We start from the raw sequence: 72,089 nt of genomic DNA on the forward strand, positions 1-72,089 counted from the left end.
TCCTTCGGGGGACTTGGCCAAAGGGGCTTTCCGGGCCCTATATACAACGAAGGTGAGACCCACGTGTGACTATGCATCCCCACCAAGGAACCTTCCTTACCTTAAATGGGACAAGAAGTAACTAGAAAAAGGTCCAAAGATATGCAAAGATATTTTTAGACGTAAGAGTCGTTGAAGCCAATTCGATTCAAAGTTATATATGTAAATATGATAAAAGTGTGAGAAATGAGTCATTGTGCTAATCTAAGTGCGTTCGAAATGCGGGGCTTGGAGCCTTGCTTGACCCTGCAAGCATATCTAGACGAATACAAACACGCCCATACACACACAGTCTATTATATATATATATATATATATATATATATATATATATATATATATATATATATATATATATATATATATATATATATATATATATATATATATATATACACATACACACACACACACACACACACACACACACACACACACACACACACACACACACACCAAAAGAATAGGGGTGGTAGGAGAAGAAACTATCAAAGTGTCCAGTGAGGATCCACAAACTCTTCTCTGAGTACTCTTTATTTTCTTCTCCGAGGCTATGAGTCCCTACACTTGCACCATTGGTGGTACCCTTTCTATTATATTATATTATATTATATATATATATATATATATATATATATATATATATATATATATATATATATATATATAATCAATTATACACCCGCGCACGCACACGCGTTTACACACATTATCTTGCACCTATCATAAAACCTCCTAATATAAGGACATAAAACACAGCCCTGACCTCTGGTGTTTGCCGTTCATGCGGCCAATAACATCCTTTATGGATTAATATAAAAATCATCAAATTCACATTAATATATTTTTGCCATACAAAATGTTTTTTGAGATCATTAATATCCCATATATCCTACACAAAGGTTTATACTTATATGGCCCTATGCATGGCCTGCATTGTGGAAAATTAGGCGGTTGACAGTCACGGCACGACGAAGTCAGTGACATCATAAAGAGGAACCTTGCCTCTGCCCAGTGTCCAGCAGAGAGAGAGCCTCGTAATCTGTTGAACCGTAACTTTGTTAGCTTTGCTGGGCGACCAGATGGAATCACAATGCGCCCTTGGAAAAATGGCAGACAATTGGCGTGGGACTATACGTGTACATCCACCCTGGCAGCCCTATACATCAACCTCTCTGTCAGCCAAGGGGGAGGGGATCCTTTCTTAAGGATCTTGGTTCCAGGCACATTGAAACTACAAGAGCGGGAAACCATAGAACGGCAAGTTTTCTCTTCCAGCGCTGCAGTGTGGCGATCCAGAGGGGATATGCCCACTGCATCCTCGTTTTCTCCTAATGTCCACTTTTTGTAACCAATTAAATACGTAACTGTAACCTTGTATAATAAAGTGTACAACGTCTATATAAATAAAATGTTAATGTTCGTTTGTTCAAAATCGCTAATCTCCGAAAGTTCTTCGCCGATTGCTTTGACATTTTCACAATATGTTCCATTCACATCCGAGCAGGTTTTTATATACATACTATATAAATGTCACGTCTGTGACGGTAAAAAACATGCTTTAAAAAAATTGTATTCATGTGTTTTTCATGTGAGGGAAATCTTCGAAACTTCTTTACCGATTGCTTTGAAATTTTGACACAATGTTGCATTCGAATAGGTGAGTGTTTTTATATACTTACTATATACATGCCTCACCTGTGACAGGAAAAAAACATGCTTGGTTTGAAAAACAGCGCCATCTGTTGGAAGTAAGAGCAACACACGCTGTAATCTCCGAAAGTTCTTCACCGATTGCTTTCAAATTTTGACACAACATTCATTTCGAATATGCGCGTGTTTTTATATACCTACTATATAGATGCCACACCTGTGAAGGTAAAAACATGTTTTTTTTTTAAACAGCGCCATCTGTTGCACGTACTGGCAACTCGCGCTATACTATATATGTTACGATTCCATTTCAATGTTTCCGATTGATTTGATAAATTGAATTTTCATAGATTTAAATTTATTTTCACTTTGATTTAATTATTTTGTGTGACATTATGTTGGAATTGAGCTGTGTTGTTTGCCATAACGCTCATTTCGTGAGTATAGTTTATTTTTTTGTATTTTTTCATTGTTTTTCATTTCTTTTTTTAACTGTTTTTCTTATTTATCAGTGATGGGAACTTCAGATCATTTGGGAAAGCATCGAACGAGGGAGTGGGGAATGATGGGGAGGACGAGTGGATCACAGTGTTCACCAGGGCCACAGTGTTTGCCAGGGCCACAGTGTTCGCCAGGGCCACAGTGTTCACCAGGGCCACAGTGTTCGCCAGGGCCACAGTGTTCGCCAGGGCCACAGTGTTCACCAGGGCCACAGTGTTCACCATGGCCACCGTGTTCACCAGGGCCACAGTGTTCACTAGGGATATAGACTACAAAATGTCCACCAGGGCCACAGTGTTCACCAGAGCAACAGTGCTCACCAGGGCCATTGTGTTCACTAGGGCTACAGACTACAAAATGTCCACCAGGGCCACAGTGTTCACCAGGGCAACAGTGTTCACCAGGGCCACAGTGTTCACCAAGGCCACAGTGTTCACCATGGCCATAGTGTATACCATGGCCACAGTGTTCACCAGGCAAACAGTGTTCACCAGGGCCACAGTGTTTCCCAGGGCCACAATGTTCACCAGGGCCACAGTGTTCACCAGGGCTACAGTGTTCCCCAGGGCCACAGTGTTCACCAGGGCTACAGTGTTCCCCAGGGCCACAGATCACACAGTATTGATGGGTGCCAACCCGGCACCTTGTCGCAGCTCCCGCCTCACGCCTGAGAGGCACCTGCGTACACACAGTGTGGGGCACGACACACGCCTCACACTGGACGCACACTGTTCCATCATCACAATATCATTTCTCAGAGAACACAAACATTTATAGTGAACCAAACAATAAGGAAATTCAAAAAGTTAAAGAATATACTTAAATATAAATATATAAATATAAGTAAATATATATATATATATATATATATATATATATATATATATATATATATATATATATATATATATATATATATATATATATATATATATATATTAAACAAAACCAGTCATATATATACAAAAGAATGTTATCAAGAAAGAGAACAGCATGGAGAATGGTTTGTATAAATCTACGGTCACATCATGCCGGGGTTCAACTAAGTCGGCCCAGTGGTGTATCTGGGACGGGTGGAGAGCAGGGATGGAAGACCCGATATCACTGCCTGGGGGGGGGGGGGGGCCGGATATCACTGCCACGATACGAGCGCACGTTATTGGTCACATTTAGACCTACCAAATACAGCGCAGTGAAAGGTCACCTGTATCGGCAGTCCGCCATTTATGTATTTTCATGTATTGTATATATCTCTGTTCTCAGAATAAATATAATTATTTTTTTTTCTTTGTTGCTATAAACTTTTAAGTAATTCTGTCGTTTGGCATCGTATGCAGCAGCACTAAAAATACACCCCTGATATAATATAATATTATTAATATATATTATATATATATTTACATAATATATATATTTACATAATATATATATTTTTACATTATATATTAAATATAGATAATATATATATTTAACAGTTTACAGAGCCCCGCAAACATTGGACAGAGCCGTCCCCAAAACAGCCCGAAGTCTGAGCCAGTGCATCCAGAGAGCACCCCAAAGTGTTCCATAGTACGAGAGGGAAGCTAATGACCCCAGAGGTTACCCTCAGCTCCCCTGCTGGAGCGACCATCGCTGCGCCAGCAACCCTGGACACCTACAACACTGTAAACATTGAACAACATACTGAATGGTCCAGAACGGACCGAAACGTCATCGTCTCTTGATCTTCTTGTGTGTGGTTTGATGAGATTATCTTCAGCCACGATATTGTGACTCGTTGTCAACATATTGAAGTTTTTTGCTATTTCATTGTCAGGACGAGCACAATTAAATTGTTCTGTTGCGGCACTGACAACGTACGGTCAAAATAATTGACAGTAATTCTTTTAGCTTATTGGGTACATGAGGAAACTTCAGGAGTAGACCAACAAATGGTTACTGGAGTTCAATTCCAGGAAGTGTAAGATAATGGTGATGGGAAAGGGAAAGAGGTGACCAGAAGGTATTTATACCATAAGAGGTAGGCAACTACAGGAGTCTGAGAAAGATCTGGGAATGGATATGCTTCCACCACTAACACCAGAGGCTCACATAAACAGGGTAACATCGGCAGCATATGGGACGCTGGCTAGCATTATAACATCGTTTAACCTAATTCAGGACACTTTCAAGGCAATCTACACAGCCTTTGTATTATTTAGTATTTAGTACTTTGTATTACACAGTATTCCAAAACTGGAATATGCAACACCGGATTGAAACATAAAACCAAAATTAAAGAAATACAGAGGTTTGCACCAAGATTTATGCCAGAGCTAAAATGGCTGAGCCCTGGAGGAAAAAACAGAGGGAACATGATGGCAACATACATGATACTAGGAGGAATTGAAATGATGGACAAGGATATCCTCCTTATAGTGAGGGAAAGTAGGACGAGAAGACGTAGGTGAAAGCTAGAAACGGAAATGAGTCGAAGAAAGATAAGGAAACCCTGGCACCCTGTAAGGGTTGTCAATAAGTGGATTGGTCTCAAAGAGGAGGATGTGGAAGCCACCTCCATCCACAACTCTTAAGATCAGATTCGACAAAGAATTCAAAGGACAAAATAGTTCAATTGAAAAGCAACAGGTACAACAAGGCTAGAAAGAAGGGTATAAAGAACCAGACCTCACTGTCCCGTAGTCAGTGAGAGGCGAGGACTGATAAATACGTACAAACGACAGGCGAGGTAAATTTTGCTTTCGTTTATACTCTTTTGAAACCCGCACACAAACACCTGAGCCCACACACGTGACTATCACCCGCTCTAACACTACACAAACCACCACCAAACACAATCCCGTACTACAGCGCTCGTTTTTCAGGCAATAATTGCACTCAATTATGAATTAATGGGGCGATAATTTAACAACCATTCCTCCGTCACATTATCGGCCAGCGACCAATCACATTTAACGTATAGACTCTCCCTGTGTACCATCGTACATAACAGGAACATTACCTGTCTGTCTCCCTCCCCCCCACCGTTCCATCCCAAATCCTTATCCTGAACCTTTCCCAGTGCTATATAATCGTAATGGCTTGGCGCTTTCCCCCGATAGTTCCCTTCCACCCCTCAACGTGCACACACCACCCACAATGAGGGGGAGGGGCGGTGGGGGGAGGGGGAGGGAGGGGATTATCGTCAAATAATCATTTGTATGTATATTATGTATAATTTAGTATGGTTCCCCATACAGGTGGAGGCAACAGTTCACTATATATAGTACATATTGTATACATATTGTGGCTAGATGCAAATTATATGTTAAGTGCAAGGATTTATTTCTGTTTGGGAGGGTCATATTGAGTGTTTATATTATATATATATATATATATATATATATATATATATATATATATATATATATATATATATATATATATATATATGTCGTACCTAGTAGCCAGAACGCACTTCTCAGCCTACTATGCAAGGCCCGATTTGCCTAATAAGCCAAGTTTTCATGAATTAATGTTATTTCGACTACCTAACCTACCTAACCTAACCTAACCTAACTTTTTCGGCTACCTAACCCAACCTAACCTATAAAGATAGGTTAGGTTAGGTTAGGTAGGGTTGGTTAGGTTCGGTCATATATCTACGTTAATTTTAACTCCAATAAAAAAAAATTGACCTCATACATAATGAAATGGGTAGCGTTATCATTTCATAAGAAAAAAATTTGAGAAAATATATTAATTCAGGAAAACTTGGCTTAATAGGCAAATCGGGCCATGCATTGTAGGCTGAAAAGTGCGTTCTGGCTACTAGGTACGACATTTATATATATATATATATATATATATATATATATATATATATATATATATATATATATATATATATATATATATTGTGACGATAATCTCTTTCAAGAGAGATTGAGCCTGCTCTTCCCTACATAAGTACGTCAATATACAAGATAATATAGAAGATACGTCCACCAAGTATCGCCAAACGTTTTGCCCAGAGAGCAAATCGTACCCAGCACACCGTGACACCTGCTACCACCGCCGTAACCAGCTAACTGCTTATCCTCTGCCTGCCTGTCGCCGATTGGCTGGTGACTCGTCGCCCCTGCCCTCCGCCGCCACCACAAGTCGACGTCTGGGCTGCAGTGCGGCAGTATCGTCAGAATATCTCAGTGCTCCAAGCAGTTGACATCTCTCGCTGGTAGACTAAGCCTTGGCTTTCGTGTACTAAGGGAGGTGGCAGCTCGAAGCCAGTATTCCAGCACCACTTATATTTTATTTTGCTATCACTGTAACTCACTTGTCTTGCATATTTTATGTGATTAACTTTATTCATGTCTTGTTTTTCTAGAGTAATTAAAATTTCATTGTTTATATACTTGTGTTTTGTGTGTCTTCCCATTACCTTACCACAGACGAAAGGACCAACTTTCTTTTTTTTTTTTTGATTATGTGACGAGGCCCTGCCCCTAGCTTTTGAAACAGCCGAACACCAACGCTTTACCGTTACAAATATATATATATATATATATATATATATATATATATATATATATATATACACAGACAAACAAGTGGTGGTACTGTTCAACACTGGCATTGTTCAGCGCTAATTGTGTATAGCGCTCCTTTTTTCTTTTGTTTATTTTGCCTATTACTTTGATTTGTTCATTGTTGTTTTCCTCGGTATTGTGTTTGTGAAGTGTAAAGGTCACGAAGAGAGGGGTGTGTCAGAGCCAGGGAGGCTGGCTGACGGTCTAGCACCAGTGGCTGGCTGACGGTTCAGCTACAGTGGCTGGCTGACGGTCCAGCACCAGTGGCTGGCTGACGGTCCAGTACCAGTGGCTGGCTGACGGTCCAGTACGTGGCTGGCTGACGGTCCAGCTACAGTGGCTGGCTGACGGTCCAGCACCAGTGGCTGGCTGACGGTCTAGTACCAGTGGCTGGCTGACGGTCCAGCACCAGTGGCTGGCTGACGGTCCAGCACCAGTGGCTGGCTGACGGTCCAGTACCAGTGGCTGGCTGACGGTCCAGTACCAGTGGCTGGCTGACGGTCCAGCTACAGTGGTTGGCTGACGGTCCAGCTACAGTGGTTGGCTGACGGTCTAGCACCAGTGGCTGGCTGACGGTCTAGCACCAGTGGCTGGCTGACGGTCCAGCACCAGTGGCTGGCTGACGGTCCAGCTACAGTGGCTGGCTGACGGTCCAGCTACAGTGGCTGGCTGACGGTCCAGCTACAGTGGCTGGCTGACGGTCCAGCTACAGTGGCTGGCTGACGGTCCAGCACCAGTGGCTGGCTGACGGTCCAGCTACAGTGGCTGGCTGACGGTCCAGCACCAGTGGCTGGCTGACGGTCCAGCTACAGTGGCTGGCTGACGGTCCAGCACCAGTGGCTGGCTGACGGTCCAGCACCAGTGGCTGGCTGACGGTCCAGCAACAGTCGCTGGCTGACGGTCCAGCTACAGTGGCTGGCTGACGGTCCAGTACCAGTGGCTGGCTGACGGTCCAGCTACAGTGGCTGGCTGACGGTCCAGCAACAGTCGCTGGCTGACGGTCCAGCTACAGTCGCTGGCTGACGGTCCAGCACCAGTGGCTGGCTGACGGTCCAGCACCAGTGGCTGGCTGACGGTCCAGCAACAGTAGCTGGCTGACGGTCCAGCAACAGTGGCTGGCTGACGTAACAGTAGCTGGCTGACGGTCCAGCTACAGTCGCTGGCTGACGGTCCAGCTACAGTGGCTGGCTGACGGTCCAGCTACAGTAGCTGGCTGACGTAACAGTAGCTGGCTGACGGTCCAGCAACAGTGGCTGGCTGACGTAACAGTAGCTGGCTGACGGTCCAGCTACAGTCGCTGGCTGACGGTCCAGCTACAGTAGCTGGCTGACGGTCCAGCTACAGTAGCTGGCTGACGGTCCAGCTACAGTGGCTCAACAAAGCACTTCCCACGACCTCGTTAGCCAGCAGGCCGAGCTCATCGGTCTACTGCAGTCTTGTCACCGCTAACTATCGTCTAAAAGCAATACTCGACCAAATCGGGACCAGGATTCATAAAAGCATTTACACAGCCACGTACGAAACATGTGCATCTTGCCTTAATGATCGAGACTGTTTCCAACTATCAAACAGCTTACGGGCTTCCAAACCTAACAATCCAAGATCATTATGGTTCTAAACGATCTCGTACTGCCCCGCCGCTCATACAATGTAAACAAAGCCGCCATGACTGAAAACAGATGTAAAGGTTTCGGGTGAGGTTGCGTAAATGCTTGATAAATACTGGCGCTCTGGAGGTAACATTTAGACTGACGAGCACTCGAGGCATCATGGAAGAGGTGGCCCCACTACTGTGTGACGTAGTAGCTACACACACCTGGTATATGGTAGTAACTAAAGACACTATGTAGGGTGTGAGGGTGGGTCTGGTCTACCAGGGGTGTGTGAGGGTGGGTCTGGTCTACCAGGGGTGTGTGAGGGTGGGTCTGGTCTACCAGGGGAGTGTGAGGGTGGGTCTGGTCTACCAGGGGGGTGTGTGGGTGTGTCTGGTCTACCAGGGGGTGTGTGAGGGTGGGTCTGGTCTACCAGGGGGTGTGTGAGGGTGGGTCTGGTCTACCAGGGGGAGTGTGAGGATGGGTCCCTCGTTACCCCAGTAAAGAGGATGAATCACGCTTCTCTCTGCCATAACGGTGAGATGAGAACAAATTACATCAGAGGAATAATTCACAATGATAAAAAATATTACAAGTGTTATTGTTATTATAGTTATTATTTTTTTGATAAAGTATTATTATTATCTACAATAAATATTTCAGTAACACATGACAGGTCAAGTCAATCCATCATTGCATAATTATTAATACTACCAGCCACACCACCCACCTTCCCTCCCATGGTGTGTGTTATGACCCCATGTAGCCTGGTGGAACGAGTCTACACAGTGAGTTATTCGACTTTCCGGATCCGAGATTAAGAGTTCAGAGGAAGAAATATATAGTAAACGTCATTGTGTAATTTAAGAATACAAGCAGAGGATGAGCGTCTGATAAAAGTGACATTTAATGAGGTGTTGATATTTTGGTGACGTGACGTGACGCTAGCATGACGTCGTGACGTTACTTGAGTTACAGTAGTCGTCAGAGATGGTCGTTACTTCGTTGATCTCGTGGGAGGATGAGAAACATACTGCCCTGTGTTAGTGGTGAAGTGAAGCCTACTTGTTTTCAAGTGTGAGGAAGCTGTTGGAGACATCATACACCATTTCTCGTCGATATGAATATTTTAGAGGCGGTCTGGAAGCGAGTGGTTTGTCGCGCCTGAGTGGAGTTCTAATTGTGTGCTCCTTCAAGAGGAAGTAAGTAAGTAATTATCAAAAGAAGGCACCAAACAGGGAAGGCTATGCATGTAGCACCATCAAATGTGCGGAATAATCAGAGGGCGCTAAATATCATCAAGGATGCCAATACGAGAACAGAAACGCATAAGGCGAACGATATCAAAAGTATCTGATTCACCAAGAATTCTATCGAGGGACAAGTAAGTAAGTAATTATCAATAGAAGGCACCAAACCGGAAAGGCTATGTAGCCCCATCAAATGTGCGGGATAATCAGAGGGCGCTAAATATCACCAAGGATGCCAATACGAGAACAGAAACGCATAAAGCGAACGATATCAAAAGTGTCCGAGTCGCCAAGAATTCTATCGAGGGACAAGCGACCGCGGGGGACGGTCGGAAAACAAGACACACGCTCGTCCTGGAAGTCAGGACATTCAACAAGGATATGCAAGACCATAAGAGGGACAATGCAATTTGGACAATAAAGAGCAGGGTGGCGCTCCATTAAGTGACCGTGAGTTAAACGGGTATGGCCAATACGTAACCTAGCCAGAGCTGTTTCCCACCGCCGGTTACGGTGGCAGGAGGAAGGCCACTGGAACACACAACTCTTAAGAGTACACAGTTTGTTATCAATAACAGAAGACCAACAACTCTGCCAGCGGGCAAGGATGGAGGCATGAATAACTGGGTAAATGTCGGAATAAAGAATACCTTTACGGGAGATGGGACGAGTGCGGATAGGTTCCTTAGCGGCAGCATCCGCACGCTCATTTAAAGAGACACCAACATGGCTGGGAACCCAGCAAAACGCAACCGACTTAAATTTACTGGAAATAAGAAACAACCAATGTTGAATCTCGATGACCACCGGGTGGACCGGATTAAAGGACCCTAACGCCATGAGGGCACTACGAGAGTCAACTACCACCACTAAGGAGGATTGACACCGGGAAAGCAGGAGACGAAGAGCATAGAGAATAGCATAAAGTTCTGCTGTGAAGATGCTAGCCTCCGGAGGAAGGCAACACATATAAGTGTGTTCAGGAAAAACAACAGAGTAGCCCACACCGTCAGCAGACTTTGACCCATTGGTGAAGATGGGAACGGAGTGGGAGTGAGAAGAAAAGTGCTCAAGGAAGAGGCGTTTCAGAACTGTAGGAGAGGTAAAAGCTTTAGTGATGCGAGTCAGAGAAGTACAAAATTTGGGAAGGGGAACCCTCCACGGGGGCAAGGATGGAACAATACGAGGAGAAACAATAGTAATATGAATCGAAAGAAAATCTTGTAAGCGAGACAAACGGACAGAAAGAGGAAGGTGGTGAAGAGGAACAGGAACTACAGGAGGGGTAAAAGTCAAAGCACGATAGAGGCGAGAGTGAGGATGCTGTAAGGATCGCGCAAGACAGCGAAGACTGTAGCGATCGTGGCGGTCCTGGAGAGACAAAGTCAGTGTCAGCGTACAAGCTGAGGGTAGGAGTTGAATGAAAAGCACCAGAGCCGAGGCGCAACCCAGTATGGTGCAAAGGATCAAGACAGCGAAGAGTTGAAGGAAAAGCAGAAAGAGTACACAAGGCAACCATAATCGAGTTTAGACAGGACGAGAGAGGAATGCAAAAAGAGCAGCGTGCGTCTATCCGCTCCCCAAGAAGTATGGGACAAAACCTTAAGTAGGTTAAGGGCATTAGAGCATTCAACACGGAGGTAAGAGACATGGAGCGACTAAGACAAACGAGTGTCAAAGAATAACCCCAAAAGCTTCGTGGAATCTTTGTACTCAAGGGGATGACCATAAAGTGACAAAGAGGGACGAAGAACGACCCGCTTCCGAGTAAAAGTCATGGCACAAGTCTTAGTAGTAGAGAACTTGAAGCCATGACTGGTGGCCCAAGATGACACGGCATCAATCGCAAGTTGAAGCCGCCGTTGAAGGAGAGGCAAATCATCACCCCGACAGCAAAGAGTAAGATCGTCAACATAAAGAGCGGAGAAGATGCCAGAAGGAAGGGAGGAAAGACCATTGAGGGCAACCAGAAAATGAGTAATACTAAGAACACTACCTCGGGGCACACCTTCATACTGTCGAAAAGAGGCAGAGAGAGTGGCACCAAGCCTGACTCGAAAGGTACACCGAGAGAGAAAGCTTTGGAGGAAGAGAGATTACCACGAATGCCAAAATAACGAAGTTGGGACAGAATATGGTATCTCCAAGTCGTGTCGTAAGCGTTTTCCAGGTCAAAAAGGACGGCAACAACGGAGGTCTTCGCAGCAAAAGCAGTACGAATATAGACCTCCAAGTTCACCAGGACATCAGTCGTGCTGCAGCACTTGCGAAAACCAAATTGAGAAGCAGAGAGGTGGTGATGGTGTTCCAAGAACCACATCAGACGGATATTTACCATACACTCAAACAGCTTGCAAACACAACTCGTGAGAGCAATAGGGCAGAAGTCCTTAGGGGACGTACCAAGAGACCCTGGTTTCCGAATAGGGAGTACAACGGCATCGAGCCAGTCCTCAGGGACGGACGACGACTCCCAGACCTGGTTATACAGACTCAGTAAATACTGAGACGTGCACTGAGGGAGATGGCGAAGCATCTCATAATGAACGTCATCCGAGCCCGCCGCCGTAGATCCGCAGAGGGCCAAGGCAGACTGAAGTTCAGAATGAGAGAAAGGATCGTTATAGGGAAGACGGAGATGAGTGCGGAAATCTAAAGGATAAGATTCAAGAACAGGCTTACGAAGAAGGAAGGATTGAGAAGCCATGGAGCCACAATTAGAGGCATGACACCCAACAAGACACATCTTGCCAATCTTGCCAAGGGTCCCCCAGGGGTGCATCGTGAGTATATGCCCCACAAATGCCACCTTAAGAACCGTCAGTCCGTTGAGATCGGGTTCAGTGACGAAAGAGGATTGTCTCTAAAAGGGTCCCCTCGTTTGAGACGTTGGGTACTACAGTTCTACAGGTGCAAGAGTATGCCTCCCCAAACACCCGGACATCAAAATAAAAGAAGGCTGAAAGAAGAATCAAAACGGGCAAAAGGTCAGCGGGGAATGCCAACGAGAAAGGGGAAGAGGGGGAGAAAAATGAAACAGAAGGAAAAGGAAAAGTTGTCTAGCACAATTAGAGAGAACAGCAGCAGGAGCACAAGGCAACAAAAGGACAGAGGACCGTCCCATGGAGCATCACACTCCGGCAGCCACCCACCAATCTCCCTCACGGCAACAATTTGGACAGGGAGGTGGTCTCAAGAATAAACCAACCCACATACGAAAAGAAATGCAAGTGATTATGTAATGGTCCTCCCTGCCTCCTTATCATATTACTTTTTATTACTAATGCTCTATATAATTTGTCTTGTAACAAATTATATATTTGCTTTTAAATTGATAAAATAGTTTATACTAACTGAAATACGCAGAAAAACAACATTAATATTTTATTAAGCATAAAGGGTGCCTACCTAAGTTTTTACTCCTGTGTTTACTAGTCTACTCAAAAGCACATTCTTATCAGGAATTGTGACAGGTATTTCACCAATGGACATGTGTTTTATAAATTACAAAACCAACATTGCAGCTTTATACAAATTACCTTGTGTACCCATGAATACTCCTCCACTATAACATGTTTCAAATGTATTTTATATTAAAATTATTATTATTATTATTATTATTATTTAATATCTGCTGTCATCTGTGGCAGGAGCAGTACCCCAGCTCCCCTCCCCAGCCTCATCTGCCTGGTAATCACTAGGCCCGGCCTTAAGATAGCCTTCATTATATTACACCCTCTATATGCAAATTTGGTAGTGGAATGCGACACACACAGATGGTTATTATACAACATACAATACTGTATTATGAGCACCACCAACCACCACACACTATACAGCACTGTATGAAGAGAATAAATCACAATAACTTGGCTGAAAATTAGACAGCCAAGCCACACACCTAAAGTAAAGGAAGTGACGATGTTTTGGTCTGTCCTGCACAATTATAGTGTCGCCCAAAGAATGGTAGAAAAACAGAATGGTAAAAAAAAGGCTAAGATAATAGGAAGGATAATAATACATCTTCAAAAGGGTGGAACCTTCTGAAGATGTATTATTAAATATGAAAGTACTTAAGGAAATTCCTGTTTCAGTTCTTCCTTCGTGATCTGACACTCACATTTTTCATAACTTGTTAATTTTTGGGATTTACACACACACACACACATTAAACCTCATGCCACTGGGAGACAGAAGAGTTAGAAGGGACATTCAAGTTCAAGTTCAAGTATGTTTATTGAGATAAGCAAGAAATACATCTCAAAGGGATAGAGTAGCTTAGGCTATTTCTACCCCCCCTCTACTTCAAGTCCCTCAAGGGGCGCACAAATTCAGTGAGTACAAATAGACAAATAACATTACAAGAATCCCATTTAACATTGCAGGTTAATATAGTAAGCACAGCATATAATTGTTACACTCTTGGGGCAAAATTCTTGTAGCTCCTAAGTATACTGTCTATCATACCATTATCACACATCCAAACAATTTGATGTGGTACACTATTTATTTCCTTATTTCTATAGTTTTCAATAAGTTGACACTCTAATACATAATGTTCCAAGGTGTGGGCGTGCGGCATACTACATAATTTACACTCCTTATCTTTTTCACTGACATCAACACCATATTGCCAGATATACTGTATTTGTATCCTAATCTTAATCTCATGTAAATTGAATCCTTCCAAGTAGACTTTCCTTTACCATAAGTGAAGGACGAATTTGTATTTATTAATTAATAATTCTTAAGTGTGTTACTACTGTCCACCATTGCCATTCTCTTTATCATTTCTTCACCCTCTTGGATCATCTTGATTCTTGTTTTTATTTGTTTCAAGGTTAACTGACATACAACATCAACAAGAGTTTTTTCGGTGGCTCTCTTCGCTATGTCATCAACTACCTCATTCAACAGTATTCCCATATGTGAAGGGATCCACATAAATCTTACTTTATACCCAGTTTTTTTCTAATTTCTTAATATTCTCTCTACACTCTATCACAATATTCTGATATACTGGGCGTCTAGAGGGGCATGATCACCACATACAACATTCTCAGAGGAATTGATAGGGAAGATAAAGACAGACTATTTAACACAAGGAGCAGACACAAAAAGGGGACACAGGTGGAAATTGAGTGCCCAAATGAGCCATAGAGACGTTACAAAGAATTTTTTCAGTGTCAGAGTAGTAGACAAATGGAATGCATTGGAAGTGATGTGGTAGAGGCTGACTCCATACACAGCTTCAAGTGTACATATGATAGAGCCCAGTAGGCTCAGGAACCTGTACATTATTTGAGGGGGAGAACCTGTACATTATTTGAGGGGGAGAACCTGTACATTATTTGACAGTTAAGAGGCGGGACCAAAGAGCCAGAGCTCAACCCCCGCAAGCACAAATAGATGAGTACAAATAGGCGAGTACACACACACACACTCACATTCTCTGGAAGAAAATGAGGTTGAAGCAGTTGAAAAACCTGATTTCAGAAGAGGTCATTAGGAACATTAGGAAATGTCCGAGGAACTCAGACATTTCTTTAAGGAATTTGACTGGAAAGATTTGCTGTTAGGACATGAAGTAAATGAGATGCATGTCAAGTTTTGTAAAATATATGATAAAGGCACAACAAAATTTATACCAAAGCAGAGATGCAGAACTAGGAAACAGAATTGGTTCAACTGAAATTATGAGAGGACCAGAGACCAAGAGAGACAAAAATGAAATCAATATAGGAAGAGGCCAAACCCCCAAACTTACCAGCGATACAAAGATGCGAGAAACAACTACACGGCAGTGAGGAGAGAGGCAGAAAGAAATTTTGAAAAAGGGATTGTGGACAAATGTAAACCTGAACCAGGTCTATTCTCTAAATTCATAAATAACAAATTGTAGATAAAGGATAATATTCAGAAGTTGAAAATGGGAAATAGATTCATGGAAAATGAAAAGGATATGTGTGAAACATTAAACTAAAAGTTCCAAAGTCTGTTTGTACAAAATGAAATCTTCAGGGAACCAGACACAATAAGAATTCCAGAGAACAACACAGAGCACATAGTGGTGTCTAGAGACGAAGTGGAAAAAAAGCTCAAAAAGCTAAGAACAAAGCAGTTGGTCCAGATGGAGTTTCACCATGGGTTCTGAGAGAATGTGCACCTGAGCTCAGCATTCCACTTCAAAAGCTTTTTCAGGCATCCCTGTGAACAGAAGTTGTAGCTGATGTGTGGAAAAAGGCTAACAGTTCCAATCTACAAAAGTGGCAGCAGGGAAGACTCCCTCAATTATAGACCTGTATCATTGACAAGTGTAATAGTCAAAATATTGGAAAAAATAATTAAAACTAAATGGGTAGAACACCTGGAGAAAAACTATATAATATCAGAAAGACAGTATAGATTTCGATCTGGAAGATCCTGTGTAACGAATTTACTCACGTTTCTATGATCGAGCCACAGAGATTTTACCGGAAAGAGATGGTTGGGTTGACTGCATCTATCTGGACTTAAAAAAGGCTTTTGACAGAGTTCCACATAAGAGGTTGTTCTGGAAATTGGAACATATTGGAGGGGTGACAGGTAAGCTTCTATCATGAATGAAAAATTTCCTAACTGACAGAAAAATGAGGACCGTAATCAGAGGCAGTGTATCGGATTGGAGAAATGTCACATGTGGAGTACCACAGGGTTCACTTCTTGCACTGGTAATGTTCATTGTATACATAAACGATCTACCAGTTGGAATACAGAATTATATGAACATGTTTGCTGATGATGCAAAGATAATAGGGAAGATAAGAAACCTACATGATTGTCATGCCCTTCAAGAAGACCTGGACAAAATAAGTATATGGAGCAACACTGGCAAATGGAATTTAATGTGAATAAATGCCATGTTATGGAATGTGGAATTGGAGAACATTGACCCCAGACAAGCTATAAATTATGCGAGAAATCTTTAAAGAATTCAGGGGTGGTTCTAGATAGAAAACTGTCACCGGAGGTCCACATTAAGAACATTGTGCGAGGAACCTATGCTACACCTTCTAATTTCAGAATTGCTTTTAAATACATGGATGGAAAAATAATAAAGAAATTGTTCATGACTTTTGTTAGACTAAAGCTGGAATATGCAGCGGTTGTATGGTGCCCATATCTTAAGCAGCACATCAACAAACTGGAACAGATGCAAAGACATGCCACTAAGTGGCTCCCTGAACTGAAGGACAATAACTACAAGGCGAGGTTAGAGGCATTAAATATGCAAAAACTATATGATAGAAGAAAAAGAGGCAATATGCTCACTACGTACAAAATAGTAACAGGAATCAATAAAATTGATAGGGAAGAATTCCCGAGACCCGGAACTTCAAGAACAAAAGGTCATAGATTTAAACTAACGAAACAAAGCTGCCGGAGAAATATAAGAAAATATACTTTTGTAAACAGTGGTAGACAGTTGGAACAAGTTAGTTGAGAAGGTGGTGGAGGCCAAAACCGTCAATAATTTCAAAGCGTTATATGACAAGTTGTGGTGGGGAGACGGGACACCACGAGCCTAGCTCTCATCCTGTAACTACACTTAGGTAATTACACACACACACACACACACAGATGCCAAAGAAATATAAGAAAATTCACTTTTCCAAACAGAGGGTAGACGGTTGGAACAAATTAAGTGAGAAGGTGGTGGATGCCAAAACCGTCAGTAATTTCAAAGCGCTATAAGACAAAGAGTGCTGGGAAGACGGGACACCACAAGCATAGCTCTCACTGTAACTACACTTAGGTAACTAAATTAAACACACACATATACTGTCCCGCAACTATGGCAGTTGGGGGACACTATAGCAGTTGGGGAGACATTATGGAGCCATGGGAACTATAGCAGTCAGAGGAAACTTACAGTGATCAGAGGGGACACTATATATGTCAGTGGGCACTTTTATAGTGTGTATAGGGGTTGCAGGGCACTACAGCAGTCAGGGGGAACACTATAGTGGTTGGGGGTGACACTACAGTATAGCAGTCAGGGTGGACACTATAGCGGTCGAGGGGACACTATAGCCGTCGAGAGGACACTATAGCGATTGAGGGGACACTATAGCAGTTGAGGGGACACTATAGCAGTTGAGGGGACACTAGCAGTTGAGAGGACATTATAGCAGTTGAGGGGACACTATAGCAGTCGAGGGGACACTATAGCAGTTAAAGGAGACACTATAGCGGTCAAGGGAGACACTATAGCAGTCAAGGGAGACACTATAGCAGTCGAGGGAGACACTATAGCGGTCGAGGGAGACACTATAGCAGTCAAGGGAGACACTATAGCAGTCAAGGGAGACACTATAGCAGTCGAGGGAGACACTATAGTGGTCGAGGGAGACACTATAGCGGTCGAGAGGACACTATAGTAGTTGAGGGGAAACTATAGCAGTTGAAGGAGACACTATTGTGGTTGAGAGAACACTATAGCAGTTGAGGGGACACCATAGCAGTTGAGGGAGATTAGTGGTTGAGGGGGCACTATAGTGGTCAAAAGGACACTATAGTGGTCGAGGGGACACTATAGTGGTCGAGGGGACACTATAGTAGTTGAGGGGACACTATAGCAGTTGAGGGAGATACTATAGTGGTTGAGGGGGCACTATAGTGGTCAAGAGGACACTAAAGTGGTCGAGGGGACACTATAGCGGTCGAGGGGACACTATAGCAGTTGAGGGAGACACTATAGTGGTTGAGGGGGCACTATAGCAGTCGAGTGGACACTAGCGGTTGCGGGAGACACTATAGTGGTCGAGGGGACTCTTTAGCAGTCAGGTGGGACATTATAGTGGTCAGCAGGGGGTTACTATAGCAGTCAGGGGGCACCAACGTGGTCAGGGAACATTATAGTGGACGGAGGACACTATTTCTATTGGGGGAGATGACACAACAGTCATTTAAAAAAGAATTATGACCAAAACAAAAAATGTAGTCACCCAACTTTAACAAGATTGCCTCTTAATTAAGAAAATTAAACGGGTAAATAAAATATTTTCCTACAGTATTATACGTAATGAAAATGAAACATGATTACACATAATTCAAGTTGGAAATATATTAGATTTGAAGTTGTAATAAAGTATTCAGGTTAGATGTACTTGCAAGTATTAAATTGGAAATTTCTGCCGAGATCTGATTAAGACGACGTGTGTTCCTCTCTTGCTCTCTCTCTCTTGTAGGATGAGTATGGGGTACACAAACTAGCTGCCTCTGGCAGGAACTATGTTTAATTGTTAATTATAAAGTATTCTTTTAGTCATAGGAAAACTTACCCGTTTTCTAGTAAGGCTTTACTGAACGGACCATCTATCGGACCCCCTTATTTTATTTTGAATTACTGTATCTACAAAATACCTACACAACAAGTGTGTGATCTACCTTTTATTATGTAGGTAGTTACCAACATAACTGCTGTACCTACATAACAAAAGTAGAACTAAAATTCAAATATGTAATACAGTCTGTCCCAATAATGTACTGAAATCAGAAAACAGTCCTATACTGTATTCATTTTAAATTAACTTGGCAAGATATCTTTCAAAATTCTTTACAGATGTTGAATACTTATGTTAATGCAGACGATGAGTCACAATAACATGGCTGAAGATATGATGACCAAACCACACACCAAAAGGTGAGGAAACGGCATTGTTTCGGTCCGTCCTGGACCGTTATCACAATTTACTTGATAATGGTCCAGAACGAACCAAAACGTCACCATCTCTTCCTCTACTGGTGTGTGGTTTGGGCGTCACTTATGTTAATCACTGTCAAAATATTTAATAAACTGTTTGCTTTTATTTTGCAATAATCTCTTTCAAAGGGAAGTAAAAGTAAGTTACCCTGTAATATAGATTTATTGAGGCTCAGGAATAACAAGGAGTGAAGTGCAGGCACCATCTATAAAGGAACAGTGTCACTGTGCCTTCAGGGGCACAGTAACAACTTGCAACTATGACAACCATCATCAATATTACAAAACTGTTTATCTACAAGAGGTGATTATGTACAGTATCTATAAAATATATAAATGTGTTAGTATACATTACATACAGTATATACTACCTTATACATATATTACATACAGGATGTACAACATACAAATGAGAATACTTAATAAAAAATACTTCAACGTTCTTTCAAATGGCTCCAATAATATAGCTTTATTTCAAACATGAACTGAAATACAGGTATTACTCAACGTGCAGTTTTCTAATTGTATATGATGAAAACAGGACCAGCATGTATATTTAAAAAAGAAAATTTACTACATATTCAACTAAGCCAAAATACTTTAAATTAAATCAACAAACAGTCAGCCTTGCATCTCTGAGTTCGAAGAACGCATATTTACAGCTACACGCTTTGGTTTCTAGCACCATAATTTTGTTAAGAGAAAGTATTTACATGTACACAATTTTTGATGACCGGTTCAGTGCGAGTTATTGTTTGATTAGCGTGTAATGCATGTTGTTACTCTTCACAATTTCCTTTGTATCACCCATCCTTTGCCATGTCTTAGCCCTGTTCAGCCATGTGACCCAGCACCTTGTTGGGCTTGTGACACCTGTCAATTACATTGTCTGATGAACTTTTGGGATTACATTCTTGCAGTATGATTCACCCCATGCATTCTTTTCCCCATATGAAGAATCCAAATGTAATTTTGAATTCGGAAGCAACTGAAATATAGGCCCTGAGAACTAGGAATCCGATGCCTCCTTCGACCCTGCCACTCACTCCAGTATATGTAGTCAGGTTGGAAGGGAAGCGAGAAATTCCCGGTAGCATGATGTTAATTGATAGCACCATTCTATGAGACTCGTCCTAATTCACCTGCCAGTGGCCAGTTGCCGAGAGTCTTATCCAGACCACGCACAAACAAACTCATGAATGTAAAAACCTTCACTCAAGTAAAGTAAACCATCATTTGCCTCATTCATTTGAGTTAAATTGTTAAATATAAAGTACTGTACAGCAATATTTGTGGTTGAGAAATGGCAGAATTATTCTACTGCAATGGTTAAACAGACATTTAAAATGTGGCTAAAGTGGAGGAAAATAATGGACATCTGAATACCTCTGGAAAACAGTCCTATTTCTGCTTAAGTTATTTTTGGTCTACACACACATTTTCCAGATTGTCTCTCACATAAATCAAAGGCTATGAAACAAATAAATAGTTATCAAAATAAGGCACCAAGCCTGGAAGACTATCACTGTGGTGAAGAATAAATCAAATAGTCCTCAATATCATTCAAGCTGCCAATACAAGAGCAGACACACATCAGATGATTGCTGCCAATGGTATCAGAGTCACCTGACTGCATAGCTATACACGACAGCTACGGACTATCACGAAGGCATATTTTAAAACTACACTCTGCCCGTTATCCAGCTAGAAAAATGATGAAGGCAACCATAAAGACACAAAAGTTAGTAGGTGACCTTATCAAAGAAATTTTATTTTAAATTGTGAACAGATCATGTCAATCTTCATTCAATGGTTTACCAATGATAAATAATAAGATTACACCAATGGTTATAAATCTACTACTATTCACACAATCCAAGCAAGGTAATTCCCAAACACAAAATTAAACCATTACACCATTACAAGTGCACAATACTACCTGGTTAAATTATGATTTCCATTATAGTAATAACAGTGTGAAGTTGATTCAATATTACCATTGCCTCCATGTTAGAAATATATCAAATATATCAAACCTTCAACCCAAAACCATTCATCATTCCAGATCAAGAGCAACCTTTCTTAAAATCTCTCAGACGTCACTACTCATCTTGGAAGCTGTGCCGACCTTCATTTTTACTTTACACTGCGGCATCAAATCTTTCTCAAAATTCTAACATATTAAATTTCTTTGATGAGGATTATACACAGTAGCTCTTAAGATGACTGTCCACAGGGGTATACAGTGGCACTGTCTACACTGTGAAGGGTACTTACTTATACTGTAACTTAATCACTACTGAATGCTTGTAGGCCGGTGATGGCACGGCCTAAGATGAGTGCATGGATATCGTGTGTACCTGAAATATATAAAGAACAATATTTATCTTATGATATACATAAACAAGATGTGTGCCCAATTTCATTATCCACACTGATAAACACAGCACACTTCCACATCCTGAGACAACTACAAGAATGCAGCAAATCAAACTTAAAAAAATCTAGCAAATAAGAAACTATGTTGTATGACTGAGAAAATAGGAATACATATATGCAAAGTTAAGAGTTGAGCCATTCAGAGAAAAGGATAGTTCAATAAAAATCATGGCCAGGAAAACCAAAACACAAATAGATGTGATTAGAGGGACATCTTGAGGTTATCTTGAGATGATTTCAGAGCTTTTTAGTGTCCCCGCGGCCCAGTCCTCGACCAGGCCTCCACCCCCAGGAAGCAGCCCGTGACAGCTGACTAACACCCAGGTACCTATTTTACTGCTAGGTAACAGGGGCATAGGGTGAAAGAAACTCTGCCCATTGTTTCTCGCCGGCGCCCGGGATCGAACCCGGGACCACAGGATCACAAGTCCAGTGTGCTGTCCACTCGGCCGACCGGCTCCAATCTGAAGGCCGGGCTGCATACAGTAGTATTATTGCCAACTCTTACATATGGTTGTAAGATATGCATGTATGAATGTGAAAAATCGAAAGTTCAAGCAGTAGAAATAAATTATCTGAAAAACATGTGTTGTGTTACAAGAATTGACAGTGCAAGACTTTTAAAATGACACAAAAGAGTGTAAAGTCAACAAAATACAAGATTGAGGAGTGTACAAAGATAGTTCAGGCATGGTAACCTAGAATGCTCAGGATTGGGAGATGCAGACCACCCAATCCTGAGCACTCCAGGTGCAGACTCTGAGCAGGAATTGGGTCATGATCTCGCACACTACATCACCGAATGCCCAGTTATTAGACCATTCAGACCAGTTGGCATGAGGTACCTGGAGCTCTGCACTTACTCTATTTACTCTCGTATTATTGAGTATATCTTCATAATGCACCCAAAATTTGCCAGTGCAGGCTACTGAACATATGGCCCTGTATGACTAACAGCTTCCCCCTCCCCGGGAGGGGGAAGGGGGAGCCCCAGACCCCCTCCCCCCGCCGGCTACCCACACCTCAGTTCTTGAGGCTGGATGTCAAAAATGCGAAAAACCGCCGACCGGAGGGAGGGACGGATGTAGTAGTAGAGCAAGATGTAGTAGACACCACCATTTAACCAAATGATGCACATCTACTAATTACTTTCACACTGTAGTTATACCTGCTGGTGTAACCTCTTCACACATTTCTATTCATCACAAATAATCTCTTCTGTAACTAGTAAGCTAATAAGCAAGATTCTGAAAACAAATGTTCAAGAGCTGTCAAGTAGGTAACTTTGCCTTTGAAAACAACTCTAAAAAAAACTAACGTTGAATGTAATGAAACGCCATTTTCTGGGTAAGTCCCGGAGGCTCCCCGGAATTATCCAGGCTGATAGGAATAGTCCTAATTTTTGACATCAATGTGGGTGGAGTTCCTAGGGTGGTACTTGCAGAGCACTTAGGGCTAACTTCCCTAAGAGCATGCAGCCCGAGTACCCTGGAATATTTCTCCCAGCTCACACACCACCGAAGAGAAGTACTGAACCCAGGCACAGAACAAAGAGAATCTAGAGCTGGAGCCACAATGACTAAGCCTTATCCCATCAGCCGAAGAACTGAAGATGTGGATCGCCGGCGCAAGGGTCTGGGGCTCCCCTTCCTCCTCCCGGGGAGGGGGGAGGGGGGAGGGGGGGGAGCTGCACAGACATGCGGCGTGGCTCATGTGACATCATGCTTGTTTGCTCATTTTCCCTTGGGGAGTTCTGTCCATTTGTTTTGTTATTTTTGTTGGTTTCACCAGAATAGGGGTTTGTTTTCAGTCGCTTACCTTTCTGGGTGCTTGTCCCGGTCAATGGCAGTTATAGAATGCTCCAAAATCACATGTGCATTTCTATAGCCCAATGCTCCTCATGCCTCTCTGAGGGGGAGGGGGGGGGGGGGGGGCCAGGTTCTGGCCGTGGTCCCCGGGAGGCCTAGTACTCCACCCACATCGACTGATGCCAAACATTAGAACTATCCTTATCAGCCTGGATAGCTTCTGGGAGCTGTAGGGGCTCCCCCCCCCCAAAATATTATCGCCAAGTTTTAACGCCAAAATACCGACATGGCTGGTGAAATGAATTCAATACGATTCTACAGTACTAGTACTGAACTTGTTTGTTTGAAACAAAAAATATATTAAGCAATAAAAATGAACTAAGACATTATTTAAATAAACAATTACACAAAAAAGTTGAGCATCTTCTCTCTTATCTCAAAGTGGCACATCATATATAGCAATGTGCAGTACAGTATATTTCTAGTCTCTTACCTTCATAGGTGTTGACAGCTTCAAGATTCATTACATGTCTAATAACGTGGTACTCATCACAGACACCATTGCCACCGAGCATGTCTCGTGCATGTCTGGCGATCTCAAGAGACTTTCCACACGAATTTCGCTTCAAGAGACTGATCATTTCCGGGGAGGCCCTAAAATGTCAAGACGTAATTAAGAACACTTACACTCTCGGTGACGGAGACCTAAACAGTTTGAGGCAAAATTTTACTTAGAGGTGGAAATAAAGTAAATTCTCAACACTGAATCTTGACTGTAATGATAAACTGGCTTTAAAATACATAATAAATTTTTTAGTCTAACTGCATGTAATTCAGGTTATCAGGAAATACAGTTACGCATAATATTTTCAGTAAAATATGGCAATAACAGCCGATATGGTCACAAAATAATTACAGTACTATATTTTAAATGTCAACAATTATATACACTTGAACATTTCTAAGAAAGATTTTATAAATCGATACATCAATTCCATAAACTTCGCTAGTTTTTCACACTGGAGATACTATACCGATGATGATACTTTTCAAGACGCTAGTGCTCTCCACTGTTGCACAATGACAGCCCCTTTCATAGCTGGAGAAGTTGCTGACCTGGAGAGCGTGCAGAGATCTTTTACTACTAGAATCCACTCAGTAAAACATCTAAACTACTGGGACCGACTAAAGCCTAAATCTGTATTCTCTTGAACGCAGGCGGGAGAGATACATAATAATTTATATGTGGAAAATATTAGAGGGGCTGGTCCCAAACCTGCACACAGAAATAACAGCACATGAGACCAGAAGGCATGGCAGGATGTGCAGAATACCCCTGTTGAAAAGCAGAGGTGCAAAAGGTACTCTGAGAGAGAACTATCAACATCAGAGACCCGAGACTGTTCAACACGCTTCCACCACACATAAGGGGCATAACTGGCTGACCCCTCAGAGTGTTCAAGAGAGAACTGGATAAGCACCTCCAAAGGATACCTGATCAATCAGGCTGTGATTCATACATCAGGTTGAGAGCAGCCACATCAAACGGCCTGGTTGACAAGTTCAGCAACAAGGAGGCCTGGTCGACGACCAGGCCACTAGGATGCTAAGCCCTGGAAACACTTCAAGGTAACTTCAAGACGACAGGGTACATAACCACCTCACAATTAAGCTGACTACTATCAATGTTGGCCAACTTGAGTGTTGCAGGTGTTGTCACCACCATCTGATACTTTGCCTCTACTGCCAAGACCTGTCTAATACAATATCATGCAGCTGGATCAAGCCCTGACACTTTATCTTCCACTAAACTACACTCCTCTCCCCATCTGTTCTTCCCCTATTTCCTCCCCCTCCCTTCATCACCCAATGGGATTCTAATCTACAGTATATTTGATTTGATTCGAGTACTAGAAATATGGGGCATCACGAGCATAGCTCTCTTCCTGTTACTACACTTAGGTAATTACACTCTTTCATAGATATAGATTTAACATTTTTTTCACTACATAACAGTACAGTACAGTACAGTTATCACCTTTGTCCTCCAGACTGGTGCCTCTCCACCCCATAAATGAGGTAAACAGAGTACAATAATAATATACATATTTAAGTACCTGTACACAGGTGTATATCCTATTTTCAAATTCTCCTGGCTTTGCTCAATGGCTAAAATTGAACCAAACAGAAGTAAAGATAAAGGCATTAGTTACTTACTTCCCTTCGTCCTTAAGACGACCAACTTGAATGCAACCTTGAAGGCCTAGAGAAATTTCTGTCAGTGCATCAGCCAGCTTCTTCTGTATAAGTTGGTTGCTTGCAAGAGGACGACCAAACTGTTTCCTATCTAATGTATAACAACGGGCAGTGTCTAAGCAGAATTCTGCAGCTCCTAAGACGCCCCATGCAATACCATAACGTGCATTATTTAAACAGCTGAAAGGCCCCTGAAAATATACAGTATTCACAATTTAATATCCTGTTACACTACATTCATATGTAAAATAAATTGTTAAATTTACAATGAATGTTTAATACACAAAATAATGTTAATTTTATAATATTAATTACAAAAGTAAAATATAGTATGCTTTTTACCTTTAGACCCTTAACCCCAGGTAAAAGATTTTCCTCTGGCACTACAACATCCTCCATCAGGATCATGCCAGTAGTAGAAGCACGAAGAGAAAACTTGCCTTCAATCTTTGGGCAAACGAGACCGGGCATGCCTTTCTCCATGATAAAGCCACGTATTTGGCCATCTTCACACTTGGCCCACACAATAACAACATCTGCAATGGGCGAGTTTGTGATCCTGAAAGGATATTTAAAAATCACATTTATAGGTGTTAATGAGGATATGTTGGAGTGGCACAAACAAAGATGAGACTAATCAAAGTATCCAGTGCCAAGGTGGCTGATCAAGGACAAGGCCAGATATTTACAAAACGAAGTGAATATTAATAAGGAGAACGCGTGTAATGATGGTTGGTTAAGGCACCTTCGTGAGTGAAAATGCACAAGGAGACACAGTCATATAATGCAGAAGGTTCTAAGGAGCATGTATAAAAAATTGAGAAGATTGTTCAGGCCAATTGATTCTTTAACTCCCAAACAAGTTTATAATGAATAGACAAGACTGTACTGGCATGTATGGCACACATCCACATATGGTCACAAGGCTGAAAGTGACAGTAACATCCGAGTGTATGATAAAGAAGCTTGCTATGCTGCGTCAATGCCCTTTAGAAAATTTAAACTTTAGTTTCAGCAATATTTCTTATATTTGTTGGAAGATTGAAAAACTTTAGGCCTCTGATGTGCATACAGTATTTAGGTGATTTACTGCATATAAAATGAGAGAGATAGCAAGTAAGGGGGTTAGAGGATGGACTAAGTCTGGCAAAATATAAAGAAAATTAATATGGCAGTCTTTTTTTGCAGTGTTGCAGTGCTTTTACCGTGTTATGGTGTAATGGTCTAAGGCGCTAGTGTGGGAGTACCAAATGAGCAGGTTCGAACCCTCCTCAAGACTCCTACTGATTTATATCATATGAATACAGTAATTGCAAAATATTTGTGGCAAGTTTTTGCTTTTAGTTTGAAGTTTGTGATTCTTGTTAAATTTTAGTATTTTTTACTAAGTCAGATATACATAGTTTAGAAAAATAGATTTTTAAAATTTAAAAACTCCTATATAACATTTTCCCATCTTGTGTACTTACCAAGTCTTGGAACCATTAAGAATGTAGACTTTGTCAGATGGGATATATTTTGCCCGAGTCTCCATGCTTGATGGATCACTTCCGTGGTTAGGCTCAGTCAACCCAAAACACCCAATTAACTCGCCCTTTGCTGTTGGGTAAAAAAAAAAAAAAAAAAAAAAATTATGATGAAAACCAATAAACAACAAGAAAGCAAAGAAAACATTACTGAGAGAAAAAATTCCATGGAGGTGTTCATTTAATCGTGTCAACTAAATTAACTAAATCATTGTTGATGGATGTGAACCACTGCACTGCACCAAACAACAAATGCTATTTTGAAAGTTGTCCATTTTTTTTTAATTAGGCTATATTTTAATGTTTTTTAATGTTTTCAACACTCTTTGGGTTTTGAAATTAAAATACTGTAGTTGAGTTTGGAAATATTTTGACATTAAGTTTACCTGAACATTTATAAAAATAACAAAAATATGTCCTTAACAATTGCACTATGAAGTTTTTGCCAAAAAAAAAAGGTGTGCAGTGCAGGAGTTAAAGAGAGAATCACCAGACTGAGAAAAATCTTAAGTAGACAACCAAAAATGGGAAAATTAAGGCAGTAAAGATTAAACCTTAACTGAGAGGAAAGGCAAGCAAAAACTAAAGTTAATATGAATAAAGTTTTGAGTAAATTCTGGGCAAGTCACTCAGTCACTACACTAGGCAAGGTTCAGCTGTGTGCACATGGACCATGGGTGGGGGAGGGGGAACTTACAGGAGAACGTGCCAAGCCATTAGGACTATATAGCACGTGAAGGGATCAGGATTATAATTTGGAATGGGACGGGATGCACATGGACGAAACAGTGCACAGTCTGGGCAGGTCAACATTTAATACTTGTTGGATCATACCGATGAAAATGCAACACTGGAGAAAATAAAACCCAGCCCAGAATGACCACAAGAAGGAACATTCAATTACACTCTACCCCCCCTTCCATGAGTTACATGGGATCAAAGTCTTCAAGAAGTGTTCTGCTAATCACTTCTTAGTCTATACAGTCACTACACTGAGCTACTACCAGGTGGCAGTAACTAAATTTCAACAGGGTACTTGGCTCTACCTAACTAACGTTATGCCTGAAAAAGAGTCACCCATAAAGCATGAGGATAGTCAATAGAAAGACGAAATAAGAATAGTAGTGCACCTTGTTCTGAAAAATGAGCATCCCAACTTGTTTAACAGAACCCAATTCCACAGCTTGTCTATACTGAAGAGGTGAGCTAGCTGCAAGGGAAGGACCTAATGAGAGCTTCCTCTTCAAAGCATGCAAGGACCCGATCTTCATCCTAGAATACTTGATCACGGTAAGTTCCAGACCTCCAAAGTAGCACACTCTCACCTTGTGAATTTTCGAGCCTCAGCCTGCAGCTGTATCAAAACAGATACAGGAGGTCAAAGAAGCAATACACCCACTCCTAGCACATCACACATGCATGTTGGTGAAACCTGCCTTGGATCAAGAAGGCAAAGGCAGCTAAAGAAGCAAGCAAGCACTTAATATTAATTGTGGCCTGCCAACCATCATGTACTGGTGGTAGAGAGAAATATGTAACTATTTGGATTCGGCATTAAGTTGGTCAGAGCCTCATATTAGTAATGATGCAAGTGAAAAACCCTTTGGAGCTCTATCTTCTGGAGCTCAACTTAATCCTAACATTCCTCCCCCCTTTTAATTAAACTCTACCCATAAAGGTTAAGTCTATCAGGCGGTCGTATGACTTTCTGATTTTCTCAACTGGGAGTCCCGACCTGTTACTTCTGGGAAACATTCTTCTGAATTACTCACTGTAGAGTCCATAGGGTTAACTGTACTCCCATTACCCTCTATAGTAATGGGAAAAACAAGTTTACCTTGCTCTGCCTCCCTGTCTCCTGCAGGTGCTGCTACCCCTTCATTATTAGGATGGGTATCACAAGTTGCCCCACCCCCACCGGAAGGGTCTTCAAAATTCCCCGCGAACCTTGGCATGAGTTGATCTGCATGCCTTTTTCAATTAATGTTCCAAAACCTCTGCACTTGCACAGTTAAATTCCTGCTTCTCAAGACTTCCCTAATTTTTCTTTCTACCCAAGGCTTCCCAATTCCAAAATTCCTTGCATATACTGCATCCCCCTCGTTAAACATCAATTCCTCCCTCTGAGTCAACTGACTGGTCAAGCTAGTTACCGATTTCTCTTTATCAGGATCTGTCTTTACTGCTTCCATGTGCACTTTAAAGTGCCTATTAAACAATAATTCAGAAGGAGATTTACCAGTAGTAGAGTGAACATTTTCCTTTGATTATATAAAAATCTACAAAGCCTTGTATTAATTGTACTGTACCTTCTGTAAACCGCTTTAACCCTTCTTTTAATGATCTCACTGCTCTCTCTGCTAGACCATTTGAAGAAGGATTATAGGGGGGCAGGTGTTACATGTTTAATACCATTTTTTTCTAAAAAAAAAAAAAAAAAAAAAAAAATCCTCCATTTCCACAAACAAAATAAGGAGCATTGTCTGACACAACCATGTCTGGTAATCCAAAATTACAAAATATTTTCCTTAGCAGTTCACAAGTTACAGATGATGTGGTGGAATTACACACATTTTTGTTTCGGTGTTCAAGTCAAAAGTTGAATTAAGCATTAATGATATTTTTGGTTTGTTTTCAATGTTATAATTTGAAGTGCATATAGCCAGTTGTATTCAGGTGTAAAGTAACATTTATTTTGTTTTACTAAATTAATTTGTATTTTTAAATTGGGTTTTCTGACTTTCCTCCTATTCCTCAATACTGTAGTCATACTGCAAAGGTCATACTTTTTTTTTATGTTACGTGAGCATGCCATCTGTCGGGTATACCCGCAGTACCTCCACTTCACACAACAGCATTTTCTTAAACTAAATTAACAACTTTGTAATTCTCTTACCAAGTTTAGGAAGGTATTTTAGCCTCTGTTCTTCAGTGCCAAAGTCCCAGATGGGGTACATGACAAGTGATGACTGGACAGACATGGCAGATCTGAAACAATTTAATCACAACGATCTGAATTACGATTTAAAAAAAAAGTACAATAACTGCTATAGTCGTATGAACCCATAGTACATTGAAGCTTGCAAAAAAAAAAAAAATAGCTGAAATACTGGAGATTTATTTGCTTTCTGAGGAGAAAATAATCAAAGGCATTTCCTATTTTTAGCCAAAATACCTTCAAACTACTGTAATAGTATTTTCATTCCATTGGACATGAATGTTGTCACAAAGCAAATCAATAATGATCACTGAGCTATTATCATGACCACCACCTCTGTAAATTATGTACAGAAATTATGTGTAAACTATTATAAATGTAAAACATTCATGAATAAAAATTAATTGTTGCTGCTTACCTGTAAGAAGAATCTACCCTCTCCACTTCTCTAGCAATGAGACCATATGCAACAGATGAGACTCCTGGACATCCATATCCATGAATGGTTGGTCCTAATGCACCCATGTCACCCATCTCGGTCATGATCTCGAGGTCAAACTCTGCAGAACATACCCAGTAACAATTTAAATCTTACAACATACCTGTATTTACAGAAATGTGTAGTGTAAGGGATACTGTCACACTGGAGTAAAGTACAGTATATAACATGTAGCTACATTATAATACAACAAATAACAAATCTATTCTGCAAAAACAAGAATTAAGATCTTGGTGAATTTGAAAAAATTATCAATTAATATGTAAGCTATATTGTCAAATATAAACACACGTGATAATTCCTGTGTAGCCTACATGGCAATATGGAGAGGTGGAATGAATAGGGCACATTGTATAGACACAGTAAATTACCATGTAATTCAAACACTAGGAAGATGGAACCGATAGATTCAGTAAGAGCCATCAGCAAACCCGGATCACACTACACAAAGTGAGAGGAATCATTTTATGGGAGGTATTCAATCTACACAATACAGAAGTAATAATGAAAATACAATAGAATTAGAAAAGAAAGCAATGATTACTTTGTGGCAGGTCTAATGACTAGTCACTGTGGTTTGGTTTTAGACCAAGCCTATTGGTTGACAACTTGGTTAATTAGATTGTTGATGTTTGCAATGGGCCATAGACACTAGCTCACTTGACTTAAGGGGCCCAGTGACAAGGGAGTATTTTTCCAAATATGAAATAGTGACAAAATTTAAGCAAATCACCCGTTCTTTTGCATCAGTCATGAAAATTTCATCCCAATATGTTTAGAGATGGATTTTTTACAATTTTTTAAAAAATAAATGCATGCACGACGGGCGGCAACTTGTACTGATAATAATGATAACACCGCCTATTTACTGGCAACCAGGGATGAAGAAATGCAATCACCTGTCTTACGCACAAAGAAGTACTGTAGTAGTAAGGAGGGTCCACAAAGTGGATATGCAGTTAGTGCCACCTGGAGGGCCAGATTTCACACATATTAATGAGTTAGTATGTTATTTTGCTTCATTTTAATTTATATTATATAAATACATTGCCCAATGGCAATATTTCTTATGTCTCTTTGTACAAAAAGCCGACAACCACTTTTTTCTCTCTTCACCCCCCCCCCCCTCTCTCCTTTGTTTCTATACAGATTTTGTTGTGACTTCTACATCTTGGTGAATGCATATCCAACACTAAGCATGTGAAGTTGGAACAAAATTGGTCAACATGTTAATCAGCCACCGGTGGCAGAAGTTGTGACATTTTTATTGGGCCGGTTTATTTACAGATTTCAAACTCTATTCTCTGTTGCTTTAGGTTATATTAACAGTATCGCTTACTTTGGACACCGATCATGTCCATTTTTTTTCTCTCGAGTCCTAGCTGTGGACAGGACTCGCGTCCACTACAAAAATATTTGCATAAAATTTATTTTTTATCCGATCAATCTCGGGATAGTTTCAAAATAAGCACCTTTAGAATGTGCGCAATTTGATACCAAAATGAAAGATGTAACATGAAACTTGATGTCAGAACACTTTAAAGATTATAAATACGTTTTTGGGTCTAAATTTTAAATTTTAAAACATTTGTTAAAATTCTATTTATTGTGCTATTATTATGGGACTACAGTACTTGTATGTACATGAACCAACACCACCCTCGAAATGCCTATTTGTATTTTGTACTTTATGTACAGATGAAGTGTTAGTAATTCTTTCAGTCAGCAGTGATCAATACACATCTTTTTACATACAAGTACCCTAAAAATATTACAAGGGAATTTCTTGAAAACTTTAAAAGATATAAATTGTTGCTTTAACACATTCAAAACCATAAAGAGTTCACCAAATATCTTCAAACTCATGATCTTACTTTCATTTCTGTTTGCATCTATAATACGTGGCATCAACTTCTCTTGGCAGTAGTCCCGGAAGGTATCTTTGATCATTACCTCGTCCTCAGTTAACTGACTTTCCAGGTTAAGTGCATCCCGCCAATCAAATTTGACTGAAAAAAGAAAAATAGCGGTCAGTTAGCTTTAAATAAATCAAAAGGTATTTCAACTAAAACAATCAAATAATACATTGAGAAATATAAACTTAAAAAATATTTACCTTTTGGTGTCTTCTCTTGCCCAACATCTGTATATCCAGTTAAGGAAATTGTAATAAAAACTGTCCCTCTTCACTCAATCAAATACTACATTTTGAAGACTAGAGTACTGGTAAAATTCTAATGAAACATTTCTCCCATAGCAAACAGTGGCACCATACTACTGGGAAGCGAAGAGGAACTGTCAGGAGAAAGTGCCAAGCCATTACGACTCTATAGCACTTGGAAGGGATAAGGATTGGGGATGGGACAACCACACTGCTGGATATGGTCTGATTAGCTTAATCTTTAGACAGCGGCTATGGATAAATGGTCATACCCGCCTATGCACAACAAAAAAATAAAAAAATTACTGTATACAATTTTATTATAGAATTATTAATTTGTATGCAGATTATAAGAATTACACAAAAATAAGTGAATATTTCTTGTTTTACAGGGGTGGAAGAGCTCTGTAAGGTTGTGTCTAGCACTTATCAATGCCTGGTGCATGATTTTGCTGATGCTACCTGATTTATTCTCCAGTGTTTCAATGATTGTTTTATCACTTGTTTTTCTTTAGTAACATCTTTACAAGCTGCTTCCTGGGGGTGTGTAACAAAAAGGAGGCCTGGTCGACGGCCGGGCCATGGGGACGCAAAGCCCCGAACTCATCTCAAGATCACCTCTCAAGAAGAACCACAGAGAGCTTTTATATCAATATTTGCATCACAAACCCAGACAATAATTGTTTAAAATCATCATATGATGATAAACACTTTCCCCCCTAGCAACATTCATGACGATAACCACATTTGTACCATGACATGGTAGCAGGATTTCTTCATGGGTCAAGGTAAACTCCTTTACATCCACATAGACCTATTACATCCATATTTGCATCATACATGTAAAACGCAGACAATAATTTGTTAAGATCTTCATATGATAATAACTTCATTACCCTGTGAATCGACAATTGACAATAACCGCTGTCTAAGCTAAGGCAAGGTTAGGTTATATAGCAAGGTTAGGACAGTAAATTAATGTATGACAGGCATCTCAAAAATGTGTCCCAGTGTACTTAGCGACGCGGCCCGGGGAGCCCAGCGACGCGGCCCTGGGAGTCTAGTGTGGGGGGTAGAAATAGCCTAAGCTACTCTATCCCTTTGAGATGTATTTATTGCTTATCTCAATAAACATACTTGAACTTGAATCTAGCAGCACATCACAACAGCTGGGCTCGTCTGCTGGCACAAGTTGGTAAAGGTACCAGGGTACCTGGTTATCATCTCAAGATAACCTCAAGGTAATGATTAGTTAGGATAACATTGTCACGGTTGTACGAGGTTTGTTACAGTAAGATATGACTGGTGCACGCTAGCAGTGAAGGCACACAATGGTTTACACCCAAACCTTCACACCACACAATTCTTGCAGTGCCCACATGTCCCCCAGAAAAGCAGAACGATGCAGACACTATGCAGCTGCAAGAGCAGCCTTGAGAAGGATACTTTGTTGAGGGGCAGACAGGGAGCCCTGGGCCCTTGACACCAGCCTAGGGCCTGCCCCGAGGTACAGGCGGCGCAGAGTGGAGGTCCACAGGGCCATCCTCAGGCACTGGAGTCAACGAGGGACAGGTAAACTCAGGTAAACTGCACTTGCTCCACCAGGCTGGCAAGGACCCTCCAAGAGACGCAGACGACCACTGGGGCTCAGCAGAGTGGTATACTCTTATATGCCACCTAATACCATAATAACTCTTACATTTATCTGTTAATTAAATATTTAATGAACAATAAGCTAATATTAGTTGTAATATTATTTGTAAACCGATATGTTAGCTACATTTGACCTTATTGTAAGATCTTTGATCTTAATATATTTGATTTTTTTAATATTTCATTATTTGCATCTTAATTTATGTATTGGCATGCTTATATTTTTGCGAATAAGATATTGAAGTTATATATTAATCGAAGACAATATATTACTTTAAATTTTGTTATATATAGAGAGAAATACATTGCTCGGTCACTTTAGCAAAGCGCTCGTACCCAGTACATTCCCGACAAGAATGACATATGTGCATCCCGTACCTGTTGCTTCATAAGAATTTGAAGATAACAACAGCGATATATATACTGTATATATTATCTATACATATATTTACACTCAAAATAAGTGTATCTTTGACAAAGAGGGTAGCACATGACTGCTATAGAATAAAAACTAAGAAAATCATGAGTTAATTAAGCCCAGTTTGATTTCTGCAAATGAAATTTATCTGAGGGGTCACTGACATATATTGGTCTCGACGAAAGAAAGGATTAGTAGAAATTCTGAGAGAATCAAATAGTTTCCGACTTTCATATTATTTCACCTGTCAGCTAATGATATTAGGTGAACATGCTTGTGCTTTAATTTTATTTAGTAGCCCCTCATATATAATATGGTATTAGTAGTAGAAGTAGTACATTGTACTACCTAAGCTTTTAATCAAAACAAAATGCATAAATTCACTACACAATTGAGGTTCTTATTTGCGTCTTATTTCATTGTAAAAGGAGTTAATTTCCAAACAGGGTTGTATAAATAAATCTTATCTTATCTTTGCATTCAATTTTGTACGGTAATTTTTCAAACTTAAAATGTAAATAGCTATATATATATATACCCCCTCTAAATGAAAAATGGCCTAATTTAACATGTGCTAAAAATATTAACATAAATAATTCGTTTGTTAGATAACAAGATATTCATAGCAATAAGGTTTCTTGGAATGGCCTATAATGCACGCAAATACTAGTTTACGCACTTTTCGGGTAGTACGCCTGTTTCAAAATGGCGTTCAAACGGCGGTTGGTCGTTGAAGGCTCAGGCCTCAGTACTGTCGCTGCCGCCAACGCGACAACATATACCGCTGATTTCCGACATCAGCAACATTGCTCCAGGTAAGAGTGATAATTCTTTTTGACATATTTATATCTTATATATGCACAGTATATAGAATTATATAATATAATGGGGTTTCACGTATGGAGTTGGCTTCGAACAATGCCTATCAATGTTAGTTTAGTTTGTGTCCCCGCGGCCCGGTCGTCGACCAGGCCTCCTGGTTGCTGGACTGATCAACCAGACTGTTGGACGCGGCTGCTCGCAGCCTGACGTATGCGTCACAGCCTGGTTGATCAGGTATCCTTTGGAGGTGCTTATCCAGTTCTCTCTTGAACACTGTGAGGGGTCGGCCAGTTATGCCCCTTATGTGTAGTGGAAGCGTGTTGAACAGTCTCGGGCCTCTGATGTTGATAGTTCTCTCTGAGTACCTGTTGTACCTCTGCTGGGCGGTAGTGGAAAGGGTTACAGAGGCACATAATGGGCTCAGGGACTGAACCCCACAATTCATTTAGCTAAGCAAGTTACAATCTTGATGAGCTATAGTTACAAAATTCAATATAAGTCGTCACATCAACAATGGGTTCGAGATCGACCTCAAGTACAGGTTCTAAATTAAGCACCTGACATATGTGGAGAGCTAGTGTCACAATTTATGTTTGTCCTGCACACCGCCCCCCATCCAGTGGGCAGCGGTGGATAGGTTACAATCACTCGGTTACTACCTACAGTTAGCAGACTGGGGATATTTGGCTAAAATTTCTGGTAGCAGATCAGGTCCCCCATTTGTTCCGATTTTTTTTCAAATTGGATTTTACAATTCAAGTGTTATGTTATTTACTGCTTTAGCAGATAGGCGGTTCCATAGGTTTATAACCCTGTGGGTGAAAATATAGCTTATGTTTTCAGTCCTACACTGCGGCTTGTTGGACTTGAAACCGTTGTTCCTTGTTTGTGTTCCATCTGACCTTTTGAAGTTGTTCTCTGGATCCATATCTTCGAAACTGTTCAATATTTTAATAGGCAGGCGATGAGTCACAATAACGTGGCTGAAGTATGTTGACCAGACCACACACTAGAAGTTGAAGGGACGACGAGTTTCGGTCCGTCCTGGACCATTCTCAAGTCGATTCAAGTCGATATTTTAATAGTTTCGGTGAGATCCATCCTGGCATGCCTAGTTTGCAGTGTTAGCCCTGTGACCCTCAACCGTTCATGGTATGAAACTAGACCTCATTCTGCAATTATTTTTGTCGCCTGGTGTTCAATTTTCTCCATGAAAGGTTGGGCGCGGGGTGGGTTCTCTGTCGGCCTCCAAGTGGGTTCTCTGTCGGCCTCCAAGTGGGTTCTCTGTCGGCCTCCAAGTGGGTTCTCTGTCGGCCTCCAAGTGGGTTCTCTGTCGGCCTCCAAGTGGGTTCTCTGTCGGCCTCCAAGTGGGTTCTCTGTCGGGCTCCAAGTGGGTTCTCTGTCGGGCTCCAAGTGGGTTCTCTGTCGGGCTCCAAGTGGGTTCTCTGTCGGGCTCCAAGTGGGTTCTCTGTCGGGCCCCAAGTGGGTTCTCTGTCGGGCCCCAAGTGGGTTCTCTGTCGGGCCCCAAGTGGGTTCTCTGTCGGGCCCCAAGTGGGTTCTCTGCCGGGCCCCAAGTGGGTTCTCTGTCGGGCCCCAAGTGGGTTCTCTGCCGGGCCCCAAGTGGGTTCTCTGCCGGGCCCCAAGTGGGTTCTCTGTCAAGGCTCCGGGGTGGGTTGTCGGTCGGGGCTCCGGGGTGGGTTGTCGGTCGGGGCTCCGGGGTGGGTTGTCGGTCGGGGCTCCGGGGTGGGTTGTCGGTCGGGGCTCCGGGGTGGGTTGTCGGTCGGGGCTCCGGGGTGGGTTGTCGGTCGGGGCTCCGGGGTGGGTTGTCGGTCGGGGCTCCGGGGTGGGTTGTCGGTCGGGGCTCCGGGGTGGGTTGTCGGTCGGGGCTCCGGGGTGGGTTGTCGGTCGGGGCTCCGGGGTGGGTTGTCGGTCGGGGCTCCGGGGTGGGTTGTCGGTCGGGGCTCCGGGGTGGGTTGTCGGTCGGGGCTCCGGGGTGGGTTGTCGGTCGGGGCTCCGGGGTGGGTTGTCGGTCGGGGCTCCGGGGTGGGTTGTCGGTCGGGGCTCCGGGGTGGGTTGTCGGTCGGGGCTCCGGGGTGGGTTGTCGGTCGGGGCTCCGGGGTGGGTTGTCGGTCGGGGCTCCGGGGTGGGTTGTCGGTCGGGGCTCCGGGGTGGGTTGTCGGTCGGGGCTCCGGGGTGGGTTGTCGGTCGGGGCTCCGGGGTGGGTTGTCGGTCGGGGCTCCGGGGTGGGTTGTCGGTCGGGGCTCCGGGGTGGGTTGTCGGTCGGGGCTCCGGGCAGGCTTTAGGTACTCAACTGGCGGGCTCCAGGTGGGTGTCTGTCCGGCTTCGGGTGGGTTCTTGGTAGGGCTTGGGGGGTGTGGGTTCTTGGTAGGGCTTGGGGGGGTGTGGGTACTTGGTAGGGCTTGGGGGGGTGTGGGTACTTGGTAGGGCTTGGGGGGGTGTGGGTTCTTGGTAGGACTTGGGGGGGGGGGGTGTGGGTTCTTGGTAGGACTTGGGGGGGGTGTGGGTTCTTGGTAGGGCTTGGGGGGTGTGGGTTCTTGGTAGGGCTTGGGGGGGTGTGGGTTCTTGGTAGGACTTGGGGGGGGTGTGGGTTCTTGGTAGGACTTGGGGGGGGGGTGTGGGTTCTTGGTAGGACTTGGGGGGGGTGTGGGTTCTTGGTAGGACTTGGGGGGGTGTGGGTTCTTGGTAGGGCTTGGGGGGGGTGTGGGTTCTTGGTAGGGCTTGGGGGGGGTGTGGGTTCTTGGTAGGGCTTGGGGGGGGGGGTGTGGGTTCTTGGTAGGGCTTGGGGGGGTGTGGGTTCTTGGTAGGGCTTGGGGGGGTGTGGGTATTTGGTAGGGCTTGGGGGGGTACTTGGTAGGGCTTGGGGGGGTGTGGGTTCTTGGTAGGGCATGGGGGGGTGTGGGTTCTTGGTAGGGCTCGGGGGGGGGGGGTTCTTGGTAGGGCTCGGGGGGGTTGGGTTCTCGGTAGGGCTCGAGGTGGGTTCTCGGTAGGGCTCGGGGTGGGTTCTCGGTAGGGCTCGGGGCGGGCTCCAGGTACTCAACTGACGGGTTCCAGTTCACTCAACTGGCGGGCTCCGGTTCACTCAACTGGCGGGCTCCAGTTTATTAAACTGGCGGGCTCCGGGTGTTTGACTGGTCGGGCTCCGGGTGGGTGACTGTTCGGGCTCCAGGTGGGTGTCTGTCCGGCTTCGGGTATGTTCTTGGTAGGGCTTCGGGGTGGGTTCTTGGTAGGACTTAGGGTTGGCTCCCGGTCAGGCTCAGGGTGGGATCTATCGGGTTCGGGATGGGCTCTCGGGCTTGGGGTACCTCTGTAGGGCTCGGGGTAGGTTCTTGGTCGGGCCCAGGGTGGGTTCTCTGTAGGGCTCAGGGTGTTTTCATGGTAGGACTAGGGGTAGGTTCTCTGTAGGGATCAGGGTGGGTTCTCGGTTGGGCTCTGGGTGGGTTCTCGGTCGGGCTCGGGGCGGGCTCCAGGTACTCAACTGACGGGTTCCAGTTCACACAACTGGCGGGCTCCGGTTCACTCAACTGGCGGGCTCCGGTTTACTAAACTGGCGGGCTCCGGGTGTTTGACTGGTCGGGCTCCGGGTGGGTGACTGTTCGGGCTCCAGGTGGGTGTCTGTCCGGCTTCGGGTGGGTTCTCGGTAGGGCTCGAGGTGGGTTCTCGGTAGGGCTCGGGGTGGGTTCTCGGTAGGGCTTGGGGGTGGGTTCTCGGTAGGGCTTGGGGGTGGGTTCTCGGTAGGGCTTGGGGCTGGGTTCTCGGTAGGGCTTGGGGCTGGGTTCTCGGTAGGGCTTGGGGCTGGGTTCTCGGTAGGGCTTGGGGCTGGGTTCTCGGTAGGGCTTGGGGCTGGGTTCTCGGTAGGGCTTGGGGCTGGGTTCTCGGTAGGGCTTGGGGCTGGGTTCTCGGTAGGGCTTGGGGGGTGGGTTCTCGGTAGGGCTTGGGGGGTGGGTTCTCGGTAGGGCTTGGGGGGTGGGTTCTCGGTAGGGCTCGGGGTGGGCTCTTTCGGGATCGAGATAGGCTCTCGGGCGTGGGGAACCTCTGTAGGGCTCGGGGTAGGTTCTTGGTCGGGCTCAGGGTGGGTTCTCGGTAGGGCTCGGGGCGGGCTCCAGGTACTCAACTGACGGGTTCCAGTTCACTCAACTGGCGGGCTCCGGTTCACTCAACTGGCGGGCTCCGGTTTACTAAACTGGCGGGCTCCGGGTGTTTGACTGGTCGGGCTCCGGGTGGGTGACTGTTCGGGCTCCAGGTGGGTGTCTGTCCAGCTTCGGGTGGGTTCTTGGTAGGGCTTGGGGTTGGTTCTTGGTAGGTATTAGGGCAGGGTTCTTGGTAGGGCTTGGGGGTGGGTTCTTGGTAGGGCTTGGGGGTGGGTTCTTGGTAGGGTTTGGGGTTGGCTCCCGGTCAGGCTCGGGGTGGGCTCTTTCGGGATCGGGATAGGCTCTCGGGCTTGGGGAACCTCTGTAGGGCTCGGGGCGGGTTCTCTGTAGGGATCGGGATGGGTTCTCGGTAGGGCTCGGGGCGGGCTCCAGGTACTCAACTGACGGGTTCCAGTTCACTCAACTGGCGGGCTCCGGTTCACTCAACTGGCGGGCTCCGGTTTACTAAACTGGCGGGCTCCGGGTGTTTGACTGGTCGGGCTCCGGGTGGGTGACTGTTCGGGCTCCAGGTGGGTGTCTGTCCGGCTTCGGGTGGGTTCTCGGTAGGGCTTGGGGTGGGTTCTCGGTAGGGCTTGGGGCTGAGTTCTCGGTAGGGCTTGGGGCTGAGTTCTCGGTAGGGCTTGGGGCTGAGTTCTCGGTAGGGCTTGGGGCTGGGTTCTCGGTAGGGCTTGGGGCTGGGTTCTCGGTAGGGCTTGGGGGGTGGGTTCTCGGTAGGGCTTGGGGGATGGGTTATTGGTAGGCCTTGGTGGGTGGGTTCTCGGTAGGGCTCGGGGTGGGCTCTTTCGGGATCGGGATAGGCTCTCGGGCTTGGGGAACCTCTGTAGGGCTCGGGGTAGGTTCTTGGTCGGGCTCAGGGTGGGTTCTCGGTAGGGCTCGGGGCGGGCTCCAGGTACTCAACTGACGGGTTCCAGTTCACTCAACTGGCGGGCTCCGGTTCACTCAACTGGCGGGCTCCGGTTTACTAAACTGGCGGGCTCCGGGTGTTTGACTGGTCGGGCTCCGGGTGGGTGACTGTTCGGGCTCCAGGTGGGTGTCTGTCCGGCTTCGGGTGGGTCCTTGGTAGGGCTTGGGGTGGGTTCTTGGTAGGTATTGGGGCTGGGTTTTCGGTAGGGCTTTGGGCTGGGTTCTCGGTAGAGCTTTGGGCTGGGTTCTCGGTAGGGCTTGGGGGTGGGTTCTCGGTAGGGTTTGGGGGGTGGGTTCTCGGTAGGGTTTGGGGAGGTGGGTTCTCGGTAGGGCTTGGGGGGGTGGGTTCTCGGTAGGGCTTGGGGGGGTGGGTTCTCGGTAGGGCTTGGGGGAGTGGGTTCTCGGTAGGGCTTGGGGGGGTGGGTTCTCGGTAGGGCTTGGGGGGGTGGGTTCTCGGTAGGGCTTGGGGGAGTGGGTTCTCGGTAGGGCTTGGGGGGGTGGGTTCTCGGTAGGGCTTGGGGGTTGGGTTCTCGGTAGGGCTTGGGGGTTGTGTTCTCGGTAGGGCTTGGGGGGGTGGGTACTCGGTAGGGCATGGGGGGGTGGGTTCTCGGTAGGGCTTGGGGGGTGGGTTCTCGGTAGGGGTCGGGGTGGGCTCTTTTGGGATCGGGATAGGCTCTCGGGCTTGGGGAACCTCTGTAGGGCTCAGGGTAGGTTCTTGGTGGAGCTCAGGGTGGGTTCTCGGTAGGGCTCGGGGCGGGCTCCAGGTACTCAACTGACGGGTTCCAGTTCACTCAACTGGCGGGCTCCGGTTCACTCAACTGGCGGGCTCCGGTTTACTAAACTGGCGGGCTCCGGGTGTTTGACTGGTCGGGCTCCGGGTGGGTGACTGTTCGGGCTCCAGGTGGGTGTCTGTCCAGCTTCGGGTGGGTTCTTGGTAGGGCTTGGGGTGGGTTCTTGGTAGGTATTAGGGCTGGGTTCTTGGTAGGGCTTTGGGCTGGGTTCTCGGTAGGGCTTGGGGCTGGGTTCTCGGTAAGGGTTTGGGGCTGGGTTCTCGGTAGGGCTTGGGGGGTGGGTTCTCGGTAGGGCTTGGGGGGTGGGTTCTCGGTAGGGCTTGGGGGGGTGGGTTCTCGGTAGGGCTTGGGGGGGTGGGTTCTCGGTAGGGCTTGGGGGGGTGGGTTCTCGGTAGGGCTTGGGGAGGTGGGTTCTCGGTAGGGCTCGGGGCGGGCTCCAGGTACTCAACTGACGGGTTCCAGTTCACACAACTGGCGGGCTCCGGTTCACTCAACTGGCGGGCTCCGGTTTACTAAACTGGCGGGCTCCGGGTGTTTGACTGGTCGGGCTCCGGGTGGGTGACTGTTCGGGCTCCTGGTGGGTGTCTGTCCGGCTTCGGGTGGGTTCTCGGTAGGGCTTGGGGGTGGGTTCTCGGTAGGGCTTGGGGTGGGTTCTCGGTAGGGCTTGGGGCTGAGTTCTCGGTAGGGCTTGGGGCTGAGTTCTCGGTAGGGCTTGGGGCTGAGTTCTCGGTAGGGCTTGGGGCTAGGTTCTCGGTAGGGCTTGGGGCTGGGTTCTCGGTAGGGCTCGGGGTGGGCTCTTTCGGGATCGGGATAGGCTCTCGGGCTTGGGGAACCTCTGTAGGGCTCGGGGTAGGTTCTTGGTCGGGCTCAGGGTGGGTTCTCGGTAGGGCTCGGGGCGGGCTCCAGGTACTCAACTGACGGGTTCCAGTTCACTCAACTGGCGGGCTCCGGTTCACTCAACTGGCGGGCTCCGGTTTACTAAACTGGCGGGCTCCGGGTGTTTGACTGGTCGGGCTCCGGGTGGGTGACTGTTCGGGCTCCAGGTGGGTGTCTGTCCAGCTTCGGGTGGGTTCTTGGTAGGGCTTGGGGTGGGTTCTTGGTAGGTATTAGGGCAGGGTTCTTGGTAGGGCTTGGGGGTGGGTTCTTGGTAGGGTTTGGGGTTGGCTCCCGGTCAGGCTCGGGGTGGGCTCTTTCGGGATTGGGATATAGGCTCTCGGGCTTGGGGAACCTTTGTAGGGCTCGGGGCGGGTTCTCTGTAGGGATCGGGATGGGTTCTCGGTAGGGCTCGGGGCGGGCTCCAGGTACTCAACTGACGGGTTCCAGTTCACTCAACTGGCGGGCTCCGGTTCACTCAACTGGCGGGCTCCGGTTTACTAAACTGGCGGGCTCCGGGTGTTTGACTGGTCGGGCTCCGGGTGGGTGACTGTTCGGGCTCCAGGTGGGTGTCTGTCCGGCTTCGGGTGGGTTCTTGGTAGGTATTGGGGCTGGGTTCTCGGTAGGGCTTTGGGCTGGGTTCTCGGTAGGGCTTGGGGGTGGGTTCTCGGTAGGGTTTGGGGGGGGTGGGTTCTCGGTAGGGTTTGGGGAGGTGGGTTCTCGGTAGGGCTTGGGGGGGTGGGTTCTCGGTAGGGCTTGGGGGAGTGGGTTCTCGGTAGGGCTTGGGGGGGTGGGTTCTCGGTAGGGCTTGGGGGGGTTCTCGGTAGGGCTTGGGGGGGGGGGGGTTCTCGGTAGGGCTTGGGGGTTGGGTTCTCGGTAGGGCTTGGGGGTTGGGTTCTCGGTAGGGCTTGGGGGTTGGGTTCTCGGTAGGGCTTGGGGGGGTGGGTACTCGGTAGGGCATGGGGGGGTGGGTACTCGGTAGGGCATGGGGGGGTGGGTTCTCGGTAGGGCTTGGGGGGTGGGCTCTTTTGGGATCGGGATAGGCTCTCGGGCTTGGGGAACCTCTGTAGGGCTCAGGGTAGGTTCTTGGTGGGGCTCAGGGTGGGTTCTCGGTAGGGCTCGGGGCGGGCTCCAGGTACTCAACTGACGGGTTCCAGTTCACTCAACTGGCGGGCTCCGGTTCACTCAACTGGCGGGCTCCGGTTTACTAAACTGGCGGGCTCCGGGTGTTTGACTGGTCGGGCTCCGGTTGGGTGACTGTTCGGGCTCCAGGTGGGTGTCTGTCCAGCTTCGGGTGGGTTCTTGGTAGGGCTTAGGGTGGGTTCTTTGTAGGTATTGGGGCTGGGTTCTCGGTAGGGCTTTGGGCTGGGTTCTCGGTAGGGCTTGGGGGTTGGGTTCTCGGTAGGGCTTGGGGGTTGGGTTCTCGGTAGGGCTTGGGGGGGTGGGTACTCGGTAGGGCATGGGGGGGTGGGTTCTCGGTAGGGCTTGGGGGGTGGGTTCTCGGTAGGGGTCGGGGTGGGCTCTTTTGGGATCGGGATAGGCTCTCGGGCTTGGGGAACCTCTGTAGGGCTCAGGGTAGGTTCTTGGTCGGGCTCAGGGTGGGTTCTCGGTAGGGCTCGGGGCGGGCTCCAGGTACTCAACTGACGGGTTCCAGTTCACTCAACTGGCGGGCTCCGGTTCACTCAACTGGCGGGCTCCGGTTTACTAAACTGGCGGGCTCCGGGTGTTTGACTGGTCGGGCTCCGGGTGGGTGACTGTTCGGGCTCCAGGTGGGTGTCTGTCCAGCTTCGGGTGGGTTCTTGGTAGGGCTTGGGGTGGGTTCTTGGTAGGTATTAGGGCTGGGTTCTTGGTAGGGCTTTGGGCTGGGTTCTCGGTAGGGCTTTGGGCTGGGTTCTCGGTAGGGCTTGGGGCTGGGTTCTCGGTAAGGGTTTGGGGCTGGGTTCTCGGTAGGGCTTGGGGGGTGGGTTCTCGGTAGGGCTTGGGGGGTGGGTTCTCGGTAGGGCTTGGGGGGTGGGTTCTCGGTAGGGCTTGGGGGGGTACTGGGTTCTCGGTAGGGCTTGGGGGGGTGGGTTCTCGATAGGGCTCGGGGCGGGCTCCAGGTACTCAACTGACGGGTTCCAGTTCACACAACTGGCGGGCTCCGGTTCACTCAACTGGCGGGCTCCGGTTTACTAAACTGGCGGGCTCCGGGTGTTTGACTGGTCGGGCTCCGGGTGGGTGACTGTTCGGGCTCCAGGTGGGTGTCTGTCCGGCTTCGGGTGGGTTCTCGGTAGGGCTTGGGGGTGGGTTCTCGGTAGGGCTTGGGGTGGGTTCTCGGTAGGGCTTGGGGCCGAGTTCTCGGTAGGGCTTGGGGCTGAGTTCTCGGTAGGGCTTGGGGCTGGGTTCTCGGTAGGGCTTGGGGCTGGGTTCTCGGTAGGGCTTGGGGGTGGGTTCTCGGTAGGGCTTGGGGGGTGGGTTATTGGTAGGGCTTGGGGGGTGGGTTCTCGGTAGGGCTCGGGGTGGGCTCTTTCGGGATCGGGATAGGCTCTCGGGCTTGGGGAACCTGTGTAGGGCTCGGGGTAGGTTCTTGGTCGGGCTCAGGGTGGGTTCTCGGTAGGGCTCGGGGCGGGCTCCAGGTACTCAACTGACGGGTTCCAGTTCACTCAACTGGCGGGCTCCGGTTCACTCAACTGGCGGGCTCCGGTTTACTAAACTGGCGGGCTCCGGGTGTTTGACTGGTCGGGCTCCGGGTGGGTGACTGTTCGGGCTCCGGGTGGGTGTCTGTCCAGCTTCGGGTGGGTTCTTGGTAGGGCTTGGGGTGGGTTCTTGGTAGGTATTAGGGCAGGGTTCTTGGTAGGGCTTGGGGGTGGGTTCTTGGTAGGGTTTGGGGTTGGCTCCCGGTCAGGCTCGGGGTGGGCTCTTTCGGGATCGGGATAGGCTCTCGGGCTTGCGGAACCTCTGTAGGGCTCGGGGCGGGTTCTCTGTAGGGATCGGGATGGGTTCTCGGTAGGGCTCGGGGCGGGCTCCAGGTACTCAACTGACGGGTTCCAGTTCACTCAACTGGCGGGCTCCGGTTCACTCAACTGGCGGGCTCCGGTTTACTAAACTGGCGGGCTCCGGGTGTTTGACTGGTCGGGCTCCGGTTGGGTGACTGTTCGGGCTCCAGGTGGGTGTCTGTCCGGCTTCGGGTGGGTTCTTGGTAGGGCTTAGGGTGGGTTCTTTGTAGGTATTGGGGCTGGGTTCTCGGTAGGGCTTTGGGCTGGGTTCTCGGTAGGGCTTGGGGCTGGGTTCTCGGTAAGGGCTTGGGGCTGGGTTCTCGGTAGGGCTTGGGGCTGGGTTCTCGGTAGGGCTTGGGGGGTGGGTTCTCGGTAGGGCTTGGGGGGGTGGGTTCTCGGTAGGGCTTGGGGGGGTGGGTTCTCGGTAGGGCTTGGGGGGGGTGGGTTCTCGGTAGGGCTTGGGGGGGTCGGTTCTCGGTAGGGCTTGGGGTGGTGGGTTCTCGGTAGGGCTTGGGGGGGTGGGTTCTCGGTAGGGCTTGGGGGGTTTGTTCTCGGTAGGGCTTGGGGGGGTGGGTTCTCGGTAGGGCTTTGGGGGGTGGGTTCTCGGTAGGGCTTTGGGGGTGGGTTCTCGGTAGGGCTTGGGGGGTGGGTTCTCGGTAGGGGTCGGGGTGGGCTCTTTCGGGATCGGGATAGGCTCTCGGGCTTGGGGAACCTCTGTAGGGCTCGGGGTAGGTTCTTGGTCGGGCTCAGGGTGGGTTCTCGGTAGGGCTCGGGGCGGGCTCCAGGTACTCAACTGACGGGTTCCAGTTCACTCAACTGGCGGGCTCCGGGTTTTTGACTGGTCGGGCTCCGGGTGGGTGACTGTTCGGGCTCCAGATGGGTGTCTGTCCGGCTTCGGGTGGGTTCTTGGTAGGGCTTGGGGGTGGGTTCTTGGTAGGGCTTGGGGGTGGATTCTTGGTAGGGCTTAGGGTTGGCTCTCGGTCAGGCTCGGGGTGGGCTCTTTCGGGTTCGGGATGGGCTCTCGGGCTTGGGTTACCTCTGTAGGGCTCGGGGTAGGTTCTTGGTCAGGCTCAGGGTGGGCTCTCTGTAGGGCTCAGAGTGGGTTCTTGATAGGACTCGGGGTGGGTTCTCTGTAGGGATCAGGGTAGGTTCTCGTTAGGGCTCTGGGTGGGTTCTCGGTCGGGCTCGGGGCAGGCTCCAGGTACTCAACTGACGGGTTCCAGTTCACACAACTGGCGGGCTCCGGTTCACTCAACTGGCGGGCTCCGGTTTACTAAACTGGCGGGCTCCGGGTGTTTGACTGGTCGGGCTCCGGGTGGGTGACTGTTCGGGCTCCAGGTGGGTGTCTGTCCGGCTTCGGGTGGGTTCTTGGTAGGGCTTGGGGTGGGTTCTTGGTAGGTATTGGGGCTGGGTTCTTGGTAGGGCTTGGGGATGGGTTCTTGATAGGGCTTGGGGTGGGTTCTTGGTAGGGCTTGGGGGTGGGTTCTTGGTAGGGCTTGGGGGTGGGTTCTTGGTAGGGTTTGGGGTTGGCTCCCGGTCAGGCTCGGGGTGGGCTCTTTCGGGATTGGGATAGGCTCTCGGGCTTGGGGTACCTCTGTAGGGCTCGGGGTAGGTTCTTGGTCGGGCTCAGGGTGGGTTCTCTGTAGGGCTTGGGGTGGGTTCTCTGTAGGGATCGGGGTGGGTTCTCAGTAGGGCTCTTTGTGGGTTCTTGGTCGGGCTCGGGGCAGGCTCCAGGTACTCAACTGATGGGTTCCAGTTCATTCAACTGGCGGGCCCCGGTTCACTCAGCTGGCGGGCTCCGGGTGGGTGTCTGTCCGGCTTCGGGTGGGTTTTTGGTAGGGCATAGGGTTGGCTGCCCAGACAAGTACAAGGGGAATGTTGTCTACGCTTATGTCGACCGTGCTCTAAGCCACAGCTCAGGATGGAAGCAAGTCGATGAAGAACTCTGTAGGGTAAGGCAGGTCCTAGTCAACAACGGCTTCTCCAATGGTTTCGTTGAAGACATCATAAAAAAGGTGAAACACCATGCAACCTCTGAAGAGTCAACACAACACCTGTACCCCCTATTAGACTATTTTACAGGAACTTCTTTTCCACAGCTCATAAAACGGAGGAAAGGGGCCTGAAAGATATTGTTAATAGGAACGTTATCCCTACAGACAAAAATCAGAAGATACAATTGACAATTTACTATAAAACCAAAAAAACAGCCAACCTACTCATGAAAAACTCTCCTGACACAAAGCAAAACGCCTTAAAGGAGACTAACGTCGTCTATACCTTCGAATGCCCACTTGGGGACTGTAAGCCTCAAAGAACTCAGTATATAGGCAAGACGACAACATCTCTTTCCAGGCGATTAACAATGCATAAGCAACAGGGCTCCATTAAGCAACATATCTCTTCCCACAACCAGGCCATCACCAGAGAAGTCTTAACAAACAACACAGAAATCATCGATAGATACAGCGATAGCAGGCAGCTTGACATCTGTGAGGCACTACACATCAAGAAGTCAACACCAGCAATCAACAGCCAATTGATGCACAACTATATTCTACCCATTTCAAGACTCCGTACCAATATAGAAGCATCAAGAGGAAGTATGGGTCAATAGGCCCTTTGCAGTTACTTCCATTCTTCCCTCTCATTTATCCAATTTATACCCATTGTTCCGTGTTCTGCGTTGGTCAAAAGTTTGTTCACCTCTTCCAAAACTGTTGCAACACATCACCTCACCCAAATGCGAGTATATAAGACAAGCTGTTTAATGTTAGCATAAGTAAAACTGTTTAGTGTTCTCAGGTTACAGTTGTGTGTGTATAAACTAAAGTCTCTGAAAATGTAACAAGTTATTACGAAACGCGTTCAAGCCTCGCGTCAGACTAGAAATAAAAATGAATTTTGGAGAATTGATTTTTCAATTACCATCCACAGTAAAAAAGAAACATAAGAAATATTGAGAAAATTCGTGGTAGAATTATTAATCTTACCTTTTCGGTCATATTTAACAATATATACATTATATATAATATATATATATTACTCTTATTACAAATTCGGTACTTACCGCAGTTTGGATCTGGCAACCGAGGTCCCCGTGGCCCGGAACCCTCGGCCTCCACCAGCACTGTTGTGGACCAGCAGACAACATACAGGAGCAGCTCGCCAGCAACATTCCCACTCAAAATGCAGACGTCAAACAACAGCTCTGACCCACGGAGAGTGGATAAGATTGATAGGTAAGTGAATGTAGGGGGGATATTGTAGTGCAAGATGTTGTTATTGTGTAATGATGAGGCTCTGTGTGTGTGTGGGGGAGGAAGTTAGTAGGTCATCATATGAACAATTCGTTCTTATATAGGCATGGGTTTTCTTGTCTCTGTACAATGCTTTGGTGTGATGTTTAAAGAATTACTTGTCTGTACACCTATATGGGTGGGATTTAGGGTATTATAGTTCGGTATTTTTGCTGTAGGGGGTATAGGTCATTACGTATACAAGATGCTTAGTTAGCAGACTTAAAACGATAATGATTAATGATAAAACAACCTAATCCATATAACATAACCAAGTCTAACTTAGTAGTACATTTTTATCAGAAAACTAGCCTTGTTGAAATGATTTTTTACTCCCATTTTGTTTGGAGTTTGAAAAGAAATGGCGAGGGTTAAACAAAGCTCATTTATTTATTTATATACAAGAAGGTATATATGATTTTTACTTAATTTTTAGTTTTGACAGATAAGACCATATTAAATCAGATACAAGTCATACCACATACACGATGACTTGCAAACAAATGTTAAAACCTATCTAACCTAGGGTTTCCGGGTTCGATCCCCGGTGAAGGCAGAGACAAATGGGCAAAATGTTTTTCATCCTGATGCCCCTGTTACCTAGCAGTAAATAGGTACCTGGGAGTTAGACAGTTGCTACGGGCTGCTTCCTGGTGGGGGTGTAACAAAAAAGGAGGCCTGATCGAGGACCGGGCCGCGGGGACGCTAAGCCCCGAAATCATCTCAAGATAACCTAGCTCAACCCAACCTAAACTAACCAAACCAAGAATCAACCTAACCCAAACCAATGGAGTCCAGTACAGCTTAACCTAAGCTAATACATCCTACCATAACAGTATAGTGTATACGGTTTTAACAAACGGGAAAACGAGCATCGTCGAATTATTTCATGTCCAAAAAGTACCATCCATAAAGTTTGATACGTTAGGATGTATTAGCCAAGATTAGGCTGTGTTAGGCTTGGCTGGTTTGAGTTAGCCTGGGTAAGGTTAGGTAAATTTTCCAATCCATTGGTGAACAGTCATGTGTACAGGGTGACACATTATTACAGACCGTTTTACTAGTGATAAAAAAGCAATGTAGGACTAACACAACTATTGGAAAACAACAGTTGTGTTATCAGTGTATAGTAGTAATTAATAATTTTGTACAAAGTTTGCATAAAAATGTTAGGTGTTTCAACTCACTAGGTTCTGGTAGACCTTTCATGACCCGTATAAAGGCCAGGCTGTGTGTGAAGAACTGTTAAAACCATCAACAGGTAATATACAGAAATGTTTATTGAACTAAATGCAGCTGGCCGAAGCAGCCATTGACATGAAACTGTTAGCGGCCAGTTTCATGTTAGTTACGTATTTATGGAAACTCTCCATCAGCGACCACATAACCAGATTTTAAAATGCACTATAATCTTAATTTAAATATATTTTGTTATTACAGTACTGTATCTGGTTTTCTTTACAAAGTACAGTATTTATATCATCCTACCCACAACAGTTGTTTAATTTCAGAGTACCTGTTTACTGCTAGGTGAACAGAAGAATTAGGTGAAAGGAAATGTGCCCAGCCATATCTGTCCTGACTGGGAATTGAACCCAGGATCCCCAATTGGGAGTCAAGGGGGAAGGCAACCGATTTTTACCTGACTTTACCTGAGGGCCACTAACGTATTAGTGGCCTCGACGAGAACAGAAAAGCTTGTCCAAAGTCCCCTCATTTGCCTTGATTATTTTTTTCCAGTTGGATTTTAAAATGTAAGAGTTTGGGCAATTATGTTTGGCAGGTAGGCAGTTCCATGGGTTTATAACCGTATGGGGGTAAAAGGCATCTCTTGTTTTCAGTCCTATGTTGTGGTTTGTTGAGCTTTTATAAGACATTATCTGGATCAACATCCTCCAAATTGTTCAGTATTTTAAAATTTCAATGAGGTCTGCTAAGTCATGTCTGGTTTGAAGTGTTGTTAGTGCTGTGGCCCTCAACTGTTCCTGGTATGAGAGTTGATTACACTGTGATACCCTCAACTATAATAAATTCTGTTTTCAAACAACATACAGCCTCTTTGCTCAAACCCCTGGACATACTAAACATTTAATCCGTACTCTTCATTCTCTTCACATTATAAACACTTGCAAAGCTCTGTTCCTTAATACTAACTCAGATTTTAAGCTTCCGAATTGTATGAAATAAGAATGTTTGTGATGTTCTGCATGAACATCTCTGCTGAAATATCTCTAAGATTCTCTATGCAGGTCTCTATATAGAGAGACCAAATGTGTCGAATTTCCTAACCCAATGTCTTCACTTTAGTATCCCACATTGTGCTAATTACTCATCTAGTGCTGTACTATCTACAAATGCACTCCATCAACATAATTTCTCATCACCCTTATTACTACCTTACCTCTCGCTTAACAATTAGCTTAGCTTAGATGTCACGCTATTGTGATTTCTGTGTATAATGAAGTAAGGGCGAAGAGGTAGAACGGCCTATTGACATAGCTCGAGTGCATGGGGGGAGTTGTGTAAAATCCTGGTTTGTCTCTCGGAGAGGCTGCAGGATCCAAGTAAATTCAGAAGAATTTCTGGTTGCAATTCTTGTACCATGTCGTAGCTCAGTCGATTAAGGCAGCGTCTGGGATGCTCTTGGACGCAAGTTCGAATCCTCGTCACGGCCCCTTGTAGATTTGTTCTCTTAAGATTAACTGTTTCCCTTGTACAATAATTTAAAATTCACTGCAAATTTTGCGTTAGCTTTAAGATTTGCCTAAAATGCTATGCATGTTAGTGGCTTTACAAGAATGTACAGATAATGGCGATTCATTTGTACAAATAACCCATTGTAGTGAATAATATTGTAGTGTCAGGGGGGCCTAACGGCTGAGTGGACAGCGCTCCGGATTTGTATTCCTAAGGTTCCGGGTTTGATCCCCAGTGGAGGTGGAAACAAATGGGCAGAGTTTCTTTCACCCTGATGCCCCTGTTACCTAGCAGTAAATAAGTACCTGAGAGTTAGACAGCTGCTACTGGCTGCTTCCTGGGGGGGGGTGTAACAAAAAGGAGGCCTGGTCGAGGATTGGGCCACGGGGACGCTAAGCCCCGAAATCGTCTCAAGATAACCTCAAAATACTGTAGTGTAGTGGTCAACACAGTCAGCTCGCAATTGAAACGTTCGGGATTAATTTCTGCCGCAGGACAGGGACGTTTGGCACGTTTGCTTTTGCCCGATGCCTGTGTTCACCTAGCGGTAAATAAGTACCTAGGAGTTGGGCAGCTATTGTTGGTTGCATCTTGGGAAAGACTAGTAGTTGGCCTAGAGGGGACCTTGATAAACCTAACTGGCTTTGTCCCAATGGGAAATCATACTTAAGTACGATACAAGTAAAAAACTTTTCAAAATCTTTTCTGTGGAGAGCCTTGTAGGCTCCAGGGAGCCTCTGGGCTCACCCAGAAAATGGTGTTTCATTACATTCAGTGCTGTATTTTTTTTTTTTTTCAAATAATGTTACTTTTGTGAGGGTTTGTGTACAGTAATTATTGAACTTCATTGTTGTTTGTATTTGTAATATGTTCTCTCATCTTCCCTCCTGATTTTCCATAACTAATCACTTCTTGCAAAGAGAATTATAAAACCTGTGTTTATTGAATTCATTTTATTTGCCTTCTCACTCATGCTTTAATGTTACTTATTTGATCAATAACACCTTACTGATACAGTAATAATAATAATAAATTAATATTACATTTTTATACATACCAACTGCAATATAATGTAATTTGACCATTGACAGGTACAAACCATCAGCACAAGGGACTCCTGGGGCCCCTGGTGAAGATCCAACTACTGACTACATGAATGTACTAGGCATGATCTTCAGCATGTGTGGTCTAATGATGAGAGTAAGTTTTGGGTTTCTGGCATTATAGGGTCTGTTCTGAAGCCCACGGTATCATCCCTATTGTCTACCACTATCATCCCTATTCATCCTGGCACTAGCTTGCTCAGTTTTTTTTGTTTTCAACTCATATTTTATGAACTACTGTATATTGTATGTAAGTGATGTTGGCATTCATGGGAACATTTTCTGTGGGAGCCATGCTTTTTGTATTGTTTATATTCATGCTTCACTTGTCAGTTTAAGGCACCCATCTTGTGTGCCCTTAGCTGTTCATTCATTCTGATTTAGTTTCTCAACTCTCTGCCTTGTAGCTAGTTTGTATTACCCATTCCTACCAGTAATATTTTTCAAGATTCTAGGTGTTGTCCTAGTCAGGGCTTCTCCTTTTGAGTTGCCATTACATCAGTACTGCTTGGGACTCGGTCCACGTGGCCAGGCCTGTTGCTGGGTATTTTAGTGTGTGTTATGTCTGATTCTGACTCGTGTGCCATGTTGGTGCCTTGCATCATCTTCTGTGTGTACAGTTGGAGTCACACTAATAATACTTCAATACCTGTCACATAGGTCTGAACTTTCTAGTTTTTTAATTGATAGGAGGTTGGAGAACCGTCAACTCAACCCTTGTGACTAACATGGATGTCCATTATTCGGTAATTGTGCCGAAGATTGTAATTAAGTCAAAATACATTTTCACTTTACTGAAAAATTTATGGCATGAGCGTGAAGTGAGCCAAAAGTGTGACAAAGCAACAGCAGTCGGCTGAATGCTGGGCATGGGGAAAGAGGGAGGGAGGGTGTGAGACTATCCCTTCCTCATTTCCTCTCTCAAGCTTGGTGAAAAAGTTCTCTCCTTTTGAATGTTTGGTTTCAATAAAGTTGTGTGTGTGTACATCTATAATTTTAATACCAAATTATCCGTGATCAGTATCATATGCCATAATCAAGACGCATCATAAATGAATTTTTTGCGAATAATTTATTAATAATAATAATTCATTGTGTTGGAGGACTGGCAGCCAGGTTATACATACAGTACATGTTAGGTTTGTATCCAGGTTCCCCCCCCCCCTTTCCCCCCTATCCCTAGGGTCTAATTACTGACCCTCCCCAGTATGCAACCCCACAATAAGCTGACTGACTTTTGGGTTCCTATTTCCTGCTAGGTGAACAGGTACATTAGGTGATAGGATACACACCCGCCATTTCTATCTTGCCTGGGATTTGAACCCAGAATTCTAGATTGCGAGTCAAGAACGAACTCGACTATACTACCGGTACCCTCAATTTACTGGGATTTATGTCAAGAATGGTTGAGTTTGTGTAAATCCTGGTCATTATGTTATGTTGGGACCACCAATAATTGTCATATACTGTAATTATGATTTTTAAATGGAATTGTTTGCCAATGATTGCTCTATCATATGCCATTGTCAAAATGATAAGTACATACTGTAATAGATCATGTTGGACCACAAATTTTAGATCCATTTGGCATAGGGTCTCCATTTTTGTGCAACTCTGGAGCTCTTCTCAGTGTTATCTTGAGGTGCTTCCGGGGCTTAGCGTCCCCGCGGCCCGGTCGTCGACCAGGCCTCCTGGTTGCCGGACTGATCAACCAGGCTGTTGGATGCGGCTGCTCGCAGCCTGACGTATGAGTCACAGCCTGGTTGATCAGGTGTAATTATGTTTAGAGCAGGGTTCTTCCCAGCTGGTTTCACCATTTGTGTTGTCTTCAAAGATTGCCTTGATAGCATTGCTCTAGTTGTTTGAGCTGCTGCTGTGGGATGTGGTTGCATATTTACACTATATGCGGCCTGTCGTGCTTTCCAGCGTGCAGTTCTAGATCATCAGGAATCTTCTTAGTTGTATTCCTTGCGGTTTGCCTCTCTTTTTACACCCTTTCTACTTTCTGGAGGGAAAGGGAAGGGAAGGGAATTATTAGGAGAAATCACTAAATCATTATAACTATATAGCATTTGGAAGGGATCAATATAAGGATTTTTGATGGGACATGGGGACGAAATTGTGCCCAACCACTTGGACAGTCGGGGATTGAAAACCGGCTTGCAAAAAAATGGGCGTTCGCTCTACTGTCTAGCCCAAGTGGTTGGGCGGGAAGGGAAGGTAGATCAATCTTTGATAGCTGGCAGTGCAGTATTTTAGCCTCAGTCTGCTTCAGTTGAGTTCTTCGGATCCAGCTTTGGGCCATGTGTAGATCCATATCTCCTGGTTCCTGGCTGGGGTAGGGGTTCTAGTGCATCGTTCGCTCTGGACAGTGCTCCTGTTCACCCTTCGTTTTTGAAGTGTTGACCTTTTAGGCAAGTTGATTGAAACCTCAGGTAACCTCAGGGCTGTCATCTGGTGGAAGATGGGTAAATCAAGGGCCTACCAGAAAAAGATGTTTAATTATACAGTATTCAATGCTTAATTTTCACATATATAGTACAGTACATGTTTTAAGTAAATAATATCAGACTTTATCTTGGATAATTTTCTTATTTAGGGTTTTAATCTTATAATACTTATATTGAGGAATGTGATTTCTACTCTATGAATTTTAATCCTCCAAATACTGTATTATTAAAACTATGATTATAGAAATTTTAGACATTGTTGTTATAAATGATACTCTATAGTGAACTCATCATTTCTTTCTTGCAGTTGAAGTGGTGTGCTTGGGTTGCGCTATACTGCTCCTGCATCAGCTTTGCCAACTCGAGAGTCAATGACGATACGAAACAAATGCTCAGCAGCTTCATGTAAGGTTTATCTTGTTTTCTTCTGAAATTTGTATATTACTAAACCCATAAAGGGTTTAGTAATAAACCCTGTCCTCATAGCATGTCACATTTTAACATATACTTTACTTTACACAAGGCCAAAACCTGGTGTACTAAGGCAAATAAACATTGCGACGGGGTAAATACCCTAACTGTGCAACCTGTCCTCTTACAAATTACGTCTGAATTTGGTCGTTTGCCCATATGGCCGAAAATGGACGTAATTTAAAAATAAAAAAATTAAAATAAATTTTGGATTTTGTTTCAAAACAGTAAGTTAAGGGTCCTCTCGTAGGTTAGGAGGGCAGGAAATTGTCCTCAAGTTTCAAAAGCTATGAAAAACGTTAAATGAAAGTTTCCTCTCCTAACCTTTCCAAGTAAGCCAGAGGACTTAGAGAAAACGCGACAGTATGTCACTTTCGTGAGCCAATTTCATTTCAAATTACGTTCATTTTTGGATATAGGGTGCATTCGAACGAAAAGCGACGTTATTTTCAAGAGGACAGGTTGAACCATGATGTGCCTGACCACCATCATATGGTGGGTCAGGTCACCTAAAGTCCCAGCTAGCCTGCCATCCCCGCTCGTTGAGCCAAATGGAACCCCCAAATATTCTATAAGGAAGAGAACAGGACTGGGAGGTGAGCGATTGACTACATGCCTGAAAAGGGCATTTCATTACCTGGATCTGGATTTGTACCTGGATAAGGGGGTTCTGGGATTTCTTTTCTCCAAGCCTGGCCTGGGCCAGGCATGACGTGCAAGATCTTGGTCCAGTAGACTGTTGCTTGGAGTGGCCTGCAGGGCCATATTCCCACTTACAATCTAGTTAGTCCAGCACTTCTTGCAGGAAACTCTAATTTTTTCTTGAAGAAATACTTTTGTTCCAGCCATACTTATTTTATTTGCTGTGAGGATATTAAGGAGCCGTGGTCCTTTGATATTCATACAGTGTTCTATGATTGTTCCTGTGGCACCTTTATTCTTCACTTGCGCTATTCTGCATTTCCTACCATATTGTTCGCTCCACTACCTTACCTTACCTTGAGGTTACCTTGAGGTGCTTCCGGGCCTTAGCGTCCCCGTGGCCCGGTCGTCGACCAGGCCTCTTGGTTGCTGAACTGATCAACCAGGCTGTTGGACGCGGCTGCTCGCAGCCTGACGTATAAGTCACAGCCTGGTTGATCAGGTATCCTTTGGAGGTGCTTATCCAGTTCTCTCTTGAACACTGTGAGGGGTCGGCCAGTTATGCCCCTTATGTGTAGCGGAAGCGTGTTGAACAGTCTCGGGCCTCTGATGTTGATAGAGTTCTCTCTCGGAGTACTTGTTGCACCTCCGCTTTTCAACGGGGGTATTCTGCACATCCTTCCATGTCTTCTGGTCTCATGTGATGTTATTTCTGTGTGCAGGTTTGGGACCAGCCCCTCTAATATTTTCCACGTGTAAATTATTATGTATATCTCCCGCCTGCGCTCAAGGGAGTACAGATTTAGGCTCTTTAGTCGGTCCCAATAGTTTAGATGTTTTACTGAGTGGATTCTAGCAGTAAAGGATCTCTGCACACTCTCCAGGTCAGCAATTTCTCCAGCTTTGAAAGGGGCTGTCATTGTGCAGCAGTACTCCACTCTAGAGAGCACAAGCGTTTTGAAAAGTATCATCATCGGTATAGCATCTGTTATAATATTGTGCAAATTTTGGACCTGGATATTCATACAGTGTTCTATGACTGTTTCTGTGGCACATTTTTTCTTCACTTGCACTATTCTGCATTTCCTACCATATTGTTCGCTCCACTATGTTATAATACTGTGCAAATTTTGGACCTGGAGTTCAGTCCATGTATACAGTACATGATACCTCTCTTGTCTCCTTTCCAGAGTACATTTTGGGAGCTTCAAATGGTCCCAATAATTTATGTACTTTATTGTGTTTGTGTGCTGAGTATGTCCTCTGTATTCCCTGTGTTTCAACAATCTCTCTTGCTCTGATTTGTTATTTTTGGGAGAGCCCTGTCAGTAGTTTTCTGAGCTTACTTGTCAGTCACTATAGCACTGACTTCATGATTTTCCTAAGGGTGACAACACTTGCATAATTGTCTTTTGTTATTGAATGTAATTTAAATTACATTAATCCAACCCATTGTTACTGGCTAATAGTTCTGATTTTCAAAGTAAATTATCATAATTAAACAAATATACTTTTATTTGCTTGTCACAAATAATTTACTAATTATATTAACATTTCAGGTTGTCCATTTCTGCAGTTGTGATGTCCTACCTTCAAAACCCACAGCCAATGACACCTCCATGGTCCAATATATAAACAGTTCTATATTATCGATTGTTTTTGGTTGAATGGAAATGTATAATTGCCTCACCATACTTGTATTAAAATTGTACTGCTGAATGACAGTGACAATTTTAGTTTTAATAAACTAGCTAATGGTGCCAGGTTTGTATTATGATGTGCAATATGGAACAGTGCCAACATTTGATGATGTGCATGAGTTACAAAATGGCTTGGTTTGTTAATCTTTTAATTTGTGTAGCCTGCACTATATAATTCTTGTGTTATACTTCCCATCCAAAAGTTTCTTGTAAGCAGCTTGTCTTTTTTTTTCTTTAACAAATGGACAAATTTGTATTGTCCCATAACATTATCATGTCATTCATGCCAGTGTAAAAGGCAATAGCATGAAGGTCAAAGCTTGAAATATCCTGGAATATGAAGTACCATACGAGTTGATCCTCGAGTGACAACCACATTAGTACAGTAGATAGCCTCCATATTAGACATAAAAGGAAGACTTGATCACCACGTCCTCTGATTATTTTGCGTATTTGATGGTGCTACATAGCCTTCCCGGTTTGGTGCCTTCTTTTGATAATTACTTACTTACTTACTTGATCACCACGTTAGAAATAGAAGAGTGAAAGGGAATTGGGAGTGGAATGGTAGGCAGTCAGTATGGGGGAAGGGAGACTTTTGGAGTACAGTACAGTACTGTCCATTCAGTAGAGCCAGGCTGTCACCTGATCGGATGACAGGCAAAGTTATCAGTCACTAGCACTGATTTTATAGTTTTCTTCGAGGTGACATCAACTGCATAATATCTTTTTGATCATGAAATTACATTAACTCCAACCAGTTACTGCTGGCTAATAATTCTTAGACATAAAGGAAAGAGGACAAATCAGAAGAGCATGTTAAGATAGGGCTACCTGAATAGGTTTCAGTTGTGGTTACTCCATCAGAGGGGCGTTCATGGGGATAAAGACAGATTCTACAGTAAATTAATTCCTCTTTTAGGACTGCCTCCTCTTCCATTTTGCTTAGTTATGCAAAGTTGTTGTTTTATGGTTACAAAGGAAACATATCATTCCTTAATTTCTTATTTTGACTGTATCAGAATTTAGAATTTCTAAAATATAGTTACAGGTTGTAAGTACAGTATGTATTACAGTTTATACAGTACTATACTTAGTGTATAAAATATATATTAATGCAGGCCATATGTATTATTGTTAAATATGTACTTTTGTATTTCATAGTAAACCTTTTACCATAATATATAATTATCTTCTCCTTTCAATAGTGCATTTGTCATGTTGAATTATATGGTATATCAGGATTTTATCGGTACTACCTTGTTGACTGCGTGTTCCTCCCGTTACTATACTGTATACAGTATCTCTCCTTCCCATTACAGTATTACGCTGAGATGTATCAGTAAGGTGTTTGGGCTCACTGGCTCAAGCAAAGAATATTCACTATACAATACTATATTGAATATAAATTCAGTGGATTTTGTACTACATGGGAACCTGGTCCAAGATAGTGATTTTAATCTAGCCAGTGACCTGTACAATGAATTTGGCATCTAGATAATGCAGAATTCCTCCAAGACTGATAATTTTAAATTAATATTACTAAAAAATTCAAACAGTGCTTTTTCCATGGGATTTCTGCATCAAATTATGCACAAATGTATGTCCTATCATGTGCACAAATAAAGGGTGAATGCTGTGGATCTTGTTGTCCATTAAAATCTGTACAATAAAGCTTTCAGTCACATGCCATCCCTAAGGTGTGGCGTTGTTTACAATTTCCCATTTAGAATCCTTTCATTAGAAAGTATTTACACCACAGTATTGTATGTCGAACATAAAAAATATTAAATGTATAAAGATATTGTACACAATGTGATAAATCAATGATATAATCTTTAGAGCAGGACAGCACGATCGAACCAATGTTGTGGATAACCACAGATGTGCACCTTAACCCATGGACTAGGATGTGCAAAAAGTTACACGAAGAGTGGCATACTCTTATATGCCACCTAATACCATAATAACTCTTACATTTATCTGTTAATTAAATATTTAATGAACAATAAGCTAATATTAGTTGTAATATTATTTGTAAACCGATATGTTAGCTACATTTGACCTTAATGTAAGATCTTTGATCTTAATATATTTGATTTTTTTAATATTTCATTATTTGCATCTTAATTTATGTATTGGCATGCTTATATTTTTGCGAATAAGATATTGAAGTTATATATTAATCGAAGACAATATATTACTTTAAATTTTGTTATATAGAGAGAGAAATACATTGCTCGGTCACTTTAGCAAAGCGCTCGTACCCAGTACATTCCCGACAAGAATGACATATGTGCATCCCGTACCTGTTGCTTCATAAGAATTTGAAGATAACAACAGCGATATATATACTGTATATATTATCTATACATATATTTACACTCAAAATAAGTGTATCTTTGACAAAGAGGGTAGCACATGACTGCTATAGAATAAAAACTAAGAAAATCATGAGTTAATTAAGCCCAGACTTGTGAGTGGTTAATTCTGGAGGTGTGTCGATTGACGTCACTGAAACGACCCCGTTATAGTGCATCATCTTTGCCAACAATCTTACACAACTTACTTGGGGAGTTTAATTACCACAAATCTAGTCATTTGAACATGGGGTGCATAACAATCAATGAGCTAAACTAAAATTAGCACCGGGACAGAGACGGATTGGCACGTTTTCTTTCACCTGATGCCCCTGCCAGCTAGTCAGGCAACTGTTAGGGGTTGAAATTGATTGGGGTTGACATATTGAGGTTGACATATTGAGGTTTAGTCTCCGAGCCCATTATGTGCCTCTGTAACCCTTTCCACTACCGCCTACAGGATGAGTATGGGGTGCACAATAAATGAACTAAACTAACTGGCGTAGAGGGATTCGATAAACCTCACTTTCGTACCCCCCGACGCGACTAAGGAATTTAAACCATAAAGGACAAAATATGACAAAAAAACTTTTTCTTACAATAATATTAGTGATAAATTGATCTAAAGGCCACCATCTACAATTCTGTATATGCAAGAAGCCTCAACAGGAAGCAGAGATGGTAACATAACCCAGATTCAAGTTCAAGTATGTTTATTGAGATAAGAAAGAAATACATCTCAAAGGGATAGAGTAGCTTAGGCTATTTCTACCCCCTCTACTTCAAGTCCCTCATGGGGCGCACAAATTCAGTGAGTACAAATAGACAAATAACATTACAAGAATCCCATTTAACATTGCAGGTTAATATAATAAGCACAGCATATAATTGTTACACTCTTGGGGCAAAATTCTTGTAGCTCCTAGGTATACTGTCTATCATACCATTTTCACACATCCAAACAATTTGATGTGGTACACTATTTATTTCCTTATTTCTATAGTTATCAGTAAGTTGACACTCTAATACATAATGTTCTAATGTGCGGGCGTGCGGCATACTACATTATTTACACTCCTTATCTTTTCACTGACATCAACACCGTATTGCCAGATATATTTGTATCCTAATCTTAATCTCATGTAAATTGAATCCTTCCAAGTATTCAAATTATTATATCGCTCATATAATTCGTTTTGTCGGGCCAGGAATCCTGTATACAACTACTTTTTAGATTCTATCCCGATTCATTATGGGTATACTTGAGTTGACTTTGTTCATTTCTTATGTTCATGTGTCTAAGGTGAATTCTTGCTATTATAGACTCTCTTGATCGACCCCTTCTTGTCGATTATAGTGACTGATGAGGTTTGTGGATGTAGTTGCAATGAACCTGTACACATTTTTCCCTGACTTGCTCTTGTTTCATTTTGCCACCCGCTCCGATTAGTTTATTGTGCACGATCTGCTATACTCATCTTGTGACGCCTGGCGTAGACTAATTAAAGTAGACCGCCCTAAACTTTTGAAGTTATATCGTTTTCTATATTACATGTGCGTACATAGAAAGTATAAGAGGGCACACTTATGAGAAACTGTTGTAACTCCTACAATTTTATTTTACAGTATATTTATGATAAAAGTACAACTTTTGAAAAGTAATTGGTCCATTTTCATTGTTAAGTATTTCAGGCTATATATAAACTTAAAAACTTAAGTTTAATCTTAAACTTTTATCATATATATTTGATTTTATATACTAGAAGCGAAGATTAGATACAGTGTAACAATTTCAGATATTTTATTATCAACAATAAAATAATTTGATATTTCATGTAGAGATAGAGTACCTAAAAGTACCTCTAAATTGCTCAATTTCTACACACTACTGAGGTATTGTGTTTTAATGTGTGTCCATGTCTTGTCTTGTCTTGTAGCACAGTGATCGACGTCCTCAATTTACAATCGGGGATCCCGGGTTTCGAACCCTCTAGGCAGAAACGGTTGAGCACCTTTCCTTTTACTCAGCTGGGCGTACCCTAATCGTTTTGTATGCTGTTGTCTCTGCTACATCATAATCTTTTAAATACAGCTTTTGCTTCCTGCACCGGCTCTTTTCTAAATATATTATTTGTGATCATATATCTCCGTTTTCTATAAATAATGTATATGATCATTTATTTTTATTTTATTTATATATGCAAGAGTTCTTACATTCTTGTAAAGCGACAGAGGGTTTTGGGTAGGTCCTTAATCCCAATTTTTCTCCGGAATACGACCCGCCAAATCGTTTAACAACTAGGTATCCAATCACTGCTAGATGAACAGAGGATATAGTTAAGGATTGTCGCCCAGTCAATCCTCCCCGGCCAGGATACCAACCCAGGCCAAAGTGCTCGTGAAGCGCCGGGCGAGTACTTTACCACTGCGCCACTGTAATTGTGTGCAGAGTTCTTACTCTGCTTATAACTTTGTTAGTATTGCGTTCTCTGTTGTTGTTGTAGATTTAGCTATTTAGAACATATTTAGAACATGTAGCACGGGCTATAGCGAGCCCGTAACGTTCTCTCTCTCTCTTTTACCCTCCTTATGTATTGTAGAGCGATACATATTGGATACTGCCTGACGTGTGGAAATATTGCAGTCAGTCGGTACTGGGTACTGTCAACCACCAAAACCTTCTTCTTAAATTACATCATTATGGAGTCAGAGGTCACTCCCTCCAATACCTTCAGTCTTACCTTACTGACAGGCTCCAGTATGCTTCTGTGAATAATTCCATTTTTCCCACCCTACCCATAAACACCGGTGTTCCACAGAGCAGTATACTTGGCCCTCTCCTCTTTCTCATCTACATTAATGACCTTGCAAATGCCTCTCAACACCTCAAACCAATCTTATGTGCTGATGAGTCAACCTTCATATTCTCCAGTCCTGATCCTCTTGCTCTAAATGTCACAGTGAATACTGAACTAAATAAAGTCCATCTTTGGCTAACTGCTAACAAACTCACCCTTAACATTGACAAAACTTTGTATATTTTGTTTGGTAATAAATCCTCAAATCAAATTAATCTAAGAATGAACAATATCCAAATTAGTAACAAAGTAGATGGCAAATTCCTTGGTGGTCTCATTGATAACAAGCTGAATTTCCAGGGACTCATTCTAAATATAGCAAAAAAAGTTTCTAAAACTGTTGGTATTCATTCTAAGATCAGATATTATGTTCCTCGCCCTGCCCTGGTGACGCTCTATTACTCTCTCATCTATCCTTATTTCAATTATGGTATTTGTGCTTGGGGTTCTACTACCCAAAATCATTTACGTCCTCTAATTACTCAAGACAAAGCTGCTATTAGAACAATATCTAACTCTGGCCCCAGATAGCACTTCGTACCCTTACTGAATCTTTGAATGCAGTCTCCGTGGTGTAGTGGTAAGACACTCGCCTGGCGTTCCGCGAGCGCTATGTCATGGGTTCGTATCCTGGCCGGGGAGGATTTACTGGGCGCAATTCCTTAACTGTAGCCTCTGTTTAACGCAACAGTAAAATGTGTACTTGGATGAAAAAACGATTCTTCGCGGCAGGGGATCGTATTCCAGGGACCATAGGATTAAGGACTTGCCCGAAACGCTACGCGTACTAGTGGCTGTACAAGAATGTAACAACTCTTGTATATATCTCAAAAAAAAAAAAAAAAAAAAAAAAAAAAAAAAAAAAAGAATATGTTAGATATTAAGTCACTGCACACCCTCTCATATGTACTCTATATATTTAAAACTGAACTGTAATGTCAATCCTGACCTTAAATGCTTCCTAGAAGGTTGTAACAGAACCCATGAGCACCACACCAGAAACAAATACCTATTTGATATTCCAAGAGTGCGCCTTAACCAAACTAGAAATGCTCTACAAATCAAGGGACCCAGAATGTGAAATGACCTTCTCAATCATGTCACCTCTCTCAACCAGTTTAAGAAAAAAACTAAATACTACCTAATAAATTCCATGTAACCGACCTTACCCTCTAAATGACAACCCATGTCTTGCTATTTTCAAACAATACTGTTTGTTTGACCTAGTTGTATAATTGTTGATTTCTGCCATGTTCCCCCTCCCCCGTTTTTTCCGTTTTCAGCACGATTTATACTTTAATCTCAATTAGTATTAAGCTTCAGTCTAAGTGTTTTTTTTCCACACCTTGCCCGAAACGCTGTGCGTATTAGTGGCTTTAGATATTGTATGTACTAGCTCTATCTAAAATCCAACAATATGTTTGTAACTCATTTTCTATGTATGTACTTTTACCTGAGTAAATATTTAGATTTTGATTTGATTATGTGTGGTTTGCGATTAGCTCAAGACGTATGTTTGGGAACTGATCATTATAATACTAGCCACAGCTGAGGAGTAACTCGTTAGCGATAAAATACAAACTTGCCTATTTCTGATAATTACTTATGATAATTAATTATGCCTCTTTCTGATAATTACTTATTACTTATTACTTGCTTTTCTTCATAATCTTTTTATAATTATGGAACAAAGGTGTTCACTGTTGTCCATTGGTGACTAATCTATACTAGGGAACACTGAGATTAGCATTTGATTTCCATATGAATTCTGCAAGTTAAGAGCTGCTGTCCTACATCAGCTCCAGTTTCATTTATAGTTATAGGATCAATACACTGTGGTATGTATTACTTAATGTTATGATCATTTATAAAGTTACAGGGTGAAGCTGGAGCCATCTTTTCGAAGGAATTTCGATATGACCAGTTGACTTGGTTTTACGATGATCATTGCATAGTGTGTTAAAAATTGAGTCAGCCGGAGAATTAACCCTTCGACTGCGCGACATGGCTGGAGTTGATCATGTTAATTATTCGTAAACTGCGCTACACAGTTTTAATGATTGGTGCTGGAGTGACATTATTGAGAACAGCATAGCTGCCTAAATCTGCCTGTCCACTGAGTTAGGTAAAGTGGAAAACATCGTGAACGCTGGCCTTGTTCATAACGGTAAAGCCACCGAAGTCTCTCCCGTGATGAAGTGTTAGGCTGCCGGACCCAAGTAGGACGTGACAGAACGGGACTTGACGTATGTCTCTTTGAACAGTTTTCTACCTTGTCAAGAAGCCGAAGAGGGGCTGAGGGCAGGCGTCTAAGGTGCTAGGGAACTTGTGGTTATATGCAAATTTACAACTACTGGAGCTGTCTAGTTACGAACATTTGATCAGAATCAAATGAACACGCCATCGCTTTGGTTCAGATCCTGCATTCAACCTCTCTAGCTAGACCCAACTCTCAATTTATATATACTGAATTAGTCTTATACAAATAATCAAATCAGTCAATTTGTTTACTTATATACACTACTATTATTTCATATTTTCTCCAATGCTGGCATCCATATATTGAAACAGTTTTCTTGTATAAATCTTACTCCCTTTCCGAAAAACTCTATTCTAATGGTGAATTAGGCCAATAAGGCCAATGAGACTATAGCATCATAAATAGCCATCAAAGTAAAGATGCCAATGAAACCAAAAATATTTTACTAATAATTTTATTATATACATGCTAATTCATCCATACGCTGTGTGTGGCCTAGAGAAGCAACTTGATACTCCTCTGACTATTTTTTCCAGGTACTGTACTTGAAACATTTAATTACTACTGACCTACTGCAACGTTACGTAGCACTGTTTGTCCCTTGCCTAGTGCTGCTGACAATATTAGTATTGCCCACAAACCCAGTAAAACCCCACAATGCATTGCCCACCTGCCCAGTAAATACCCACAATGCATTGCCCACATGCCCAGTAAATACACTGCACTGCCCACCTGCCCAGCAATTACCCACTCAACCTCTCGTACACGTCGAGGTTGACGTGAACGTATACGTCTCTCATTGTATAAATTCTCACCTCGCACATCAGCACATTTTAAGGCATAGAGGCATGAAAGCCTAATACAGATAAAATAGGAACTTTAGTCAATGTTAGGTTTATTCAGTAAGTTCATAATTATATTTTGTAAATAATTTTTAACATACTTTTTTATGCTATTGCATAATTGACTGAAATGTGTACATAAGATACATAAACATTCGACTATGGTACACGATAACGAATTAAAATACAAAAAAAAATCATCTTACATTTTATAGATTACTGACCTATATTAAACCTCACAGGAGAGCAGAAAGTTCATCATGGCTAGGACAGCAAGAACTAATCTGCATACATTATGAACAAAATAATACCAAGTAATTATTCATATTTTCACATCCAATTTCCTTGCGAAATATCTCCCAGCGAACGCGAGGCTTACAAAGTGATTCTCTTAACCTACAGTTCCAAAATTGTATACATAATTATGAATTTAATTATATTTTGCGTTTAGCTAACTTTAAAAATTTAGTGAAACTGTGCTGATGAAAGTTGAAGGACGAAAATAAAGCATATTAAATGTAAGTGGAAATTTATTATTTTACTGGCGTCTCATCTAGTAATAGTTATTATACTCGTTACACAATATTGTTCACAAATATTTGATTTACATCACAAACTTGTATACAGTATTTTGAGTAAATGCGGAATGATTTTAAGTCTAGCAGGAGAGTACTTAAGCCTTGTCATTTGTCGGCCAGATTACATGTGTGTTTGAAGGCTCTAGTCAGTCTTATAAGTCAAGACGTCAGCTAAGAATATTGGTGACCACGGTCGCTCAGATAAAAGGCTCCTCATTCAGTCTTATATTGTTAACGTGTGTGTGTGTGTGTGTGTGTGTGTGTGTGTGTGTGTGTGTGTGTGTGTGTGTGTGTGTGTGTGTGTGTGTGTATATATATATATATATATATATATATATATATATATATATATATATATATATATATATATATATATATAATATTTAAAAATAAATATTAAACACGGCTGTAATGACCCTAGGAAAGTCAATATGATCCTCATAACTACACTATAGTGAAGAAAAGATGATACAATTTGCAATGTCAAGTCATCACTGTAGTTTACTCTTGTCAACAATACAAGAATTATTGAGGATGTCATATTTTAGTGTGAATTTAAAATCCAGTAAAATAAAATTACCATACCATTCTAATAACGAATTTATCAGGAAATTTAGTCATTACCAGCCCATCCTACTGTTTAGAGAGTAATTATAGTAACGTTGTGGACCACTGTGCATATATTGCAACAACCCGTTCTCGCAAATTCGTAAAGTCAATATTGACTTATTAAATAAGTGCATTGGTGACATACTAAACATAATAGATACCATTAAAAAGCTTCATAGAAAACACCGACCTTACCTAACCTTGTTAGTATCTTAAGATAAGCATCTTATAGCTTCGTAATTACAATTGTTACTTAACCTATTATAGGTATAGGTTAAGTAATAATTGTAATTACGAAGCAATAAGATGCTTATCTTAACATACTAACAAGGTTAGGTAAGGTCGGTGTTTTCTATGAAGCTTTTTAAGGGTATCTATTATGTTTAGTATATCACCTATGCACGTAGTTAATAAGTCAATATTGACTTTACGAATTTGCGAGAACGGGTTGCATATTGACGTAATGAACAATTAGAAAGTAGAATTTTGTACTATTGAATTTGGACAAACCGGAAAGGGCTTTGTATTTATGTTGCTAATAAAATCTAACCTAACCATCCTAGGCCTAATACACGCTATCTGAGGTCTAATATAGGACATATATGGGCAATACTAGGCCTAGGAATATTTAACTTTTGTTTTTAAGCTATATTTTTTCCAGGCTATAAAGTATCATATTTTATCTAACCATTACGTCAATATAGGTACGGTGATCGACATCGTTTCAAACAGTACTATCTAAACATGTGGATTGGCTGTTCATTATATAATTTAAATATATATGCAGCAACACAGTGCTGTACATATATTCATAAATCACCACTAGGCCTATAGGGGTGTCTAAACCCATTATAGAAGGCAGAAAACTTCAACACACAATATCTCAAGGTACTCCAATATTAATTTTGAATTCGCTTCCTCTATAAGTCAATAAATACTTTTGCCAATAACTTTAACATTTATTTAGGGAGGCTAATCATGCCCAGATACAACTACAAGTACCGGGACGACATGGTAATCCGACTCTACCATCGAAAACATGTCTGGGGACCCATCATGGACTAGGCTGGCAGTTAACAAAATATACTTGAGTTTCCTGAACATTTGATTCAACCCAGTAAATACTGATATGTAAATGAATAGCCATTAATATTCATGTTATTAAAAAAATGAATAGTATTCCTTAATAACGATCATGACTGTACTGTTCAGGAATATTTTGAGGATTTAGAAGGAATATATTAGCACTGGAAACCGGAAGGACTCTTCATTGGATTATAGAAGGGACGAGGGGCTCAGCAGGGCATATACACAGATTTTACAGGTACAAAAACAGCAATACTATTCGATACATATGTTCCAGAACTCTGTCCGTGAGTTTAACTGTGGGTAAGGTTGGGTTTCCGGGACAGCACCGCTCCTCTTGCTTACAGTTAACTGAGGTGCTCTTAGGATACAAAAAATAATGAAAAAAAAGAGGTTCTCATGCTAATTATGTTGAAAATGGTCTAAATGAGGAGGGTGTAAGATTGCTCAGATGGCAGCCAGAGGCCGGGAGCACAAGACAGAATGAGGCTGCTGGTGGTGGTCAGTGCCTCAGACTTCACAGACACAGCTGTGTACCAATTTAAGATTTACAAAACATAGCAACTGGGGCGTCTGAGTTGAATAACACTCACAGACGTACACAGAAGAATAGACACAGTACATGGTGATGTACATTACAGCGTACGCACACGGACTCATACAGCTACCAGATTTATACACAAACCCCAGAATATACACAGGGCAGCTCAAACACGCAACAGATTATACGCACACCAGATCATACGCAAACAAGGTCATATGGTACTTAAAATGTCACTAGCAGTCACTATCACTCGTTGATTGACCCTAACACACACACATGTAACCAAGGTCAATAATCAATGTTTTTCAGGACATTCAAGAGAAAAGGTCTTGCTCATTTCAGGATATCCAAGGGGGAAAAAGATTTGGCAATTCATAATTGGATAACAATTTATGATATTTTAAACTACGATTGGTAGAAATCGATTAGATGGATATCGTAATAAATGCACAGGTTAAGGAACACGAAGAAATTTGATACATCACATGTTAAACGAAAAGAATATGTGCATCCTTTGAACAATAGTCAGTGACAAAGTAACGCCACAGAAGAAATAGTTCACAGATAAAGTAACCGCGGGAAAAGCAGCTCACAAAGTTGCATCAAAGACGAGAACTAACTCACAAGGTAAGATCAAAGTGTGGTCCTAGAAGAGAAGCATTTAACCCATAGCACTGAGGCAATAATGACTGAATTTCCTGTAGATTGGTCTCGTCTAATGCACAATATGCCTAGCAGCCTGATGGATTATTTTGATTAATAATTAAATCAAATGATTCAGCAGTGTAACTTATGTATTCAATAAACTAAAGATAAAGGATTCATTAACGCAGTCTTGAGCAAGACAATACTGTAAACTGAGGTGCAGTGTGTGTGTGTATGTGTATGTGTGTATGTGTGCGTGTGAGAGAGAAAGAGAGAGAGAGAGAGAGAGAGAGAGAGAGAGAGAGAGAGAGAGAGAGAGAGAGAGAGAGAGAGAGAGAGAGAGAGAGAGAGAGAGAGAGAGAGAGAGAGAGAGAGAGAGAGAGAGAGAGAGAGAGACAGAGAGACAGAGAGACAGAGAGACAGAGAGACAGAGAGACAGAGAGACAGAGACAGAGTCAGAGAGACAGAGCCTAGTGTAAAATTTCTGAATATATTACATCCCTCCTCCTATTTTAAGTGACTGGTGAAGGCTGCTGGAACTGCAACTCATCCTACCTTCTGTTTCTATTGTCATAAACCTAAACATTTTTTGTTCACCTTAACTATAAGCATTCCTGATATGTTTTAACATTTCCTTAAGGCAAATATTAAGCGAATGTTCAATGAAATAGCGAATAAACACAATGACGCAGAAAAAAATATATAATTACATAAAAGAAGCGTTAGGATTTCTATTTAACTATTTTTCAATGAATGTTGATTTTTAGAACAGAAAATTTTGTCGGTAAATACAAAAGAAAATGGAGGTGAATGAAAGATTATCATATACAGAAAATGACCGATGATTGGGGTGAGAGAGAGACGCCGTAGCCAAGTGATGAGAACACGACGGAGATGCTCTGGGAAGATCAATGGTTCGAGGGATCACTTGGAGGCTGAGCCTAACACACTGAGAACATACGTGATGATTCCAATTTTACCTAGAGCAGAGATGTCGTTTACCTTCGTGAAAGGTAAAGGAGAGGTTATGCAGTGTTAAAAAAATATATATATGAATAGGCAAAGACCATAGCAGAAACGGAGGTTACGAATAACGAATTCGAATAGTTATGAAGGGAGATTGAATGGGAAATATATGAATATTTACTAGCAAGATGGATACCAGGTTAATTTCTTTTTGAATGATGCTGCCTCACACCCCTTGTAAGGGGCACCAGACAGCACACCACTAATCATTTGCGATTTGCTCATCTAAGTAAAGAATGCTCAACACATCTTAACTTATTATCAGGGGAAAAATTCAGAACGTACAGTGACAAACCTTACTTGGACTAGTGACCACAATAACAGAGCCAAAATACCATTAAGATTGACGTTAAAACATGGATCAGTGACCATATTGTTGTAAAGTGTGAGAGTAGCCACACCCGACAACATATTATAAACTATAAATGGAAAATTTACAATTGACCTTTGGCCATAATGTTTGATCAATAAAACCTGCAAGCTGTAACCGTTATGCTTATAATCACGTTGGAATATCTTTGTCTAAAAGTTATTAATAATACGCAATATAGCATGAGGTTACAGATGCCGCAAGGATCCCTGGCAGGAGACATCTAAATTCATAGGGACCTTTGGCATCACAATTCCTAGGTACTAAAGAAGATTCTTGTAAAGGGAAGTGCGCGCGCGCGTGCGTGCGTGTATTTACTATTTGTATCTGCAGAATCGAGCTATTAGCTCTTGGACCCCGCCATTCTAACCAATTCATTTTTCTCTTATGTCTACTACGTATATTTCTCTTACACACACACACACACACATCCCCAGGAAGCAGCCCAAAGCAGCTGTCTAACTCCCAGGTACCTATTTACTGCTAGGTGAACAGGGGGCACTACGCTGGAAAGACTCTGCCTACTTGTTTGTCTGTCTCTGCCGGGGATCGAACCCGGGCCCTTAGGACTACGACCCCAGAGCGCTGTCCACTCAGTCGCGAGACCCCGCAGTGTGTGTGTGTGTGTGTGTGTGTGTGTGTGTGTGTGTGTGTGTGTGTGTGTGTGTGTGTGTGTGTGTGTGTGTGTGTGTGTGTGTGTGTGTGTGTGTAAGCGTGACTGCCAAGTGTTGCAGCCTATCATATTCGCTATTTGGGGTTGCTAGTCAGAACGGTTTCTTGCTAGCAGACATGATGGTTGGGACAGGTTCTTAACCATCAGGTACACACTGACAAGGCCCTCTGACTGACCAGTGTGATGGGGGCCGTGTGTGGGGGGGGGCTGTGAGAAACGTCGTGTAGTGGTAATGGTGTGGCTGGTGTTGGTGTCGTAGATGTTAAGTGGGGGAGAGATGTGGGGCGCCTGGGTTGT

At 43.5% G+C, this 72,089-nt stretch overlaps 2 protein-coding genes across 2 annotated transcripts; one reads left to right on the plus strand and one right to left on the minus strand.

The window, feature by feature from the left end:
- Window positions 1–19,492: 19,492 nt before the first annotated feature.
- On the minus strand, window positions 19,493–34,638 carry LOC123754368 (glutaryl-CoA dehydrogenase, mitochondrial). The gene is made up of 10 exons (XM_045736721.2): window positions 34,422–34,638; window positions 32,931–32,957; window positions 32,689–32,823; window positions 30,734–30,875; window positions 30,274–30,365; window positions 27,321–27,450; window positions 26,194–26,410; window positions 25,813–26,042; window positions 24,089–24,249; window positions 19,493–21,708 (listed from the first exon to the last, which is right to left on the minus strand). The coding sequence occupies exons 1-10, from the start codon at window positions 34,516–34,518 to the stop codon at window positions 21,638–21,640; spliced, it is 1,302 nt and encodes a 433-aa protein (XP_045592677.1). The 5' UTR covers window positions 34,519–34,638; the 3' UTR covers window positions 19,493–21,637.
- Window positions 34,639–35,723: 1,085 nt separating this feature from the next.
- Window positions 35,724–59,129, plus strand: LOC123768646 (protein Asterix-like). The gene is made up of 5 exons (XM_069326371.1): window positions 35,724–35,861; window positions 48,655–48,821; window positions 52,667–52,775; window positions 55,436–55,533; window positions 57,801–59,129. Exons 2-5 carry the CDS (start codon window positions 48,769–48,771, stop codon window positions 57,874–57,876), a joined length of 336 nt encoding a protein of 111 aa, XP_069182472.1. The 5' UTR covers window positions 35,724–35,861; window positions 48,655–48,768; the 3' UTR covers window positions 57,877–59,129.
- The last annotated feature ends 12,960 nt before the right edge of the window (window positions 59,130–72,089 follow it).

This window comes from Procambarus clarkii, chromosome 18, assembly GCF_040958095.1.
Source record: "Procambarus clarkii isolate CNS0578487 chromosome 18, FALCON_Pclarkii_2.0, whole genome shotgun sequence".
NCBI classification, from domain to species: Eukaryota; Metazoa; Arthropoda; class Malacostraca; order Decapoda; family Cambaridae; genus Procambarus; species Procambarus clarkii.

What these genes read in the sequence shown, in the direction of transcription:
- LOC123754368 (XM_045736721.2), bottom strand. Translation starts at nt 34,518, where the DNA reads ATGGCCCTGTGGACCTCCACTCTGCGCCGCCTGTACCTCGGGGCAGGC. An exon ending in AGGGTAGATTCTTCTTACAG is followed by an intron (nt 30,366 to 30,733) that starts GTAAGCAGCAAC and finishes AAATTGTTTCAG; the next exon opens with ATCTGCCATGTCTGTCCAGT. An exon ending in CTTAATGGTTCCAAGACTTG is followed by an intron (nt 26,411 to 27,320) that starts GTAAGTACACAA and finishes ATATCCTTTCAG; the next exon opens with GATCACAAACTCGCCCATTG.
- LOC123768646 (XM_069326371.1), top strand. Translation starts at nt 48,769, where the DNA reads ATGCAGACGTCAAACAACAGCTCTGACCCACGGAGAGTGGATAAGATT. An exon ending in TGTGTGGTCTAATGATGAGA is followed by an intron (nt 52,776 to 55,435) that starts GTAAGTTTTGGG and finishes TCTTTCTTGCAG; the next exon opens with TTGAAGTGGTGTGCTTGGGT. An exon ending in CAAATGCTCAGCAGCTTCAT is followed by an intron (nt 55,534 to 57,800) that starts GTAAGGTTTATC and finishes TTAACATTTCAG; the next exon opens with GTTGTCCATTTCTGCAGTTG.